The 67500-nt window shown below is 41.7% G+C and overlaps 5 protein-coding genes across 7 annotated transcripts in view; all 5 read right to left on the minus strand.

Moving 5' to 3' along the window:
- gng10 (guanine nucleotide binding protein (G protein), gamma 10) overlaps window positions 1-2063 on the minus strand; it is a 6786-nt gene extending 4723 nt beyond the window's left edge. The window contains exon 1 of the mRNA XM_052125528.1: window positions 1928-2063. Coding sequence (XP_051981488.1) covers window positions 1928-2008 — 81 coding nt within the window. The 5' untranslated portion in view covers window positions 2009-2063. The remainder of the gene's footprint in view (window positions 1-1927) is intronic.
- A 6070-nt stretch (window positions 2064-8133) lies between these two features.
- On the minus strand, window positions 8134-13300 carry LOC127642987 (endoplasmic reticulum chaperone BiP). Of its 2 annotated transcripts, XM_052125488.1 has the most exons (9): window positions 13217-13300; window positions 12020-12169; window positions 10843-11074; window positions 10611-10748; window positions 10396-10508; window positions 9928-10318; window positions 9590-9827; window positions 9334-9501; window positions 8140-9220 (listed from the first exon to the last, which is right to left on the minus strand). In XM_052125488.1, the coding sequence occupies exons 2-9, from the start codon at window positions 12133-12135 to the stop codon at window positions 8655-8657; spliced, it is 1962 nt and encodes a 653-aa protein (XP_051981448.1). In that variant the 5' UTR covers window positions 12136-12169; window positions 13217-13300; the 3' UTR covers window positions 8140-8654. The 2 variants fall into 2 exon arrangements, with proteins under 2 accessions (XP_051981449.1, XP_051981448.1); XM_052125489.1 differs by lacking the exon at window positions 13217-13300 and having other exon boundaries at window positions 8134-9220; window positions 12020-12141.
- A 20586-nt stretch (window positions 13301-33886) lies between these two features.
- On the minus strand, window positions 33887-43073 carry LOC127642983 (leucine zipper putative tumor suppressor 3-like). Its single transcript, XM_052125482.1, has 5 exons — window positions 42546-43073; window positions 40965-41546; window positions 37392-37712; window positions 35847-36077; window positions 33887-34606 (listed from the first exon to the last, which is right to left on the minus strand). The coding sequence occupies exons 1-5, from the start codon at window positions 43071-43073 to the stop codon at window positions 33887-33889; spliced, it is 2382 nt and encodes a 793-aa protein (XP_051981442.1).
- A 9056-nt stretch (window positions 43074-52129) lies between these two features.
- On the minus strand, window positions 52130-58616 carry LOC127643005 (transmembrane protein 127). The gene is made up of 5 exons (XM_052125522.1): window positions 58452-58616; window positions 57340-57405; window positions 57053-57233; window positions 56568-56729; window positions 52130-53736 (listed from the first exon to the last, which is right to left on the minus strand). Exons 3-5 carry the CDS (start codon window positions 57225-57227, stop codon window positions 53429-53431), a joined length of 645 nt encoding a protein of 214 aa, XP_051981482.1. The 5' UTR covers window positions 57228-57233; window positions 57340-57405; window positions 58452-58616; the 3' UTR covers window positions 52130-53428.
- A 1182-nt stretch (window positions 58617-59798) lies between these two features.
- On the minus strand, window positions 59799-66889 carry ddrgk1 (DDRGK domain containing 1). 2 transcript variants are annotated; one of them, XM_052125514.1, is made up of 9 exons: window positions 66714-66889; window positions 65985-66140; window positions 65742-65878; window positions 65554-65655; window positions 63740-63862; window positions 63612-63650; window positions 63322-63378; window positions 60182-60230; window positions 59799-60053 (listed from the first exon to the last, which is right to left on the minus strand). In XM_052125514.1, exons 1-9 carry the CDS (start codon window positions 66799-66801, stop codon window positions 59893-59895), a joined length of 912 nt encoding a protein of 303 aa, XP_051981474.1. In that variant the 5' UTR covers window positions 66802-66889; the 3' UTR covers window positions 59799-59892. The 2 variants fall into 2 exon arrangements, with proteins under 2 accessions (XP_051981474.1, XP_051981475.1); XM_052125515.1 differs by having other exon boundaries at window positions 65985-66137; window positions 66714-66888.
- Between the last annotated feature and the right edge of the window lie 611 nt (window positions 66890-67500).

Raw genomic sequence — 67500 nt, forward strand, 5'->3', positions numbered from 1 at the left:
CCCCGAATGCAAGCTTGTAGTACCACCTGTTTACTCCAGGGGGCAGTAAGAGAAACTTCAGCTGTATGAGCAACACACAGTTTATACAGTGAACAAACACTTCAGCAGAACAACACAAACATGAGTTACATTCTTGCGTTCAAAACACTTGATGTTATTGAGTATTAAACTATATTTAATGACGCAGTGAACTAAACATGTATGTTTATGATGCAACACACCCGAGACGCTACACAAGCATATCTGACACAGGTGTCCTTAAACAAGCCCTCATAATAAATCTCTGATTGATAAATTCACTTGTGTAATGGATTACTGTGAACTGTGTGTCAATGATTGACTTATGATCAATAATATGGTAATAATCAATACATTGTATTATAAAGACTTATCAATGACGAACTCTTCTGACACAGGAATGTAATGCATTTTAATTATCTGATTATATTTATATATATATATATATATATATATATATATATATATATATATATATATATATATATATATAATTGTTAAATATTTAAAGATAACTAGATATAATTATATCATCATTATATATTGAGTTATTATTATATGAGGGCTTTCTCTGCAAATATTTGTATATGCGATTAATCGCAATCGGGACATCATGTAATTAATTCTATTAAAATTGTAATCGATTGACAGCCCTAATATATATATATATATATATATATATATATATATATGTGTCAGACATGCTTGTGTAGCATCTCGGGTGTGTTGCGTCATACACACACATGTTTAGTTCACTGTGTCATTAAATATAGTTTAATACTCAATAACATCAAGTGTTTTGAACGCAAGAATGTAACTCATGTTTGTGTTGTTCTGCTGAAGTGTTTGTTCACTGTATAAACTGTGTGTTGCTCATACAGCTGAAGTTTCTCTTACTGCCCCCTGGAGTAAACAGGTGGTACTACAAGCTTGCATTCGGGGGCATTGTGATTAACTGCGTAAATGTTTTTAACGCGTTATTTTTAATCAAATGAATCGCACTGAATTAAATCATTAAATCGACAGCACTAATATATATATATATTCAATAAAAATTTATAAATATATGTGTCGCTCATACAGCTGAAGTTTCACTTACTGCCCCCTGGAGTAAACAGGTGGTACTGCAAGCATTTCTCAGGACTCTTCCTTATTACAGTCCGCAGGCATGTTTTTGCGCATTAAATCGACAGCCCTAATATATATATATATATATATATACATACTTTTTTGTGTCTATGTTAGTTAATAATGAATAATGATGTTGTCATGTAATTTTTAGATAGTATTTACATCAGAGTCGTACTCCCTTTATACTGCGTTTCATTTGTCTTGATTTTAGTAAAATCGTAGCACAACAGCATCATTTTTTTACTGTTATGAGAATCTTTGAAAATAGTAAAAGTAACATCTTGAGAATTGGGGGGTCCTGAATATAAATACCACAATGCAAAAAATCTTAATTCATTTAATAATTATTTGTCATGCTTTGGGTTTAAATATGACCTGGACAATTTCTTGCAAAATATATATTATTTCTGTGCATCTTTAAATATTATTATTATCATTATTCAACATTTTTATGTGATACAATAAACATGATGGACAAAAGTCATATTTAAGAAATATGATATATAATTATCACACGCTCACATTCCATTCCTGTCTGCTTTGAATTTTAAATTTAACTTTCAAATGAAAGTCCATGAACAAACAAAGACTTGCAGCAGTAACTGAGGCAGTCATTTGTTTATTACTCACATAGCTGCAGGGTAAACAAACACAAATGCAACATACAACATTAGAAGATAGAGCAGAACTCCTTGAATCAACATTCAAAGACTCTGAAGATCCTCACTAACATAGAGTTGTATCATACACACAGTACATGGTGTTAATATGGACTTACTTTGATTCTCTCCACACTGGCTTCAAGTTTGAGCTGCTCAACAGTCCGTCTCATGTTTGTGAGGTTTGAGTTTGAAGACATGGTGATTTCAATTCCTCAGAGTGAATAATAACAGCTCAGACGAGCGGTGAAATGTGTCTGATGAGTGTGAGTGAATGAGACTCCAGTCACACATCATGGGGTGGTGTTTGTGGGCGTGGCCGAAGGCGTGGCTTGAGAGTTAGGTTGCGACTCTGCCAAAAGTAAATCCATTTTTAACACTAAGGCTCTATATTGTGTTGTTCCTATGACAATTATTGAACTGTTTTACCCTTATAGGTTTCCTGTAAAAAGCATGTGACCCAACTTTAGTTCTTCAAATGTTTTTTTTTGTTTCTGATTTAATATGGAGTTACACTCGTGCCACAATTCTGCACAAACAAAATTATATTTTGAGTGCACAAAAATGTTATGCGTGCGCAAGATATTTTGAGCATGCACAAAGGTATTTTGCACACCGATTGTGTAGGAGGAGAAAGCAAAATTTAAGTGTTCTGAGAAAATTCACATTCAAATAAACTTTATTCAAGCGCTAAATTTATTTTTGTTTGCTCAATATGAATTTATCTTTGCAAGATACACTGATTTACAAAACTGAGTTCAAGTTCATGCAAAATAACTTTATATGCACTCAAAATATCATCTTGTGCTTTCAAAAATATTTTGGTGCGCTCAAAATATCATCTTGTGCATGCGGAAATAGTTTTTTTTTGCACATAAAATATCATCTTGTGCATGCAGAATTTTTCATTGCACTCAAAATATCATCTTGTGCATGTAGAAAATGTTTTTTGCACATAAAATATCATCTTGTGCATGTAGAAAATGTTTTTTGCACATAAAATATCATCTTGTGCATGTAGAAAATGTTTTTTGCACATAAAATATCATCTTGTGCATGTAGAAAATGTTTTGTGTGCTCAAAATATCATCTTGTGCATGCAGAATTTTTTATTGCAGTCAAAATATCATCTTGTGCATGCGGAAATAGTTTTTTTTTTGCACATAAAATATCATCTTGTGCATGCAGAATTTTTTATTGCACTCAAAATATCATCTTGTGCATGTAGAAAATGTTTTTTGCACATAAAATATCATCTTGTGCATGTAGAAAATGTTTTTTGCACATAAAATATCATCTTGTGCATGTAGAAAATGTTTTGTGTGCTCAAAATATCATCTTGTGCATGCAGAATTTTTTATTGCAGTCAAAATATCATCTTGTGCATGCAGAAAATGTTTTGTGCGCTCAAAATATCATCTTGCGCGTGCGGAACATTTTTGTTTTGCACTCAAAATATCATCTTGTGCATGCAGAAATAGTTTTTTTTTTGCACATAAAATATCATCTTGTGCATGCAGAAATAGTTTATTTATGCAAGAGTCATGTACTTATGTAAAAACCAACCCGTCTGATCAACACACTGACTATTTCTAGCCAACCTTTATAGAACATATTTAAAAATAAATAAAAAAAAAGTTATTTTGTACCATATTGAATCTTATATTTTATAAATAAAATAATATACTAAATATATTTAAATTAATATGATATATGTATATCTTAACTGCCCTCAAATGGTCAAAGTTGAACACACAAATGTAGCCTACAGTTATTCTATGCTACTAAATACGTTTTAATCAATAAATACAAACTGCATTTTAACAACTGTATGTCATTGCATGAGCTGATACTATGAAATGCACAAAATGTCATGTTGAATGTCATGCTGCTTATTTTAATAGATCACATTTTAATATAACAGGGTGATGGAGCTCCTGCCCATTCTAGACAGTCAGTGGTATCAAGTTATTGACTACTTAATGTTTTATAAGAATATTAACTTTTAACTTTTTTCATACTGTGACCAAAAACAAACCAGAAAAACAGAGAGGACGCATTTAAAAAATATATATATTTGTGTTACCAGTTATTTTGACAAGGTAATTTTGAACAGGTCATGTGGTGTAATCCTGAGAAAACTTTTTATAAATATATTTATAAAAATGACCTTGTTAAATGGGATTGAAAACTTTTTTTAAATTAATGATTAAGCTGTTTACATTCTCATGTGTACAAGAAAATAATTGAAATAGTTTTTACTGGATGGTAACACCGCATGACATTTTTAAAGTCATTTAATAATTGTTTTCACATTTTCTTAGGTTTACTCCATTTGACCTGGACTAAATGTGCATTTTCATAAAAATATAAATCTGTTATATTTTTGGTCTTGTCATTTTTGTCTGACTCCAAGAAATTTCCAAATACACCAAGGAAATCAGAATACGGTCCAGGTGATCTATATACTGTAACAAGTGCAAAAGATGACAGAGATTTTTATTTATATCTGACGGTGTCACATTAAGCATTATTAGTTCAAAAGACTTACATTTATATACTGTCCTCTGAATAACACATGCAAATTCACACACATCTTTAACATTATCTTTAGTGATCTCCGACTGACGAAGCCAGACATCATTAGTGCCGACATGAATAACAATTTAAGAAAGTCTACATTTAGAATTAGCCAGCGCTTGTAAATTTGATCTGATGTCAGATGCTCTGGCACCCGAAATACATTTAACAATAGTGGCTGGTATCTCTATTTCCACATTCCTTAAAATAGATTCAACATGATTCTCAGTGGGTGTATCACTGAGTGGGGAGAATGAATTGGAAACCCTAACAAGAACGGGAGAGTGGTGTCGCTTTGCTGAGTGAGTATGCCTCCGAGACGTCACACAAACGCCCTGTTGCAGGGGCTCGTGTGTGTGTGTTGCTCGCTGTTCTACCCGCATCCGAAACAGCATCTATTGGCTTCCCTATCTCACTGACCTCCACTAACGTTCGGATGCGAGTCTCTAACTCATTAATCTTCTATGTCAGCCTGGCTAATTCCTTACATTTATCACATGTGTATCCCTCACTGCTGATGGAAGAAGCTATAGTAAACATACGGCATGCAATGCAGGAAGTGATAACATGAGCGCATGCTATAACTTACTGCAATTGTTTATTGATGTTATGGTTGTTCTTTTTTAATTTTCTTTTTATTGAATTTATCCCATTTTTCTCCCCAATTTGGAGCGCCCAATTCCCACTAATTAGTAGGTCCTCGTGGTGGCGGTTACTCACCTCAATCCAGGTGGCGGAGGATAAGTCTCAGTTGCCTCTGCTTCTGAGACCGTCAATCGGCGCATCTGATCACGTGACTCATTGTGCATGACACCGCGGAGACTCACAGCATGTGGAGGCTCATGCTACTCTCCACGATCCACACACAACTCACCACACGCCCCATTGAGAGAACCACTAATCACCACCACGAGGAGGTTACCCCATGTGACTCTACCCTCCCTAGCAACCGGGCCAATTTGGTTGCTTAGGAGACCTGGCTGGAGTCACTCAGCACACCCTGGATTCGAACTTGTGACTCCAGGTGTGCTAGTCAGCGTCAATACTCGCTGAGCTACCAGGCCCCTGTTATGGTTGTTCTTGAGTGGCGAGGGATTGAGATTGATGTGGTTCCTGATCAGCAGATGTTTGAGATTGATGCAATTTATCCGTGTAAAACACAGAGTAGAAAATGAATCTAGAAAAAAGGGTGTGCGTGGTAAAATAAACGCAGTTGAAACAGTAGAATAGAGAAAAAAAACTAAGCACACGGTAAAATGGCAAAGAACAAAACAATGAACGTATTAGCATAAGCAACACTAAGCGGGCTAGCTAAATCTACAAACACTCATCTACAAGCACGCCGGCAGCAACCAGAACAGGATGACCCATATACAGTTATAATTGCATCATTAAAGTGTTGGTTCACCCAAAATTGTCATCATTTTCTCACCCTTGTGTTGTTCCAAACCAGTATGACTTTCTTTCATCTGTGCAACACAAAAGGAGAAATTTTAAAGAATGTTTAAGCTGTTTTTAAATAGTGACCAGAGGATGTCAAGCTAAAAAAAAATATTAAAGTCTTCTGAAGTCATAAGACAGCTTTGTAAGAGGAAAAGATCCAAATTTAAGTTGTTACTCACTAAAATGTTCCTTTTCCCCATATATCTCAAATCTTACGGCAAATTAATATTGTGCGCTAAACAAGGAGACGTTCCTCCAGGAATTGCAGCACATTCATCCGTCACCTTTGGGAAAAACATCTTCATTTTTGAAGGAATGACATCAGAAGGAGCAACAAATTATACGTACAAGTTTCAGTGCGGTAGGGACTCCAGTACCATTAACAAGGTAACTCTAAAATCAAAGCACATTAAGAAATAACATTTACTTCTGCTGTGACAGACAAACAGTGCTGGACGTTGATGAAGATTGAAGGAGATCTTCCTCCCAGCCGATTGGATCATTCCATGCGTGTCGTGCCATGGTGTGTGAAGACGATAGAACAAAACTCTGAAGATGTGGTGTGTCTGTGGTTAGCGTTTGGAGGAATGGAAACTCAGGGCCTGATATTCATGATTGCATGGTTACAATGGTAAATGGTCTGCACTTATATAGCACCTTTTTTAACCTTAGAGGTTACCAAAGCACTTTACACTGTGTCCCATTCACCCATACACACCAATGGCGGCAGAGCTGCCATGCAAGTCGCTAGCCTGCCATTGGGAGCAACTTGGAGTTCAGGGTCTTGCCCAAGGACACTTCGGCACGTGGGCCAGGAATCGAACCGCCAACCCTGTGATTAGCGGCCGACCCACTCTACCTGCCAATTCTCTACATTAGGCACAACATTCAAAATTAAAATCTCTATAGACCCTTTGGAAAGCGACGCCAATCACAATGTCATGCTCTTTACACCAACTGGCAACACCAACTCCTCACAGGTGTAAACACTAGTTGCTGAAATGATCACTTGGTAATCAGAGCTTTAGCACAATATAAAAGTCCACAGATGAGCTCTCCTGTTTTGGAATAACATGGAAGTCAATGGTGAAGCAAGAGCTAGAGTTGAAGGGGTGAGAGTAAAAGTAGGACGCGGAAGGACAGTTGTCTCAGATGAGATCATGGCTACATTGGTTGACCATGTGCTCAACCATGGACTGAGTATGAGGGAGGCTGGGCAGAGCGATCAGCCCAACATAAGCCGCTATATGGTTGCATTCATCATCCGTACAGTCAGAAATGAGATTCGGTAAGTTACCTAACATCTACACTATGCTATTTAGGTATGTATACTCTAGCATACTGCAGTCCGACATATCAGTAGGCCTATGTTACTCAGTGATTGTTTGCCAATGTTACAGTAATGTCAATTCATATTGAAGGCGTCCTCTGTCACCATGCCAACACCGCCCTTCTCATCACATTCCTGGACACACTTCATGGCATCCTCATTCCAGCCAAGCAGAGGGGTGGACCAGAGCAGCCCAGGTATGTTGTCATCTGGGACAACGCAAGTTTCCACCGGGCTGCTCTGGTCCACAACTGGTTCATTGACCACCCATAATTCGTTCTATACCTCCCACCATATTCCCCATTTCTAAACCCATTTGAAAGTTTTTTTCGGCATGGCGATGAAAGGTGCATCGTTTACATTTATGCGACTTACAGTGCACTTATTACAGGGACAATCCCCCCAGAGCAACCTGGAGTTAAGTGTCTTGCTCAAGGACACAATGGTGGTGACTGTGGGGATTGAACCAGCAACCTTCTGATTACCAGTTATGTGCTTAAGCCCACTACGCCACCACCACCACCACATCAACGCCATCCCCTCACACACTTGCTTCTTCTCCAGGCAATGGAGAATGCATGTGGAGAAGTTGATGTGGGGGCTTTGGCGGCTGATCCGTCATTCCAGAAGATTCTTTCCCCACCCATTAGCCATGGAGAACATCGCTAGTGACGTAGATGAGGTGCTGTAGCCAGACCAATACAGGAGGGCAGGATGCAGCCTAATTTCTTCTTACATTTTGCATGCGTTTTTGTCTTTGAAGATATGGGAAAAATGGGCCAAAGATTCAGCAAACAATTGGGAAAAATCTTCAATTTTTTTCCAAGGTAAAAGGTTTCCAAGTTTTATTGGGGTGACCATTAAAGTAAAAAGATACCAGAGATTCTTAGTTTAAAAAAATAAATTTTGAAATTCAAAACCCATTTGTCATTGGTGTATACAGGTTACAGTCTGTAAGAATTGCATTTTAATGTATTGAATAAAAATTTAAAATTGACCCAAGCAAATTCCTCAAATTCAAAGGGGAAAAATAATTCCATTTTAGTTCTCGGTTTAGACATTTACATGTAAGAGACAAACAATTGGTAACCATTTTGTATCAAATGTTTATTTTTGTAATAGTAGAAATGTCTTCTACATTTTCCAGAATTTAAATAAATAACATTGCATGTGACATGACATTTATCCAGGCAACTCCCTGACCCAGACAACCCCCCTCCCCTCACAGAACTCATTTTGAACTGCCTGAGAACAGCAGCAAAGCCTCAAACCAGGCTGACTAAATCTCCACCGATGTGAAGAAAAAAAACAAAAAAACAACCTAACACTCCACAAGTCTTTCCAGAAGAGAATCGTGGCTTTACGATTGCCTCTTCAATCTAACGCTCCTTACAAAATGTCCATCAAGTCCAATTTGTACACCTGTGCCACTTCTAGGGAGGCGAGGGCATAAAGACAACTGAAAAGAGAGTTCAAGATGGAATCCGAGAGACCTATAATTCGTCCTTCTCGCTCTGGTCATCAGCATCCTCCGGTGGCGGTCCACCCGCGCTGCCGTAGAGCTTGCTTACAATGGGCTGTACGACCTCTTCGAGTTCCTTCTTCTTGGACTGGAACTCTTCGAAGTCTGCCTCCTGGTGGGACTCCAACCATTCGATCTTCTCCTCAACCGCCTTCTCGATGGCCTCCTTATCTTCAGAAGACAGTTTGCCGCCCAGCTTTTCTTTGTCACCGATCTGGTTCTTCAGAGAGTAAGCGTAGCTCTCCAGTTCGTTACGGGCGTCGATGCGCTCTTTCAGCTTCTTGTCCTCGTCGGCAAAGCGTTCGGCCTCGTTGACCATGCGCTCGATGTCGTCGGGCGTCAGGCGGTTCTGGTCGTTGGTGATGGTGATCTTGTTCTTGTTTCCAGTCCCCTTGTCTTCAGCGGTGACACGGAGGATACCGTTTACGTCGATCTCAAAAGTCACCTCGATCTGAGGGACTCCTCGGGGTGCGGGAGGGATACCGGTCAGGTCGAAGGTACCCAGAAGGTGGTTGTCCTTTGTCAGGGGACGCTCGCCTAGAAGAACGCGGAAAACTCAATGAGGACTTCAAAAAACATGATTTGATTTGGCAACTGTAAATGTGCGCCAAATAGGTTTCTATAACTGGATTCAGAGACTAAACGCTTACCTTCATAAACTTTGATGGTCACAGTTGGCTGGTTGTCCGAAGCGGTGGAGAAGATCTGAGACTTCTTAGTGGGCACAACGGTGTTCCTTGGAATGAGTTTGGTCATCACGCCTCCAACAGTCTCAATACCCAGAGTCAACGGGCACACATCCAGAAGCACAAGATCACCTGTTCAATAGAATTCAGTTAGAAGCATTCTTCCAAGAGATGCGACTCATTCTAAAGGATCTTGCCCAACATTCCCAAGAAAACTAACCAGTATCCTCTTCTCCTGAGAGAACTCCAGCCTGAACGGCAGCTCCAAAAGCCACGGCCTCATCAGGGTTGATTCCTCTGGAAGGCTCTTTGCCATTGAAGAACTCCTTCACCAACTGCTGGATCTTGGGGATACGAGTGGACCCACCGACCAAGACGATCTCATCGATCTCAGACTTCTTCAGGTCAGCATCTTCCAGAACCTTCTGTACAGGTTTCATGGTGGAACGGAACAAGTCCTGCAAGAAGAAAGGCACAATTGTTAGTGGTCAAGAACTACAACGGCACCATTTTGAGTAAATCAACTAATGCTGCTGCAGCCGGCAGAGGCGCTCGTACCATGTTTAGCTCCTCAAACTTGGCACGGGTCAGCGTCTCGGAGAAGTCTTCACCATCGAAGAAGGACTCGATCTCGATGCGGGCCTGGTGCTGGGCGGACAGCGCTCTCTTGGCTTTCTCCACCTCACGACGCAGCTTCTGTACAGCACGGTTGTCCTTGCGCACATCCTTTCCGGTTTTCTTCTTGTACAGTTTGATGAAGTGCTCCATGACGCGCTGATCGAAGTCTTCACCACCGAGATGGGTGTCTCCGTTGGTGGCCACCACCTCAAACACACCATTGTCGATGGTCAGCAGGGATACATCGAAGGTGCCACCACCAAGATCAAACACCAGGATGTTCTTCTCGCCATCCTTCTTTTCCAGACCATAAGCAATGGCAGCAGCTGTTCTGTGAAAGCAACCAGATGTTTACCAACCTGAAGATGACAAAATGACCTGCCATAAGACAAAAGTGACAGTACTTACGGCTCATTGATAATTCTCATGACGTTCAGACCAGCGATGGTGCCGGCATCTTTGGTGGCCTGGCGCTGGGCATCATTGAAGTAAGCAGGCACAGTGACCACAGCATGTGTCACCTTTAAAAGAATGGAAATGGATTAGATGTAGAGTCTTGCTGCAATTCAACCAATGGCTAGTTTTGGAGTCAACATTTCTTTGATTTGAAGCCGAGACTTTACCTTCTTTCCCAGGTAGGCCTCTGCGGTTTCCTTCATCTTGGTCAGAACCATGGCTGAGATCTCCTCTGGGGAAAATGTCTTCATCTGACCGGATCCAACATCTAACTGGATGTGAGGTTTGCTCTTCTTCTCAATAACCTGGAAGAGGAACAGCAACGGTGTTTAGCTTTTTTCCATTCCAATACACATTCAACCACCATTCAAATATGGGTTAGTCTGGACATGCATGTACCTTAAACGGAAAGTACTTGATGTCCTGTTGCACAGAGGAGTCACCCCACGTCCGGCCGATCAACCTCTTGGCATCAAAGACGGTGTTTTCTGGGTTGGAGGTCAGCTGGTTCTTGGCGGCATCTCCGATGAGCCGCTCGCCCTCACCGGTGAAGGCCACATATGACGGAGTGATGCGGTTTCCTTGGTCATTGGCGATGATCTCAACGCGGCCATTCTTGAAGACTCCAACACTGTTTGCGAGAAAAGTGAAGTATAAATTATATACTAAAAGCCTTCTGGTTTACCTCAATCCCAATTAACTTGCCCATTGCAATGCATACACAACCTATAGGGACTAGTTATTTTAATTGGTGCCATTTTAGTGCATTTCTATCTGTATACTGCTTGGACACAGTTAATAAAGCATTATATATTGCAACATGTTTTTCTGATTAATTGCAAACTAGATATCGATTCTTAAATGCCAAGATCGATCTTTTGCTCAATGCACAACCCTCTACTAAAATGAAATCACTCGCATTTGCAACCAAATTTCGTGCAATGCAACTAAAGTGAATATACTTGGCAACTGGCTGGTAAATGTTTACATTTCAAATCACAAGTGTTTGTGTAGTTTAGTTGTGAAGTGTCCAGCAGCGAGATCCTTACAAAGCATGTTGAGAGTCAAAGTTGTTTCATGTAATGTGTGTCCAAGACGTGATCCAGGTAACCCATTACAGTCAATTTGTATAAAAAAAAAAAAAAGAGTCCTCTCTCATTAATATGCGCTCATTCACAGACGCTCTTTACAAAACTGCCGGTTCTCTTAAAGAGACAGTACCGGTTTTAGCACGTGTTCAACAAATCAACATAATACTTGTAAATAGTACAAATGACTTTAACAAAATAATATGAAATAATATATTTTATTCATTTTTAAAAAAGCCAAAATGTGACCCAAATGATGAAAAAGTAATAAAATATAATTAGCGAAATTTATATTTCCCTTATGTATCGAGTTAAATGGTCTCCTGTATAATTAACAGTATTAGAATCGAATTAAATCGGGAAATAGGCCTATGCATTATTACCCAGCCCCAGGAATATTAATTATTATTTTTATTAATTATTAAATGGCCCTAAAGTCAATACTCCCTGTTATTTCCATGTTGTGTGAATCCCAAAACCATTCTCACCAAGAGTATGTGGTCCCAAGATCTATTCCGATCACTGTCCCAACACTATCCTTCTTCTCATCCTCATCAGCAAACACGCTGCCGGACACCAGCAGGAACAGGCAAAGCAATCGCATTTTGACTTGGATTGGTCAAAACTCCCAATGATTTCTGTGACCAAAAAACAAACAAACATTAATTAACAAGTCAAGGCAAGTATATAAACATAATACACTTGGCCCACTGGCTAGACTCTTAAAAGCAAGCATGCAAAACAACAGGCACATGTTTTTTTTTTTTAATAATCCTCATTTTTATGGAGTTATATATGTGCCACAATTCTGCACGTGCAAGATGATATTTTGAGCGCACAAAAAGTTATTTGTCACGCGCTTGAAGACGGTTTTGTAAAGAAATGGATCTTCTTGCAAAGATACATTCATTTTGAGCAAATGCGAATCAATTTTGCGCTAGAATAAAGTTTATTTGAATGTGACTTTACTAAATTATTACATTTTGCCTTCTCCTACCCATACCTCAATATATAACCAGGCGCGTGCGTAACATTTTTAGTGCGCGCGCAGAATTGCGGCACGTGTATAACTCCATGGTTATTTTAAAATATTAAAGAAGAATGCTTCTCAAATTTAAAACGGTTCCACCATGGATAAATAAATAGACAATAAATGCACTCATAAATGCATAAAGTTGGACTGCAAATGAATCCTGTATGAAAAATGCTCAAATAAATGATTAAAACCGGTTGATTAAAGCTAATAAGTAATGCAAAAAAACTAAATAATGCTAAAATCTGAGGTGTCGTGCAGTCATTCTGATCATCCGCTAAAACATTTTTCTATACTAGTTAAAGTTACTAGTCTCCAGTTCGAACCTAGTGGGTGCTCATTCACTGATCATCAAATACTTATTCTTACAAAAGACTCAAAATATTAAAAGTTACGCTGCTTGTAAAACTAAAAAAAAAAAATCATTTAATTTTAAAAAGCAAATTTATTTCTAATAATATATATATTTCACATAGAATTATCCACATATATATATATATATATATATATATATATATATATATATATATATATATATATATATATATATATATATATTTTTTTTTAGCCCACCCATAATGTTATCTTTAATACTTAATATTGCGAAATAACTATTGCAGCTATAACAGTCAAAATGAGATGTAAATCTTACCTGATAACTGAAATATTAAAGTCTCTAGGGCGTAGGCTGTACGCAATCAATGTCCTGCACTTGACTCTCAGTGTGAACTGTCACGCATGGAGCGGCTCTCGCCTGTATATAAGCTGTCATCGCTTCCCCGTCGTGGAGCCTCGTCATTGGTCAGAGCGCAGCTCGTTGGAAGGCGCTCATTGGTGGAGCGTTGTACGCTGGCTGCTGCTGATTTGCACACGTACTGAGGGTGGAAACGTCACGAGATAAAGCGAACTGTAACGATTTCATTGGATTGCGTGTGTCAGTTTGTGACGTCTCTGGATGGGGGCGGGTCTTTGACAGATACTGCCATTGAACAAGGCCAAATATTTCTGAAATATTTTGATAGGCGTTGTCCGAAAATGTCATATAAAATGTTTATTAAATATTAAGTTATTTTTTTAAACTTATTAACATGTATATTTGATCTGTTGAAGTGTTGGTCACAACTACTGTTGGCAAAAAGAAGCAGATGCTATTAGGGGTTGAATTCAGACTGTAGGCTTATATAAAATTAACTTTTAAATAACAATGAAAAAAAACAAAAACCTATTACATGAAAAATATGGCATTTGGATTATTAAATATATATGGGACAACAACAAATGGTTAAATTGCCACACACACACACTAAATGTAGTATATATGTACTAAATTACCAAAAGTGTAAAAGACACAAGAAATGTAATTGTGTCACTTTTTTGTGCTTCGATAAATCAGATTGTAATGATTATTTCATACCTATATAATTTAAAATCAAATTATATCTATTCTTTGTTAATTACAAGACAAATGAGTGCAATATTCATACAAATGACTATATCATGTCAATTTTCTGCATGACAATGTTGAATTATGTTTCAGTGATTGATTTGATTTTATACATTTGACAAAGAAGCAACATGGAAGTAAACTATAGCAAGTTTAACACATGTATAATTTGGCTTTTGTCATTTGGGTGTGCTACTGTAATTCTGTAAGTCGTGTGTCTATTTAGACTCAAAAAAGTGTCTGAGAAAATACATATGTGTAGCTCACGTGTTTAACGGCCAGTTGCGTCTCACGGAATTTCAGTGTTCTATATTTGTTGCATCATCTCTTTGATCTGGGCATTTTGTAGATTCATTTGTGACAGATATACACGGCGGGACGCTAAAGACCCGAGCATTTAATAATGTTTGGAGAAACAACAATGCATTTAAAGGGTAACTAAACCCTAAACCAACTTTTTTTAGTTAATGATCTGTAAGAATACGGCTTTATTAGTACTGGTCATTGATTCAAGTAATTTTTTTGACATTTGTGTATAAAGTGTTTTAATTCTACAATATATGGTGTAAAAACGTCTGAGTGCTGCCCTCTTCAGGTTGAACGGTGGCTACTGCAGTTGAATTTTCCTATTGGCTGTTTGCGGTACTTCGTGACGTAAGCGGTGACAGCTGACGTAAGCAGGTTCCAGCTCACCACGCCCTTGGTACGAGCTACCACGCCCATGGCAGTATAAAAACCATCTCCTTTCGTCAAAACCACTGTAGCGAGTCAGGAGTTGGAATTGCGAGTATTGAAAACGATCAGGATAGAGTATTTTAGCATCTATTTAGCATAGCATTTATATAGTTATTTAGATTATTTAGTGTAGTCTAGGTAGTTAATTAGCATATTTGTTAGTGTAGTATTGTTAGAAGCATAGTTAGTTAGTAGCATAGTATTAGGCCAGTTAGGATAGCTTCAAGTTAGCGTAGATTATCTGTATTTAGTACAGTGGTCAGGATGGTACGTAGGTGTAATGTTGCTGGTTGCAACAGCACTGCTGGACTGTATAGCTTTCCAGCAGACTTGGAAATTAGGCGCCAGGGGTTGCACGTCCTTGTTCTGGAAGACCGCGAGTTCCCGCCTAGAGCTGGAGAGGTGTGCAAACTGCATTTTACGCGGGATTGCTTCTCCAACGCAATGGAGGTGGAAATGGGCTTCTCCAAACAGCTCGCGCTGAAAAGCGACTCAGTGCCAAACGCTGCTCCTCCTGCATGGACTCCACCACCGTAGCGGCGTCTTGAGGTGAGTGATCATATATATTTGAATCGCAATTTATGGTTAGGCTAAAGTTAATCCTCTGGGGTAGACAAACGTGCCGGCGCATTTGCTGGATTTTTTCACATAGCGGCAAAATATGAATATGCCTACAGAGCGCGCGCTATTGACATCAACTCGATAAAACTCATCAGATTCATGTACATGTCGTCTTGCGATCGTGTGAGGAATAATAATAACATAATAGTAATACTCCTGGAGAAAATTACCACTCCAGTCACTCTCCATTTTAGAGTCTGACAGCAGCTGTCAATTAATCCGTCACTACGGGTCTCAGGTACACGCCCCCCCGCTCAGCCCCGCCCTCGTTTCGTCCCCTCTATCCCCGCTGGTGTCTGCCCACTTTTCCAGCATTTTTCAAATATTGCTAGTGGGTGGAGTCAGACTCTGAGCAGGGGTTTAGTTACTCTTTAAGGGTTATCCGATCTTTCAAGCTACATCCACTAAATTTGGCACAGACCTTCAGACTGTTCTGACGCGCATTGCTGTATCTTTTCAAACTGATCGGACTAAAGGTGCGTACACACTGCCAGCGAAAGCGACTCAATACCATTCATTTTCAATGCGAGCACAGCGACTTCCAGCGACACGAGCTGTCGCGACCGTTGGCACTAGATGTGGGCGTGTCCAACGACGCGACAAAGTTGAGAAAAGTTCAACTTTGGAGCGACTAATGGAAGCGACAGCCAATAGGAGAGAAGACGGGAGAGCTCACGTGATCCTTTCTCTCTCTCTCATCTCCTGCAGTAATGGAAAGATGGATGAAAGGCTAATTCTTGCTGTTAGAAATTTTCCAGTGCTCTATGATATGTCTCTTCCCACGTACAAGGACATTTTTAAGAAAAATACTGCGTGGAAAGGTGTATCTGAGATCGCGGGGATTTTATGGACCCAGACAGACCGGCGTTTGTCGCTGCAGGTTGCCAGTGGCTGGCGGTGAAGTCGCTAGTGGGTGTTCCCACTACTGGTTGCCTAGTAACGTTTATAAATGACATTCACGGATGTCATTCCATTGCTGTTGTCAGTGAATCTCTTTTCTTGCCGCTAAAAACAAACATTTTGGAGGGAAAAGACTAAATATAAATGGAATCAGTACATAAAATGCTTTATATCAAAGATGAGCGAGAAACAAGGCGTGCTGTTTGCCATAGCGGCTGTTTATCTGCGGTGAAAATGCAAATGCCGGTCTGTCTGGGTCCATAAAATCCCCGCGATCTCAGATACACCTTTCCACGCAGTATTTTTCTTAAAAACGTCCTTGTACGTGGGAAGAGACATATCATAGAGCACTGGAAAATTGCTAACAGCAAGAATTATCCTTTCATCCAGGAGCTAAGAGAGAGAGAGAGAGAAGGATCACGTGAGCTCTCCCGTCTTCTCTCCTATTGGCTGTCGCTTCCGTAAGTCGCTCTTCATTTGAATAAAGTTGAACTCGTCTCAACTTTGTCGCGTCGCTGGACACGCCCACATCTAGTCGCCAACGGTCACGACAGCTCGTGTCGCCGGAAGTCGCTGTGCTCGCATTGAAAATGAATGGGATGAAGTCGCTGTCGCGCGCGATGTTGCTGCCAATGTGTATGCAGCTTAACGCTTTTAACACAGCGGATGTTAAAATATCTGAAAAATCCCATAGATTTGCATTGATGGAATGTTCAAACATATCCATCTCTCTGAAGGTTTTATCTATCTATCTATCTATCTATCTATCTATCTATCTATCTATCTATCTATCTATCTATCTATCTGTCTGTCTGCCTATCTATCTATCTATCTATCTATCTATCTATCTGCCTATCTATCTATCTATCTATCTATCTGCCTATCTATCTATCTATCTATCTATCTATCTATCTATCTATCTATCTATCTATCTATCTATCTGTCTGTCTTTTTATCTATCTGTCTATCTATCTATCTATCTATCTATCTATCTGCCTATCTATCTATCTGCCTATCTATCTATCTTTCTATCTATCTATCTGTCTGTCTGTCTGTCTATCTATCTATCTATCTATCTATCTATCTATCTATCTATCTATCTATCTATCTGTCTTTTCTATCTATCTATCTATCTGTCTGTCTTTTCTATCCATCTATCCGTCTATCTATCTATCTATCTATCTATCTATCTATCTATCTATCTGTCTGTCTGTCTGTCTGTCTGTCTGTCTGTCTGTCTATCTATCTATCTGTCTGTCTGTCTGTCTGTCTGTCTTTTCTATCTATCTATCTATCTATCTATCTATCTATCTATCTATCTATCTATCTATCTATCTATCTGTCTTTTCTATCTATCTGTCTTTTCTATCTATCTGTCTGTCTATCTTTTCTATCTGTCGTTTCTATCTATCTATCTATCTATCTGTCTGTCTGTCTGTCTTTTCTATCTATCTATCTATCTATCTATCTGTCTTTTCTATCTATCTATCTATCTATCTATCTATCTGTCTGTCTGTCTGTCTGTCTGTCTTTTCTATCTATCTATCTATCTATCTTTTCTATCTGTCTTTTCTATCTTTCTATCTATCTATCTATCTATCTATCTGTCTGTCTTTTCTATCTATCTATCTATCTATCTATCTATCTATCTATCTATCTATCTGTCTTTTCTATCTATCTGTCTGTCTATCTTTTCTATCTGTCTTTTCTATCTATCTATCTAACTATCTATCTATCTATCTATCTATCTATCTATCTATCTATCTATCTATCTATCCCTCCATCTCTTTCTTTTATATCTATCTATCTATCTGTCTGTCTTTTCTATCTATCTATCTATCTATCTATCTATCTATCTATCTATCTATCTATCTCTATCTATCTATCTATCTGTCTGTCTTTTCTATCCATCTATCCGTCTATCTATCTATCTATCTATCTGTCTGTCTGTCTTTTCTATCTATCTATCTATCTATCTTTCTATCTATCTATCTATCTGTCTGTCTTTTCTATCTATCTATCTATCTATCTATCTATCTATCTATCTATCTATCTATCCATCTATCTATCTGTCTATCTATCTGTCTGTCTGTCTTTTCTATCTATCTATCTATCTATCTATCTATCTATCTATCTATCTATCTATCTATCTATCATCTGTCTGTCTGTCTGTCTGTCTATCTATCTATCTATCTATCTATCTATCTATCTATCTATCTGTCTTTTCTATCTATCTATCTGTCTATCTATCTATCTATCTTGTTTTGATGGGATTTCTTTATATAAGTTTTCAAAATGATTTGTCCAGATTTCTCCATCTTGTATTGGTAGGTCTTGTGGTTTTGCTGTGCTCAGATTATTCCACATATCCCAGAACTGATTTTGATTTATTGAATGTTCTAATTCTTGTATACTTTTGGTCAGATGGTGTTGCTTCTTCACTCTAATCGTGTCTTTATATATTTTTAGTTTTGAAAAGTATTCAGTTCTTAAGTCAGTGTTGTTTGGTTCTTTATGTTTCAGATTTGATAATTTTCTAAGTTGTTTTCTTAATGTTTTGCAGTCTGAGTCAAACCATTTTTCATCTTTTGGAGTATTTTTAGTGTATTTTTTGCCTTTCTTTTTCAATTCACTTCTATGTGCTGCTTTTTTTAATATGTAATTGATTTCATTTGTGGCCGAATTAACACCATCTTTAGTTGTTTCAAATTTTTTATTAATAAATGTATTTATTAGATTTTTTAGTTCTTCAGAACTGAGGGCTTGGCCAAAAGTATCTGCGCTGTCCGGAGCCCATCTGTATCTCTGCTGGACCTGATACATTTGGCAGGTTTCCAGTCTGTTTTGTTCTGGTGTGTCGTGTGTTTTGATATAGATGTTAGTTTGGTTATGGTCAGAAAGCGGAGTTTGCTGTCTGACAGTGAATGCATTGAAGGAGGGGTCCATGTCAGTGATGGCATAGTCAACTACACTAGCTCCAAGACCTGAACAACACGTGACCCTCCCTAAAGAGTCCCCTCTGATCCTGCCGTTCAGTATGTACAGGCCTGAGGCTCGGCAGAGCTGCACCAACTCTCTACCGGTTTTATTTCCCGTCTGGTCAAGGTTGTTTCTCGGTGGAAGTTTTCTTGTGAGACTCGGGAGGTTCTGGCCAAAGACATATTCATTGCCCTTTGGATCTACATCATCAGGTTCAGATCCAGTTCTTGCATTAAAGTCTCCACACAGCAGCACGTTTCCCTGGGCCTGGAAACGGCTGATTTCTGTGTGGATGTTGTTGAGATATTCCTCGTCATGGTAAGGGGAATCCGCTGGGGGAATGTAGATGGCACAGAGATATGTGTCTGTAGCAGAAATGCCAATTTGGTTTAGTTTTAACCAGCAATGAAATTTTCCAACTGAAATAGTAGAAATGTGTTTGGCCAGATCCTCCCTGTACCACACCAGAATTCCTCCCGAGTCTCGTCCACGATGAACTGTACTTATTTTAACTGAAGGTACAATTACTTCATAATAGCCTGAGGGACAGTAGGTAAGCGCATCATTTCAACACCAGGTTTCAGTGAGGATTATTATATCAACATCTTCGATATGTTTTAAAAATTCTGGGTCTGTGCTTTTAGAACCAAATGTTAAAGAATTAAGACCCTGAATATTCCAGCAACTTATTTGAAATGAACGCATTCGTATTCTAAAAGATAAACCTATTTGGTGAGACAGAGAGAAAGTAACGTGAAGCTAGTGTACATGTGAAAACATACATGGCAAACAATTTACAATAGTGCCCTTTTTTTTTTTTTTTTTGTCAGTAGAGCACTGTGTGTGTTCTTATCTGTTCAGGAGCTATTTATATCTATCTATCTATCTATCTATCTGTCTATCTTTCTATTTATCTATCTATCTGTCTGTCTTTTCTATCTATCTGTCTGTCTAACTATCTATCTATCTATCTGCCTATCTATCTATCTATCTTTTCTATCTATCTATCTGCCTATCTATCTATCTATCTTTTCTATCTTTCTATTTATCTATCTATCTGTCTGTCTTTTCTATCTATCTGTCTGTCTGTCTGTCTATCTATCTATCTTTTGTCTGTCTGTCTTTTCTATCTATCTATCTATCTATCTATCTATCTATCTATCTATCTATCTATCTATCTATCTATCTATCTATCTATCAGTCTATCTTTTCTATCTATCTGTCTTTTCTATCTATCTATCTATCTATCTATCTATCTATCTATCTATCTGTCTTTTCTATCTATCTATCTATCTATCTATCTATCTATCTATCTATCTATCTATCTATCTATCTATCTATCAGTCTATCTTTTCTATCTATCTGTCTTTTCTATCTATCTATCTATCTATCTATCTATCTATCTATCTATCTATCTATCTATCTATCTGCCTATCTATCTGTCTGTCTTTTTATCTATCTGTCTATCTATCTATCTGTCTGTCTTTTCTATCTATCTGTCTGTCTGTCTTTTTATCTATCTATCTATCTATCTATCTATCTATCTATCTATCTGTCTTTTTATCTATCTATCTATCTATCTGTCTGTCTTTTTATCTATCTATCTATCTATCTATCTATCTGTCTGTCTTTTCTATCTATCTATCTATCTATCTATCTATCTATCTATCTATCTATCAGTCTATCTTTTCTATCTATCTATCTGCCTATCTATCTGTCTGTCTTTTCTATCTATCTGTCTGTCTTTTCTATCTATCTATCTATCTATCTATCTATCTATCTATCTATCTATCTATCTACAGTATCTGTCCGTCTGTCTATCTATCTATCTGTCTGTCTTTTCTATCTATGTATCTATCTATCTATCTATCTATCTATCTATCTATCTATCTATCTATCTATCTATCTATCTACAGTATCTGTCCGTCTGTCTATCTATCTATCTGTCTGTCTTTTCTATCTATGTATCTATCTATCTATCTATCTATCTGTCTTCTATCTATCTATCTATCTATCTATCTATCTATCTATCTATCTATCTGTCTGTCTTTTCTATCTATCTATCTATCTATCTATCTATCTATCTATCTGTCTTTTCTATCTATCTATCTATCTATCTATCTATCTATCTATCTATCTATCTATCTATCTATCTATCTGTCTGTCTTTTCTATCTATCTATCTATCTATCTATCTATCTATCTATCTATCTATCTATCTGCCTATCTATCTATCTATCTATCTATCTGTCTGTCTGTCTGTCTTTTCTATCTATCTATCTATCTATCTATCTATCTATCTATCTATCTATCTGTCTTTTCTATCTATCTATTGTAGCACTATACTAGTGAAGGAGGACAGGAAACAGGTCTTCCTCTCAAGGTACGTCTTTTTTAATTATGTTTTACATACACAAATACACGAACACACAAACGCTGGGTCTGCTCTTTTTTTTCTCTCCCCGTCTGGAGGCTCTGTTTTTATGCCACTCTCCTCGTGCTCACTGGAATTAGAGACAGGTGTTAGGCATAATTTAGCTCAGGTGTAAGCGCCCTTACCGCTTTCCTCTCCCGGACGGGCGCTTGACCACGCCCCCGCTGCCACATACCCCCACCGCCCGACTCAGGCCGGGGCACCATCCGGCCTGTCTACCACTCCCCCCCCATTCCTGGAGAGAAAGTCGGCGACAGCCATCTGCACCCCCGGTCTGTGGACCACCTTGAATTTAAAGGGCTGGAGAGCCAGATACCAACAGGTGATCCGGGCGTTAGTATCCTTCATGCGGTGGAGCCACTGGAGTGGGGCGTGATCCGAGCAGAGGGTGAAGGCCCGCCCCAGCAGGTAATACCGGAGGGTGAGGACCGCCCACTTGATGGCCAAACACTCCTTCTCCACAGTGCTGTACTTAGTCTCCCTTAAGGAGAGCTTACGGCTAATGTACAGCACCGGGCGCTCCTCCCCCTCCACCACCTGCGAGAGTACGGCCCCCAGCCCTCTGTCTGAAGCGTCCGTCTGCAAAATAAAAGGGAGAGAGAAGTCAGGTGCATGAAGAAGCGGCCCCCCACAAAGTGCGGCTTTAATCTGCATAAACGCCTGTTGACACTGCTTCGACCATTGAACCGGATCTGGAGCCCCCTTTGTAGTGAGGTCAGTCAGCAGGCTGGTGACGTCCGAATAATTAGGCACAAACCTTCTATAATAGCCAGCCAGCCCCAGGAACTGCCTCACCCCCTTTTTGGTCTTCGGTCTAGGGCAAGTCGCAATCGCCGCGGTCTTATCAATTTGGGGCCGCACCTGGCCATGACCCAAGTGGAACCCCAGATACCGTACCTCCACACGCCCAATCGCGCACTTCTTAGGGTTTGCCGTGAGCCCCGCCCGCCGCAGCGATCTCAGGACGGCCCTCAGATGTTGCATGTGCCGCTGCCAATCATTGCTATAAATGATAATATCATCTAAATAGGCAGCGGCGTACGCGGTGTGCGGTCTGAGGATCCGATCCATGAGTCGCTGAAACGTGGCCGGCGCCCCAAACAAACCGAAAGGAAGCGTCACAAATTGGTGTAACCCAAACGGCGTAGTGAAGGCTGTTTTCTCACGGGACATTGGTGTCAAGGGGATCTGCCAATAACCCTTTGTTAAATCCAAGGTCGAATAAAATCGAGCAGTGCCTAACCGATCGAGCAGTTCATCAACACGGGGCATTGGGTACGCGTCAAATTTAGACACCGCGTTGACTTTTCTGTAATCCACACAGAATCGAATAGACCCATCACTCTTGGGAACAAGAACAACCGGGCTGGACCAATCACTGTGGGATTCCTCTATTACGCCCATATCAAGCATCGCATCTAATTCTTCCCGTACTATTTTCTTTTTATGTTCGGGTAAGCGATAGGGGTGGCAACGCACCACCGCGCCCGGCTCGGTCTCGATGTGGTGCTGTATGATGTTTGTACGGCCCGGTAGAGGGGAAAACACATCCGCAAATTCCTTTTGTAATTCAGAAACCTCTGTGAGCTGTCGCGGTGAGAGTTGGTCTCCACAAGTAACCGGAGTGTTGAGATTGTAGTTTTTGTTTACCTCCGGCCCGAGCTCCGCCCTCTCCGGAACTACCGTGGCCAACGTCACAGAGGCCGCCTCCTCCCTCCATAATTTCAGGAGGTTGAGGTGATAAATTTGACGTGCGCCCCCTCTATCGGTACGTTTAACCTCATAATCGAGATCCCCTACTCGTCGTGTGACCTCAAAGGGTCCTTGCCACTTGGCGAGTAATTTAGAGCTCGATGTTGGGAGTAATACAAGTACCTTATCTCCCGGTGCAAATTCCCGTAGCCGAGCACCCCTGTCATACAGCCGGCGTTGGCGTTCTTGAGCTTGGAGCAAATTTTCCTGTGTTAATCGCCCCAGTGTGTGGAGTTTTGCTCTAAGATCGAGAACGAACTGAATTTCATTTTTACTATTAGAAGGTCCCTCCTCCCACGCTTCGCTGATGACGTCAAGGACACCGCGGGGGCGTCGCCCGTACAGCAGCTCAAATGGGGAGAACCCGGTGGAGGCTTGTGGGACCTCTCGTACTGCAAACAACAGGGGGTCTAGCCACTTATCCCAATTTCTAGCGTCCTCGTGTACGCAATTTACTGAATCATGTTCTTGAGCGTTTTATTAAATCGTTCCACTAGGCCATCTGTCTGCGGGTGGTAAACGCTAGTGCGAATCGATTTGATGCCCAAGAGCTCGTAAAGTTCGCGAAGTGTTCGTGACATAAAAGTCGTGCCTTGATCGGTGAGGATTTCCTTCGGAATCCCCACCGGGAGATTATCTTGAAGAGTGCCCCTGCAACACTACGTGCAGAGATGTTGCTCAGAGGCACTGCTTCCGGATATCGCGTCGCGTAATCCACTAGGACTAACACGAGCGATGTCCGCGTGCTGACCGTTCTAATGGCCCGACGAGGTCCATCCCAATTCTCTCGAAGGGGACCTCGATTAATGGTAGAGGGCGCAATGGCGCTTTTGGGGTGGCCGGTGGGTTTACCAGCTGACATTCACGGCACGCCGCACACCACCTGCGGACGTCACCGCCAATGCCCAGCCAATAGAAACGGGCTATTAGACGGAGAAGTGTTTTCCGTTCCCCTAGGTGACCGGCCATAGGATTGTAGTGAGCCGCCTGGAAAACCATTTCCCGGCGGCTTCGTGGAACCAATAATTGTGTCACTTCCTCCTTTGTTTGAGCGTCCTGCGTCACTCTATATAACCGGTCTTTAATCAACGCAAAGTATGGGTATGCAATGGCGACGCCCGGCCGGAGCTGTTGACCATCAATCACTCTCACTTGGTCAAAAGCATGTTTAAGAGTTTCGTCCCGCGACTGCTCTAGAGGAAAGTCCCCTTCAGGGAATTCCCTGAGAGGAGGGGCGGCCACCTCGCCCCTTTCCTCGTCATTCCGGGCAGCCGAGGACGGTCCCGGCTCCGCCTCCCCTGCCAAAGCATCGCACACCGCACACCTCTTTATGCAGGACCCATCCGCACAAATACCCTCTAATATATCTTTAAAATTCGACCAATCAGTACCCAAGATTAGTGGATGGGTGAGGCGGGAACTAACCGCTGCCTCCACACTATGTTTTTTTCCCCTAAATATAATTGCCAACGTCACCATGGGATATTTGTGCACATCCCCATGCACACACCTCACCCTCACCAGTTTAGATAAACCCAAAGCCCCGGGTTGAACCAAGCGTTGGTGGATGGTGGTCTGATTGCAGCCGGTATCCAGCAAAGCTTGGTAAATACCCCCCCTGATCCTTACCGGAATCCGGTATGCTCCAGCCCGACAGGTATGCTCCCCACCTCCATCAGCGGACACTGATCCCGGAAGTGGCCCGGGTCTCCGCACCTCCAACAGGCCGGCCCAGGCGTTGCGGCCGCACTTGTGCTGGCGGGTGCCCCCACCTGAGGAGGAGAGCGGCTGAAAGACGGGGAATGGGGGGACGCATTCTCCCACGGCCGGGGAGCAGGTCTCTGGAAGCCTTCACGCCTGCGCGGGGCAGTAACGGGCCCTGGGGAGAGAACAGAAGGAGAAAACACAGGGGAGGGGGCGAGGGCATGGGCAGATGCAAGGGAAGGGGAGAGAGAGAGAGAGAAGAAGAGGGCTCGTCCGCCCTCGGGATCGCCGCCAAGTGGTCCTCCGCTAGCCGAACAGCTTCCTCCAACGACGCCGGGCGATGGCACTGGACCCACCCCGTCGTCTTCCGAGGCAGCCGTTGAACGAACTGTTCCAGTACCACCTGGTCGATCACTCCCTCGACGTCGTGGTCCCCCGCGAGCAGCCAGCGCCGACAGGCGTCCCGGAGCCGTTGGGCAAACGCGAACGGGCGATCGGACTTCTCCAGCTTCATGCCCCGGAAGAGCTGGCGATTCTCTTCCGGGCTCCGACCGACCCGTTGCAGAATGGCCCTCTTCAGGTCAGTGTAAGCCAGGAGATTTTTCGCCGGCAGTTGTTGTGCCGCGAGTTGAGCTTCCCCGGACAGGAGAGGAATTAGACGGGCTGCCCACTGTTCGGGCGGCCAGCCCCAGATTTCGGCCGTCCGCTCGAACAAGTCGAGGAAGGCCTCAGGATCATCTGCTGCCCCCATCTTCTGTAACGTGGGCGGGGGTAGCGTAGCGCGGCTGTGGCCGGCTCCGTCTCCTGGCTGAGGAGGCTCCGGATGGCGAGCCGGTCCTCTGCCTGAGCCCGCATGATCTCAAAAAACCGGCGATCTTGGTCCTGCCGCAGGGATTGCTGGTGGCCTTGATGCAGCGTCGCGATGGATTGGAGAACTTCTGCCAGCTGGGAGGACTCTATGGGGCGACTTTGCTCCATAATTTCCCGGATTTCGGCACCAGTGTAGCACTATACTAGTGAAGGAGGACAGGAAACAGGTCTTCCTCTCAAGGTACGTCTTTTTTAATTATGTTTTACATACACAAATACACGAACACACAAACGCTGGGTCTGCTCTTTTTTTTCTCTCCCCGTCTGGAGGCTCTGTTTTTATGCCGCTGTCCTCGTGCTCACTGGAATTAGAGACAGGTGTTAGGCATAATTTAGCTCAGGTGTAAGCGCCCTTACCGCTTTCCTCTCCCGGACGGGCGCTTGACCACGCCCCCGCTGCCACATCCATCCATCCATCCATCCATCCATCCATCCATCCATCTATCTATCTATCTATCTGTCTTTTCTATCTATCTATCTATCTATCCCTCCATCTCTTTCTTTTATATCTATCTATCTATCTATCTGTCTGTCTTTTCTATCTATCTATCTATCTATCTGTCTGTCTTTTCTATCTATCTATCTATCTATCTATCTATCTATCTATCTATCTATCTATCTATCTATCTATCTATCTATATATCTATCTATCTGTCTATCCCTCCATCTCTTTCTTTTCTATATGTCTTTCTGTAGCTAACTATCTGATTCATTAAGCTTTTAAATATTTGTTTAACTTTCAGGCTCATTAAAGCCAACCTCAAAGTTTGTCTACAAGCTTAATTTGTCTAGTCTTAAATGTGTTATAGATCATAATCTTGACCAACCGTTTTAAGATTTGGGTGTTACCCCATATAGGATCTGTTCTTATAGTAGCCCTGGAGCATTCCAAAGATGTCCACGGAGTGGACTGTCTTGAATGGGACTTTGGCCAGCATAGTTAAAGGTGCACATTACGAGTTTTGTTCTAATAACTGTTATTCTACACAATAAAATTAAACGAATTAAACCGTTTTCAGAATTATTGAATACCGGATCAAATATTCGAGTGCATTTATGCCGCCTCTGTGACACATAAATAGGTGCTCTCAGTAACTTGAATTGCTAATTGCTAAACTTTTAAAGAGAAATGAAAATACTAGAATTATAACTTTGAAAAATATGATTTTTAAAACAATGCACACTCACACGAGATACGAGAAGTCACGTCAGTCTGAAAAGAAAAAGTCTGCTTTATTCTGCTGGGGGCACCTTCATGAGCGCCGCCATGCTGAGGTCACATGACCAGCCGAATATTACTCCCTTTACCTCAATAATAATGCACTGCCTCATCCTTGCATATCTCTTACAGATGCAACAGTGATGAGAAACAACGTGATCATTTTTCTTATTCACACCTTTATTATTTAAATTAACATTTGCTAAGATTATGCAAAAAAAAAAAAATTATGTTTTACAAAAACCTTGGTGGCATTTTGCTCACCCATACACTTCCAGAACTCATAAGAGAAACGACATATAGGACTCTCGAACGTTTGACTTTACAGTAATATAGCCAATCAAAGATTTGAAGATATATGCATCTTATATTCCTATATTAATACTTTGAAAAATAAAAGCTGACATGTCAGTAATGTCAGTGTCATTACTTCACAAAAGTATTCACACGCATTAGCTCGGTATATTTGGATAGGATAGTTCTGTACACATCAGGAATGGTGATATTTACATGCAGTCGACTTTGCCTCCGTCTCTACCAAGAATACAGCAGGACACAACAAAAGCACATAGCAGCAATGTGGCCAAAGACAGCAGAGGTGCGGCGTCCACCTAAAGCTTTATCCGGCGCGTCTCTCTTATAACACCTAGTGTCATAAAGCCGCATGGATCTGGAATGATTATCTCAAATATGGCATTACTCGAATAATGAGAGAACATAAGAGGCACGAGCATTGGGAAAAAACACAGTCTTTCCACATTAATCTTTCTATTGCATTACATCGTGGGATATAAACGCAGCTCCCGTACGGCTGGATTAGACTAATAGTTTGTGCTTTGTTTTATTTCACCACAAACAAACAAGATCAAATTAATTTCCAAAAGAGAGGAATCCGGCCTGTAGGTGCAGTGATATGACTACATCACCACAATGGTATCGCAAATAAATACATAAATACATAAAAATGGCTCGTTCGAGGGATTTGAGGAAGTATGCGTATTAAATAAAGACCTGTTATTTAACGATTTGGTTAAATGAAATCTCTTACTAGCTTACAGGAGAAGCTGGAGACTTTGCGACAAAAGGTGTTCTGAAAAATGCCACCACTACAATAGCAAATCGCTTTTGTCCCTCGTCAGAGCCCGTAGTCGATTTGACCAAATCTCAGGCTAGGTTCAGAACAGCATACTGCTCGTGCTATATTGCGCACAGTATGTGCATTTTCTGTTTGCATTGAACTCCTGGATAATTTGACAAAATTTGCATTATACAACAGAGCACAAATGTAAAAATATGTTCTGTTTCAGATAGTGTTTAAAAAAATAGTATGCAGTATATAGTGCATACTGTCCAGTATGCAGTAAGCAAGTCGTATACAGCACATTATAATAACAGTAGATCATCCCGGTATTCCGTGCATATAGACAATGTGCATACTGTATGCAGTGTTGGGTGTAATCTGATTACAAATGGAATAGTTACTGTCCAATTACTTTTTAACCCCTGGTGCCGTTTCGGGCTGCCGTCTTCTAACTTTGTAAGCATGTAATTCTGGTTCTGTTCGCTCTATCTCCTTGCAAAAAGTCTTATTTGATTCCACATGTTGGAAGCAAGAATCACCTTCACAAAATGCAGGTGGCGCTCTCACAGATGTGCACATCCATAGACATTCAGTCTAATTTTCAATTCACGCACCACCCCCATTGTTTCATCTCGGCCTCTGAGTGGACTAGCGGACTTTACGATGATATGTTTAGCATGCTAATCCTGCTGGACTGCATATTTTGTTATATGGACTGGAGTCGTGTGGATTACTTTTATGCTGCCTAAATGCGGCCTTTTGGACCGTCCAATAGCCAGCACCCATAGATGGCACCCGTTTACTTACATTTTAAGGACCTAAAGAGCTTCAACATTTTTAAAAAAATCTTAATTTGTATTCTGCTGAAGAAAGACAGTCACCCACATCTGGGATGGCATTAGGGTAAGTGAATAATGAGAGAATTTAAATTTTTGAGTGCACTATTCCTTTAAGTGCCAAGAGAAAGACTTTACCACATTACCACTAGGTGGCGCTTTTTTGCGACGCGGATGTTTTCAGGCCTTATTTTGTTATTTTATATGACAAGGAGTCATTAGAAAGTATTTGATTTTATAGTATTCAGTATTTTATTTAACAATATAACTGTTTAATTATTTTGTTATATGAATAAAATCTTATATCTAAAATTTTTTTTTTTAATTTATTAAAATGTATTTAATTTTATTACAATTATTTTTGTTTACATTTATTTTATAAATGCAGAACTGATGGTGTTCTCTGAAAAGGACAGATTCTAAGCTTTCAAACGATACCATATTTGCCTTAATTATGTATTAGCTACTATGCTAGCTATGTATTAGTTAGTCGGACTTTAACGTTTTAAGTGTTATATGTATTTCGTGACATGGCGGCCCCTTTTAGACCCGAATCAGATCATTAGATTATGGTCACTGATTTTCAATTACGGTAATTACTTTTAAGTACATTACTTAGGTAAAGGCATGTACATGGTTTCTGGACAAACGCCCATTAAAATACATTGCCATTGGACGCATACATGGTTCGAGGGATCATTTCGTGATGGGAGGTGAGACATTCCTAAAATGCTATTATGTACAATATACAAATTAATGCGTTCTTAGACATAATAATGTATCGACATTATTAGACGTAGACAAGTATTTTAAAAGTAACTTTAAAGTAATGTAATTAGTAACACGATTACTTTTTGCGGAATTATTTTAGAGACATAATTAGTCATTTGTAGTGGATTACTCACCCAACACTGCTAGTATGCTATTCTGAACAGCCTTTGCCTCAGTCTCGATCAATAATCATTCTCAACTACCACACAACCAACATTTCAGTCTTCACAACCCATTCACATACAGTGTTTCCACATCGTATCTGTGCACTGTGCACTTACTTCAAAACATTTAAATGATCACTTCAATCTACTGCATATTACATCTTTTTTAAAGTCAAATATTCTAAAATGTTACTTTCAGTCAGTATACATTGACACATATTATACGCTCTTTCTGGAAGAATGTAAAGTCATATTCAAATATAATCGCTAATCGTTCAGGACGGCATGTCCAAAGATTGACCCATCGCCATCTGCCCAGTTTTGGCTCAGCCGCTGTCTATTCCTCCCTCTTGTCTAGCAGCTTCATAAACCAAACCTCATTATATAGCTGTTGTTCACAACAACCGAGTCCTTTATGAAAAGCAACATGGTCTGTGACCGGAGCATCAGGTGCACTAATATTTACTTGTTTTTAAAATCTCAATCTCTCGCGCTATTGTACTCTACATTGCTCGAAACATAGAAAAGGGCAAAAACAACATTCAGGTGATACAGTACGTTCTGAGTTGACATGAATATATGTCCTCCGCCACTGCTTTGGGCAAGGGAGCAGAAGGGTTGAGCGCTCCTCGTCCCCTTGAGTTAGCGCCAGAGTATCGCAAAGGTATGCACATCGTGACTGCAATGAGTTAGCCAAACATTCGCGACTCTGTACTTCCGTACAGTATGTTTCTAGCCTTGCAGTCCAACAGTCATCGACATAAACAACCCAAACACTCTTGAAACTGGCACTAAGATTCAGTCCTCATGTTTCTGAAGCATGTTGTAAGCACCATGGGAGAGTTTTCATCTACTTATTGTTTCCATTACAGAAATAGATGTTGTTTTGGTTGTTTGCAGGCTGCAGTTGTCCACAGAGTACCCAGAAGGCACAAATACATCACACAGATGTCAATAAGACATTCAGCAGATGACTTTGAGACATCAAAAATGTCCAGATTAAATGCTCTTGAGCAGACGTCTTGGAGATGTACATGTGCTATCTGGGCTGATTTCGGTGACAAACATCTGCTAAACATCTTAAAAAGATCCGATTTACATACACTCTAAATCTCGTGCATGTCTCAGAGACATTTGCTGAATGTCCTTTTAAAATTCAAAAGGAAATGTCTTATAGATTGTAGTGGGGAGGAGGGCAGAGCTGGGCTGGAACAACACATGGCCGGTCCCCAATCAGCCTGATGGGGGCGCGCGAGGAATAAAGGCGGCCGGTGACGACAGATCAAGAGAGAGTAGGAGGGCTCATCTGCCCTCGGGATCGCCGCCATATGATCCTTCGCAAGCCGGACGGCTTCCTCCAGCGATGCCGGGCGGTGGCACTGGACCCACTCCGCCATACCTTTTGGCAGTCGATGCGTTAGCTGTTCCAGTACCACCTGGTTGATGATCCCCTTGACATCGCGGCTCCCCGCTAGCAGCCATCTCTGGCAGGTGTCTCAGAGTCGTTCGGCGAAGGCAAACGGGTGGTCGGACTTCTCCAGCTTTAGGCTCCGGAAGAGTTGACGACTCTCTTCTGGACTCCGACCAACCCGTTAGCAAGATGGCCTTCTTTAGGTCACTATAAGCCAGGAGACTCGTTGCCGGCAGTTGTTGAGCCGCGAGCTGGGCTTCCCCGGACAACAGCGGGATGAGTCGGGCCACTCATTGGCCGCACGGCCAACCCCAGATCTCGGAAGGAACGCTTCTGGATCATCCGTTGCCCCATCTTCTGTAATGCAGGCGGAGGCAAAGGGGTGCTGGTGTCCGGGGGTCACGGCTGGGGCGGCCTCCTGACTGAGGAGGCGCCAGATCGCATGGCAGTCCTTTGCTTGAGCCCGTAGGACCTCAAAAAACAGACGATCTTGGTCTTGCCGGCGCTCAAGCAGGGTTTGTTGGTGGTTCTGATGAAGGCTAGCGAGGGAATGGAGGCCCTCCGCCAACTGGGAGGACACTACGGGGCGACTTCCTTCCATCTAAAGGTTCCCGGGTTTCGGCACCAGTGTAAAGAAGGTTAGGGGAAAGGAGGAGGCAAGAACCGGCTTGGCTATATAAATTATAGTTTAATGATAAACTGAACCAAAAACACACAAACTGCTATTCTCTCTCTCTCTCTCGAACTGTCGTCACCGGCCGCCTTTATCCCTCGCACGCCCCCATCAGGCTGATTGGGGACTGGGGCGTGCCTTGTTCCAGCCTGGCCCCGTCCTCCTCCACTCTAAATAGATGTATTGCAGATGAGCAACCTAGATAGTACACGTGCATCTCTGAGATGTCTATTTAAGATTGTTTCATCTGGAAAGCATCTGATAAACATCTTAAAAAGATCAGATTTACAAACATACCCAATCATAAACATCTCAAAGACGTCGTATTGAGGAAACGGCGTATTGCAGATATGAAAACAACCTTAAAAATACGTCTTCCAGATGTAAACACACATCAAATAGACGTCTGGGTGATGTATGCGTGCTATCAGGAAAACTGATCATTTAAAGATGTTTAGCAGATGTTAATTAAAATGCGACGCTTTCCAGATGATCTAATACAGACATCTCGGAGACGCATCTGGGTAGAGTTCTCAAAAGAACAAGATGTCATTGTAACAGATATCAAACAATTTAATAACTAATATTAAGTTAATTTGCTGCTTTGAATGATTTATTAAAGTATGTATTTGTTTCGATGTTAAAATACTTATATCCTAGCTTAACTATAAGCAAACCATTCGTAGGTTGATTGTAAACACTGTGACTTTGTGGTGCTTTTCAAAACACTACTTTTGTTTGAGCATCCAGACCAGCCTGAAAAAGAAACATTTGCTCAACCAATGGTGTTTGTTGGGGGGCGGGGCTAAGTGTATGTCAACCAATGTCGGAGAGAGGGCGTTTTTGGAATGCCTGTTGGAAAACAGTCGTTATTTTTGAAAATACATCTATTCCTGCTAGCAGAGCAGAAATTACAAACTTTAATTTTAAGTGCCAAAGTGATAAAACCTTATTTTAAGCAAATGCTCTCCCAGGCTGAACGCTAACACAATTTTCTTAGTATTTTTGTCTTACTTTCTGGTCAATCGAAACACCCTTAAAACAAGAATAAATTAGCAGAAATGGCATATGATATTAAGTCTTGTTTTCGGAGAAATGGAACCAAATTTGGTGGGATTTATGCTTATAACAAGAAAAAAGGTTTTGCCAATAGGCGAAGAAAAATAAACTTGTTTTCCCTTTAAATCAAGATTTTTCTCTTACCCCATAGGCAAAAACATTATTCTTGTTCCAAGCATAAATCCCACCAAATTTGGTTCCATTTCTCTAAAAAAATGAGACAAAACATCTTAAAAATATCTAAATATTTTATAATATATCTACATATCTTAGAATATATTCAAATATATTTTTATTGGGAAGCAAGGCAAAAATACGTAATTTTTTGACGTGAAAAAACAGTCTCATCGAAAATCTGATTTGTTAATTTCCTGTTCCCTTAACCCCTGAGTGTCACATTTGTTCTCTTGGCTACTGACTTAGGGCCAGCTCCTGTACCATAACCCAACACACTAGCCCTCGACCCGTTGAAAAGGCCACACACATGCGCATAACCAATCAAAGAACCAGCCCTCAACCCAAACGACTGCCCCAAACAAGCAGAGCATCCTTGGACAGTCCTCGGAAGCTGTATAGTCACCGTTTATTTATTTTTTTGGATTGTACTGAATGCGAGTGTGATCGGGACTTTACTGCTTTTACTGCGTCATCGAGTTCACATTCGGCGCAGTCAGATCTCCGTCGACTCGATCCTCTCCAGTCGAGTCGGAACCGGCCACGGCGGAGCAAGTTGGTGCAGATCCAGCAGCTTCATCTCCTCCGCCGGAGGGGTGGGGGAGGTGAGCGATATAGACAATGAAACGGGTGTGGGGGCGTCCAGAGTGGCCACTGGGGGCGGCGAGGCGGGCGAGGCCAGGGACGGAGTGGCGATCTGGGCTCCCAGCTTGTCTACGCGCTCCTCAAGCACCTGGTTCTTCTGCAACATCTCCACGTAGCTCAGCTGCAGCTGCGCTTGGTACTTCAGCACCCGCTCCTTCTCGTCCTGCCAGGTTTGGCGTTCTTGCGCAAAGGTGACGGTCTGTCGCTCACGCTGCTGCCGCTCCAAACGCAGCTCGCCCTGCAGACGCTCCAGCTGCCGCCGCAGGTTGCCCGACTCCTGCCTCTGGACCTTGGAGTCGTCGCTCTGCAGCGTCAGCAGTGGGTCTGAAGAGGGCAGGGCGGGCAGTTGGGCGAGAGGAGGGAGGGCGGGGAGAGACGTGGGCTTCTCCGGAGGGCTCAGAGGGGACAGGAGGCGCTCTCGGCTGCGGGACACCACCAGCTGCCCCATTTCAGCCAAACTGGGCTCGCTGGAATGACTGGTGCTGCTGCTGCTGCTCAGCTCACTCAAGGCTTTCTTCAGCCGGCTCACTTCTGTCTCAAACGCGCTCAGTTTGTCTCTCAGCACTGTGACCTGTAGGAAAGACAGAGAGAGAGATGGACTTTTAGTGTGTGCAAAAGGAAACGGTCTCAAATCTCAAATACAGTCACCATCTCATTTATGTTTTTCACCATTTTTAATCCCAAATATTCCAAGGGCTCTCAGTTAACTTGGGCCTCACAAGCTGCATGCATAATAATTATAAAACAGTTTAAAATAGTTCAGATGGAGTACAAAGGACATGTCAACTTCCCAAAAAGTTATTTAACCCTTTAATGCATACCTCGTGTCTTTAGCGACCCGGGACCTCATGCATTTTTTTGAGTATCAAAAAATAAATAAAATAAATACAAAAAATGGCAAAAAAATATATATATATATTTTTTTATATCTGCTTAATTACCAAAAAGTGTGTACGGTCATTAAAGTCCCGAGATAGGTAATAGTGTCACTTATTTTTTTTATGATTATTTAATATTCTATAAAAGTCGCAGGATATATATTCATGTGTTTATTACTACACAAATGACTACTATATCACATTGATTTTCATACAAGTTGTGAATTTAATATTATCGCAAAAACAGAGCCGCGTTTCCATCCAAGGGTGTTCATAAAGATGAAATCGTCACTTCTGGAGAAATTGTTGCCACTACGATTTTTTATTAATACAATTAAAAATGCGCATAAAAAACATTGCTAATGTTGAGCTATCAATGTCTCATACGCGTGTACACAAGTTCTAACACAAGGTGGCGCTGATGTTTCAGCGATTGACTTGATTTACATTGACGAAGATGCAACGTGGAAGTAAACTATAGCAAGTTTAACACATGAACCGTATGATTTGGCTTTTGTCATTTGGGTGGGCTACTGAAATGATTAAGTCGTGCGTCTATTTAGACTCAAAAAGTGCCTGATAAAATACACGTGTGTAAATTACGTGTAGCTCAACATGTGTTGATATATGAAAAATAAAAAAATAAAAAATATTATATTAAATTATTTTCAAATTGACAAATTGAAAGTTTGGCCCTATCAAAGCATTTTGTAGATCCATTTGTGATAGATGCACATGCCGGGTAAGACCCGAAAATGTAAAAATGTTTAGTGAAATACTCATGCATTTAAGGGTTAATGTCACCAACCCATACGTTATGTAATTTTAATGAAAGGGGATTTATTAGAATCATAACAGTGAGATTCTATTTTTGTGAACCTCTCGTTGTGGATTACAGACACTCAAACACAGAGATGAGGGTCCAGTCTGTACCTCCGCCAGCATGGTCTGTAGTTCAGCCTCACAGCGCTCCAGCTCCAGGGTCTTTGTACAGAAGGACTCTTTCAGGCTGATTTCGGCCTCTTCTCTCTCTCTCAGCTGGGCATTGAGATCTTTCAGCTGGCCTCTCAGTGCCACCACCTCTCCGGCTCGCTGGGTCACCTCACCCTGACTGTCACGCAGCTGCTGCTTCAGGAGAGAGATCTCACCGGCCTTCTGGCACACCTACAGGGCGAACATTTGATGAGAGGATGTGCATTCAATGTGCAGTGCACGAACAATCCATGTTTCTGCCGGCTTATCTGTCTGATGTCCAGGATGCTGTAACTACTACATGCACTACAAACTGGCATAGAAGAGTGCAGAACAGTGCTGTTTGGGACAGACCATATGTCCGATTTTGGGGGTGGGAGGGTTCGTTGTTAATACCCAAAAGTTGTTGGGGGGGGTCATTGTTCATACCCAAAAGTTGTTGAGGGGGTGGGGGGTTCATTGTTCATGCCCAAAAGTTGTTGGGGGGTTTGTGTTGGAAGGGTTTGTTTTAAATAACCAAAAGTAGTTGGGGGGTTCGTTGTTCATGCCCAAAAGTTGTGGAGGGGGGTTCGTTGTTCATGCCCAAAAGTTGTTGAAAGGGGGGTTCAGTAGATCATGGCCAAAAATTGTTGTTGGGGGGTTTGTTGTTCATGCTCAAAAGTTGTTGAAAGGGGGGGGGGGTTCGATGTTCATGCCCAAAAGTTGTGGAGGGGGGGGTGGGGGGGGTTTGGGGGTGGGAGGGTTCGTTGTTAATACCCAAAAGTTGTTGGAGGGGGGTTTGGGGGTGGGAGGGTTCATTGTTCATGCCCAAAAGTTGTGGAGGGGGAGGGGGGGTCGTTGTTCATGCCCAAAAGGGTTTTCAAGCGGGGGTGGGGGTGGGGGATCACCAAACTAGGTCACGCAGCCTTAAAGCCCAGGGTACCCCCGGGCAGTCCTAGTAGTCAAGGGCCCCTGGGCACTGGCCCCATTGGCCCGGTCGGTAATCTGTCCCTGCTCGGAGCAGGTCGGTTTGGTTCCTGGCGCACCACTCTTCAGTAACAAAGATGGCTGAAAAAGTTGGCGGACCTGTTTCGCTATATCGCACACATAAAAAAGTCATTGCTAAAATATATTTGATTCACATTTCCTGCAGAATATGGAGCCCATTACTAAAATCAAAGACAGCTCAAATAATTTAAAACAGCAAGCGGCTATTTGTATATGTCATAGTTCAATCAATAACACTGCTACTTGCTAATGCTAGTCAGAGACAGGTGGTATAAGGGGGAGGGGCATTCTCATGCTAGAGCGCTTTTGTGAGTGTAAAATGAACCATCAATAGACGTTTGGTTCGTCTGGTGTACATTATGCGAAAATGTGCTTCATCAACATTTCAAAGCACACCTCAAAGCTCATCAGTGTTTAGCGTAATCAGATTACAAAATAATTAGTTACTGTAATCTAATTACTTTTAAAGTAATACAAAAATAAGTATATTGCATTACATTTGCATTTTTACCCACTCACCTCCCACTTGGTCTCCTCGAGTCTGGGCAGGATGTCGGCCTGCTCCTTCCTGTAGTCCAAACACTTCTTCTCCAGCTCTTCTCTCTGAGCGAGCAGCAGGGTCATCTCGTCCTGCAGTCTGCATTTGTCCTGCTGCAGACGGCTGATCTGCGCCTGCAGGGCCTGCTGTGTGCGCTGAGCCCGTCGGGACACCTGCTGCAGACGCCCAGCGTAGTTCTGCCTCAAGTCCTCCATCTCGCGCTCCCAAACACGCTGCTTCTCCTCGAACACCTGCACGATGGCCGCCTCGCTCTGGTCCAGGTTACGCCGCATGTGGATCACCTGTTCAAACACAGCAATGGCTGGGTGAAAACGCTTTTGCGCAAATCGGGTGTGTTTAATCTCAAACGCAGCATCTTTCAGTATCATTAGAGTGAATTCAATTGAAGTATCAAAGCAGTATGAAAATTAACGCACAGTAGAAAGCAGTTCCATACAAAGATATCCCTGACTAAAATGCCAGTTTTGGTGGTGTAGTGGGCTAAAGCACATAACTGGTAATCAGAAGGTTGCTGGTTCGATCCCCACAGTCACCACCATTGTGTCCTTGAGTAAGGCACTTAACTCCAGGTTGCTCCGGGGGGATTGTCCCTGTAATAAGTGCACTGTAAGTCACTTTGGATAAAAGCGTCTGCCTAAAGCATAAATGTAAGGTCCAAAGTTAAAAGTGCAACCATTCGATTTTAATTATTTTTGGGAACTAGTCATAATTAAAGGCGAAGTATGTCATTTCTGCGACACTACGCGGCACCAAATGGAACTGCAAATATATCCCTCAACCCACCCCCCCAAAAACGCTTCTAAATACGCTCCTCGCCTGCCATTGTTCAAACAAAGTGAGAGCCCCGCCCCCAACTCACGCCATTGGTTGAGTAACATTGTTGGGGTCTAAACGGGTCGCTCAAAACAATCGGAGCATTTTTCATAGTGCCACAGGGACACGGTGAATCGCGGTGCATTTTGTGGCCCGTTCTGCATAACGTGGCGGCTCATTTCAGCTTAACGCGACCCATTCGGCCCAATTCACGGCCGGCCCATCCGGTTCTCCTGATGGGCAGTCCGCCCCTGAACGGCCACTGACATTCATATAATAAACAGGAGTGGCTTTTTGCTACGTCTTATTTACCTTCCTGAAACATATGCATATAACACAGACACTGATGTATTACATTTCTTTCCTCCCCAATTTGGAACGCCCAATTCCCAATGTGCACCAAGTCCTCGTGGTGGCGTAGTGACTCAATCCGGGTGGCGGGGGACGAATCTCAGTTGCCTCCGCGTCTGAGACTGTCAATCCGCGCATCTTATCACGTGATTTGTTGAGCGCATTACCGTGGAGACATAGTGCGTGTGGAGGCTTCATGCAATTCTCCGGGGCATCCACACACAACTCACCACATGCCCCATCGAGAGCGAGAACCACTAATCACCACCACGAGGAGGTTACCCCATGTGACTCTACCCTCCCTAGCAACCGGGCCAATTTGGTTGCTATGGAGACCTGGCTGGAGTCACTCAGCATGCCCTGGATTCAAACTCGCGACTCCAGGGGTGGGACACCGATGTATCTTAATTTACAGCAGAATATCCTGATTCAAATTAGCCCAAACACAACATAATATGATACGTAGATCTTGAAATAATCCTCAAAGAGTGTACATGGAAAGATGATGCACAAAAAGCCGCTCAACATACATTTTGTGTGTGTGTGTGTGTGTGTGTGTGTGTGTGCACACGTATGTGCATGTCCAAGACTTTGTGTGTGGAAACCAAGTGTGCCGCACAAGCCCTCAAAAGTGAAGCCAAAACGTCTCGATCGCCCCCCGGAGACTGGTCCTAGTATAGGTCATAAACCCCACCTCCCCATGTTATTCAACGGGACGTGAGACCAACTAAACAATTAAATTACACTTCACATATCTTTTTTCCAAAGATAGTTTCTGTCATTTACTGTCGTTTCTATCACGTTGATGTCATTTCAAGTGTTTGTTTTCAAAATAAGTTTGTTTTTAGTTATTTGATGCTATAAAAACGGTGCTGTGACATCATGATTGACAGCTGTGATTGACAGGTTCTCTGATAAGAAGTAGTCACCGAAGCACCAACTGACTTTTTTTCGGGATCTTCGGAGGACTGAGGAGATTGAAGCTTTAAATGTCATATCTAAATTTCTATAATGAATTATTTCACACCGTCATAAGTCAAAAGTCAAAAGTGCAAGGGCGTGTGCTTGCGATTGATTCAGCGAGAGTGAGGGCGGGGCCTTGATTTCGCGGCTTTACTTCCTGCTCACTACTGCGCAGGTCTGGTCCCCAAATCGCAACTGCGCAGACTCAAGTCCCAAGATGTCAGCGCCATATCGGGACACTGGCGGCTTCAGTTCTCACCAATGGAAAAGAGCGAAGGGGCGTCGGCCATCTTTTTTTACAGTCTATGGTGCAAACACATATCCACATATGTGCTCATATAAAGGATTGTGATTCCCCTTGAACACTTAATATTTCTGTATTTTGTCGTCTAATCTATTCATTTCTAATAGTCGGTCATTTTTGACCGGGAACACAACAAGTGTAACAAAGTGAAATAAAACCAAGAAAAAAAGAAAATGTGTTTTCAGATACCATATATTAACAAAGTCAAGGAATTATTTTCCAACTGGATTAAGAAAAAGTCATCCATGTGCTGAGTGACTCCAGCCAGGTCTCCTAAGCAACCAAATTGGCCGGTTGCTAGGGAGGGTAGAGTCACATGGGGTAACCTCCTCGTGGTGGTGATTAGTGGTTCTCTCAATGGGGCGTGTGGTGAGTTGTGTGTGGATCGTGGAGAGTAGCATGAGCCTCCACATGCCGTGAGTCTCCGCGGTGTCATGCGCAACGAGTCACGTGACAAGATGCGCGGATTGACGTCTCCGAAGCGGAGGCAACTGAGACTCGTCCTTCACCACCCGGTGTTTCAAAAGTATAGACACAAGACGTAAACATTATATAGGTAAACATGATTTTAGTGTGATAAAATCTCTCTTTTACCTGATTGTAGTGTGAAAATTTTGTTTATAGGTTAACCGCCGTTGCGTTGCCATGGCAACAAAGTTGTCAAATTGGACATCATTTTACACTGAAAAGGTTAGCAAGCGATTTTATCACACTAATCATGCTTACATTCATATTATTTACGTCTTGAGGCTACAACAAGTGAGTATTTTAACGTTTACGGATTGGCCCCATTGACTTCCATTGTAAGTGCCTCACTATAACCCGCATTTTTAAATAAATGAGGGATGAGTCGAAAATATTTTCTGTGGCAATCAACATTATGCAACAAATGCAATTGAGCTTAACTGATATTGAACACGGAATAATCCTTTAATTTGTGAATCTTTTTCTTTTGAACCAGTTCAAATAAATCAATTAATTTAAATGAATCAGACTTCCTGATGCTACAGTATAAGAGAGAAAGAATACATTTAGAAACATCATGGCGCCACCCAGTGGTTGCTCAGGAAAACTGTGGCTATTGTTTACAAGGTTTTGTCACCTCACTTACCTCTTGCTCTCTCTCCCACAGACGGTCTTCCAGATCTTGTATGACATCATCCGAGGACGGAGACGGTCTCAGAGGTGCAGGAGCGTCGCTCAGGTGACTCAGGCGTTGATACGATGAAGAACTCTTGCCTGAGGAGGAGCGGCCGCTGTCGGACGCACTCAGCCCGTTCTGGTAACCTGGCTTGTCGAGTTTCTCCAGGGCGATGGAGCCTAGCCGGTTGATGTGGCTGGTGGAGGCACTGAGCGGGCCGAGCACAGGCGGAGGTCCGTAGCCTGACCCAGTGTAGGTGGGCAGACTGGTGAGGGAGTTCCTCCCGGAATCAGACAGACTGCCCTGCCCGGGTCTGCTCGCGCCGGTGTGCGTCCCTCGGCTGCTGGGACTGTCCTGCTCCCACTGGGCCCCAGAAGCGCTCTGGACCCCCTTCTCTCCTCCGCTGCCTCCACTGCCACTGCTGCCCGGATCCCCGCCCATCCCTGAGCTGGTCTGAAGGGGGCACACCAGGTTCTGCATGGAGTGAAAGCTCTTGGGCACCACAGGTTTGAAGGCTGACGGACGCACCAGAGAGTCGTTGGTCTGTAGAGTCAAAAACTTTAGAGTTACTTACAACATACCATAGTTATGGTTTTCCTCTATTATTACTATGGTTTTATTACAAATACCATTAAATATGGTTACTGTAGTTTACTAGATGAGAACTACAACTACCACAAGCATCTGACTGTATGTGGCTGACGACACATAAAACCATTGAAGTACTTATATAGCAACTTGTTAGTAACAACATACTTTTTTATCCCGTTATCTCCCAATTTGGAATGCCCAATTCCCACTACTTCATAGGTCCTTGTGATGGCGCTGTTACTCACCTCAATCTCGAAATCATTAAACTTCTCAGTCAGCCTGACTAATTCCTTACATTTCTCACATGTGAATCCCTCACTGCTGACGGAAGAAGCTATAGTAAACATGCGGCATGCAATGCAGGAAGTGACAACATGAGCGGATGCCATGACTTACCGTAATTGTTTGTTGATGTTATGGTTGTTCTTTTTTATATTTTTTTTAATTTAATTTATCCCCTTTTTCTCCCCAATTTGGAATGCCCGATTCCCACTACTTAGTAGGTCCTCGTGGCAGCATGGTTACTCACCTCAATCCGGGTGGCGGAGGACGAGTCTCAGTTGCCGCCGCTTCTGAGACAGTCAATCCACGCATCTGATCACGTGACTCGTTGTGCATCCGTGGAGACTCACAGCATGTGGAGACTCATGCTACTCTCTACACACAACTCACCACACGCCCCATTGAGAGCGAGAACCACTAATCACCACCACGAGGAGGTTACCCCATGTGACTCTAGCCTCCCTAGCAAACGGGCCAATTTGGTTGCCTAGGAGACCTGACTGGAGTCACTCAGCACACCCTGGATTCAAACTCGTGACTCCAGATGTGATAGTCAGCGTCAATACTCGCTGAGACACCCAAAACCCCTGGCAACAACATACTTTTAGAAAAAAAACACTGCAGCTTTAAATTTCACATTTGAGGTATAAAATCTAGTACTTTCTGTACCTGTACATGCTCCAGTTTTCCAGACACCGGCAGGATGTTGGGTGGGTTTTGATTATCGGGTTTGGATTTGCTCTTTTCTTTGTGCTGTGGTGGCATTTGATGACTGCCGTTTTTGTTGTTATTAAGTACGATGTTGTTACCGCACAAGTCCAGACTCTCTCCGCGCCGGTGACCTTCCCTCCGTAACCCGCCGTTGGTGAACACAGCGTTCGACACCAGCCTCTCGTCATTGACCGTTTGCTGGCGGTTAGCGTTGTGAGGCGCGGTGCGTTCGGAGTCTGCGTGATTGCGAGCGTTGCCACGGTAAGCTCTCTCAGCGTTATAGCTGTGTTCGTCGGCGGAGACCCCCTTCGCCTTAGTGCTGGGCTGGGGGATGCGGTCAGCACTAAAGCTGCGGTCGTCCAGTCGTCGACGGGCGGAGTTTGGAGGCAGTGCGGCTGCCAGTGGGCCATTAGGAGTCGTGCGGGTGCCCACGCTGCGCATGGTGATGGGCCGTTGACTTGACGCGCCGCTCCCTACACTGCCCATGCCAGGAGCCGCGAGCTCTTCACTGCGCCACCCTCAACGCCAACACACAGGGGTGTGAAGTGAGCCAGGTCGCACACACACACACTGCAACAGGACAGAAGACGGGTGGTTAGTTCAAATACAGTGGAACACAAACAGAAGAAAGAAAGTCATACGGGTTTGGAACAACATGAGGGTGAGTAAATGATGATAGAAGTTTCACTTTTGGGTGAATAAAATCGACTTGGATGAGCAGGACAACAAAACATGCTAACATACAAAATAGTTCCAAGTGGAATGAAAATGAAGTGCACTACACCAGTGAAAGGAAAGGTAATCTAATTATGATATACAGTGTCATTGTAAATAAACAACATACTTGTGTCCAAAGAGAAGTATAAACACAGAAGCGCTTCCTCATGTTAAAGATTCACCAGAACTTGATCCGATACTCAAACCATTCCCAACATAAAGGACGGAAAGAGAAGTCCATCTCAAGAACTTCTCAAAGTTATAGTCTTGTGAAGCCCATAGGCAGACCGGCTAAACCGCACCCTGATAAGGAGTATATCTCTTTGGAGTTAATCATTATCTACAGGCAAATTTAATGTGATTCTTCAATGTGTGTGATTGAAGTTCTTTATCCTGCAGAATGTGGCAGTGATCACACTGCAGTTGAATGGATCTGTTTTTGGATGTCAGTGTCAACAGCAAAATCACATTCAATCTGATATTTTCAATTCAAATATGGGGCACTTTGATATGTGGAAATAAATCTGATATGTGTCTGATTTTTTGCAATCTGATTTCAATCTGAGGTCAGAATTTATGTGAATCTCATTTTCAAGTTTGCGTGCACAAAAAAGGTTTTGTAAAGCTGTAAATCAAGTTGCAGGCGAAATTTGTTTTGCGTGCACAAAAAAGTTTTTTTAAAGCTGTAAATCAAGTTGCAAGTGAAATTTGTTTTGCGTGCACAAAAAAGTTTTTTTAAAGCTGTAAATCAAGTTGCAAGTGAAATTTGTTTTGCGTGCACAAAATTTTTTTTTTAAAGCTGTCAATCAAGTTGCAAGTGAAATTTGTTTTGCGTGCACAAAAAAGGTTTTATAAAGTAAATCGAGCTTTCTGAAAGCATGTTTACAGAGCTCAATGCATTGACACTGTGTGTATCAGTGGTGACGGTGCCGTACCATCATGTGTCCAGAAGGGCTGCATCAGAACAGCACTGGCACGTGCCTACACTACCCGCTTCAACACACTCACTCACTCACAGGCATTACATCATTGCTCACGTGCTTCATATATCCTCATACACACTTTACCTACACCACTATGTACTAAAGACACCATATACCTTAAACTAAAGATGAAACAGTGGTGCAACATTTTTACTAGACATATATAATGGCACAATTACACCGTGCAATGCTAGAACTAGCACAAGTACACTTCAGTGAATAAAGATGCACATATACATGTAAACATGCAGTCTAGCTGCCTGACACTCTAATATAATGCACCAGACTCATACTGATACCTTTCACAGAAAAGACAGATAAGAGTAGGACATTAAACAGAGGCCTGCACACAAACACTCTGTTTTAAATATGACATCAGCATCACAACTGCTCAATAAAAGCACTAACACAGCATCCTCAACTCTACCAGCACTGCATTCAATGCACATGATGTATTTACAATCATGTCACACCATCACTGAATGCAGTTTTCATAGGGATGCAGGCCTAACCTGTTCCCTGCCAGAAGCACAAGTGCATTTAATGGGCATGATTATTATAAACACGCATGCACATGCTTTATGCCTCCATTTAACAGCAAATGCACCAGTACAGCAGCAATGCAGGATGGCGCTCCAGCAGCACAATGGAGAGGCAGTGTTCACCTGATATTAGATTTCACTGAGGCCATTACATAACGCGCGTGAGAGCTCGTGCACAATGATGCGAACATCGCAGCATCCGCATCCTCCATGACAACAGCATCAGCCATCGCCGCATCCTCACACATCACAGAGGAGAGGACGCGCTCGATGGCGGCAGTGCGGTGAACTGATGCAGGTGCTGAAGAGACTCCATCACACACACACACACACACACACACACTGATACTCACTGTCTCACGGCGGATCCGCGCGGCGCGTCTCTCTGTCCGTCCGGATGATGCGCGGCTGATACGGCGTTAATGAACGTGTGAAGCTGCGCGATGCGCTCAGATGATAGAGAGAGAGAGAGAGAGAGAGTCTCGCATCAGCTGAGAGACACACCCACCTCGGCCCCGCCCATTTTGGACATTCAAATCCCCGCCCCCTTCCACTCTGGGCGACACCGTACTGTAGAACAACATTATAAACATCATATGAGCTATTTACTGAAGGATGTGTGAGAAAACAACTAAACCTGTACTGCATTATCTATCTATCTGTCTGTCAGCCTGCCTGTCTATCTATCTATCTGTCTGTCAGCCTGCCTGTCTATCTATATATCTATCTGTCTGTCAGCCTGCCTGCCTGTCTATCTATCTGTCAGCCTGCCTGCCTATCTATCTATCTGTCTATCTGTCTATCTATCTGTCAGCCTGCCTGTCTATCTATCTGTCAGCCTGCCTGTCTATCTATCTGTCTGTCTGCCTATCTATCTGTCTGTCAGCCTGCCTGTCTATCTATCTATATGTCTATCTATCTGTCTGTCTGCCTATCTATCTATATATCTATCTATCTGTCTGTCAGCCTGCCTGTCTATCTATCTGTCAGCCTGCCTGTCTATCTATCTATCTGTCTGTCAGCCTGTCTGTCTATCTGTCTGTCAGCCTGCCTATCTATCTATCTATCTGTCTGTCTGCCTATCTATCTGTCTGTCAGCCTGCCTGTCTATCTATCTATCTGTCTGTCTGCCTATCTATCTGTCTGTCAGCCTGCCTGTCTATCTATCTGTCTGTCAGCCTGTCTGTCTATCTGTCTGTCAGCCTGCCTATCTATCTATCTATCTGTCTGTCTGTCAGCCTGCCTGACTATCTATCTATATGTCTATCTGTATGTCTGCCTATCTATCTGTCTGTCAGCCTGCCTGTCTGTCTATCTATCTATCTGTCTGTCAGCCTGCCTGTCTATCTATCTATCTATCTATCTATCTGTCTGTCAGCCTGCCTATCTATCTATCTGTCTGTCAGCCTGCCTGTCTATCTATCTATATGTCTATCTATCTGTCTGTCTGCCTATCTATCTGTCAGCCAGCCTGCCTGCCTATCTATCTGTCTGTCAGCCTGCCTATCTATATATCTATCTATCTGTCAGCCTGCCTGTCTATCTATCTATATATCTATCTGTCTGTCAGCCTGCCTGTCTATCTATCTATCTGTCTGTCAGCCTGCCTGTCTATCTATCTATATGTCTATCTATCTGTCTGTCTGCCTATCTATCTGTCAGTCAGCCTGCCTGTCTATCTATCTGTCAGCCTGCCTATCTATATATCTATCTATCTGTCTGTCAGCCTGCCTGTCTATCTATCTATATATCTATCTGTCTGTCAGCCTGCCTATCTATCTATCTATCTATCTATCTATCTGTCTGTCAGCCTGCCTGTCTATCTATCTATATGTCTATCTATCTATCTGTCTGCCTATCTATCTATCAGCCAGCCTGCCTGTCTATCTTTCTATCTATCTGTCTGTCTATCTATCTGTCAGCCTGCCTGTCTATCTATCTATATGTCTATCTATCTGTCTGTCAGCCTGCCTGTCTATCTATCTGTCTGTCAGCCTGCCTGTCTATCTATCTATATGTCTATCTATCTGTCTGTCAGCCTGCCTGTCTATCTATCTATATGTCTATCTATCTATCAGTCAGCCTGCCTATCCATCCATTTATTTGTCTGTATATCCATCCATCATCCGTCTATCTATCCATTTATCTGTCTGTCTATCCATCCATCCGTCTATCCATCCATCTATCCGTCTTGTCTGTCTATCCATCCATCTATCCGTCTTGTCTGTCTATCCATCCATCCATCCGTCTGTCTGTCTATCCATCCATCCATCCGTCTGTCTGTCTGTCTATCCATCCATCCGTCCGTCTGTCTATCCATCCATCCATCCGTCTGTCTGTCTGTCTATCCATCCATCCATCCATCTGTCTCTATCCATCCATCCGTCCGTCTGTCTATCCATCCATCCGTCTGTCTGTCTGTCTATCCATCCATCCATCCATCTGTCTCTATCCATCCATCCGTCCGTCTGTCTATCCATCCATCCATCCGTCTGTCTATCCATCCATCCATCCGTCTCTCTATCCATCCATCCGTCTATCCATCCGTCCGTCTGTCTGTCTATCTATATATTTGTCTGTATGCAAGAGATACAAAAAAAAATACAATCTGCACATTTTAAACTCCAACTGGCTCTAAAATATGTTGTTATTTGAGGATATAAATAGTAGACTATTAGTTTTCATGAGCAAAATAACAAATAAAGCAAATAAATGAAGTGAGTTCAATATATTATTTAAAGCATTATCTCAATGTAAACATAAAAAAAGACATTACATTGCACCAGTGCACTTCAGGTCAAAGGGCATACACAACATAATCAAACATGATTGGCTGACACACTAATGTTCAGGACAATCTATATAATCCACATCACATGCATTACACATTCAAGATACAGACGTACTACATGTGAACTAATCATAGGGTTTGTGTTACTGTAATAATGATTATGACACTAAGCCACAAACCATACTCTCAAGCACAGTATTCTTATAGGCTATGTATTAAGTGTTAATCATGGTTTAAACATGCATAACTCACCTTCACTCACATACATACAGACTTTAGACAACAGTAAACTGCTTATGTAACTGATAAACATTACACAATAAAATAATCAAACCCACATCAATCATATCACTTCTGAAGACATGGAATAAACCACTGGAGTTGTGTGGATTACTTTTATGCTACCTTTATGTGCTTTTTGAAGCTTTACATTTCTGGTCACTATTCACTTGCATTGTATGAACCAACAGAGCTGAAATTTTGTTCTGGAAATCTTCATTTGTGTTCTGCAGAAGAAAGAAATTCATACACATCTGGGATGGCATGAGGGTTCATTGTTGATGGGTTTTCGACCAGGGAATTTGCAAAACTGGATCACGCAACCAGGGCCCGTGTAATGTGGGTCCATGAAAGAAGACATCCGGGACTTTTCTTTTTTTTTTATCCCCTTTTCTCGCAATTTGGAATGCAAAATTCCCACTACTTAGTAGGTCCTCGAGGTGGCGCGGTTACTCGCCTCAATCCCGGTGGCGGAGGAAAAGTCACAGTTGCCTCCGCGTCTGAGACCGTCAATCCGCGCATCTGATCACGTGACTCGTTGTGCATGACACCGCGGAGACTCACAGCATGTGGAGACTCATGCTACTCTCCACGATCCACACACAACTCACCACACGCCCCATTGAGAGAACCACTAATCACCACCACGAAGAGGTTACCCCATGTGACTCTACCCTCCCTAGCAACCGGGACAATTTGGTTCCTAAGGAGACCTGGCTGGAGTCCCTCAGCATTAATACTCACTGAGCTACCCAGACCCCCAAGAATGTGTCTTTTAACATCCTTCCTGTTCGTTACAGTCAGTCGATCAAAAAAGTAAAACAAAGCATTCATTTTAATCACACATAGCAAGGATGCGGTAAAGAAACCGTTATAAAGAACTGAAAGACTCTTGTTAAACTCTTAAAGAAAAATCTATTTTTTTTCCCCAAATGAATGTAAACACAATGTAAATGCTTACTAATTGTACACATTGATGCATATAATTAACAAGCATTGTAAAAAAAATTAAAAACAGCTAAAATGGTACTGTCACTTTAAGAGTTTAACAACAGTTTTTTTTCAAAGAGTGACAGCTCATGTCATTATTACCTACACCATTTCAAAATATAAAATTAATTGATAGAATGTAGAATTTTAATATTGTTAAAAAGTTACAATGTGACCATAACAATGATGACAAACAAATTATACACATATAAAATACAAATTCACACTTTTTCAAAACAGGCTCTGTTCAGTTTTAATGTTGTTCTGATCGACCTGAATGTAGCAAACTACTTTTGAAAGTTTATTTTTTGTTTCTTATACTGTAGAGAAAGGTATATGACAATGTGTACTTTGAGCCTTTAAATTGTGTATTAAAGAAGTTTATTCTGATGAGAAATTATAATGTGCATTTTTCTCAAACAATTAAAAAACAAAACAATCACAATCTTCTGTAAGACTTTGTCATTTAAGGGTTATTATATTAAATCGTAAACCTCATTCGAATCACAGGACAACATACTTAACAACAGTAGCCTTAACGACTAAATAACTATTTGACGATTGGTTAACGTAGGTTCCGGTTTAGATGACATCATCAGAATAGGAAGTTGTTTCAGAGGCGGAGCTACAGAAGAAATGACATGTTGAGAAAAGATTACAAAAGGCGGTTTGTTTTCTTTGGAAAGATGTGAACTAATGAATCAAGCATAATAAACGCATGCACATCGTGCTGATGATGAAATTTGCATCACGTGGTAAACATATATACATGTATACAATGGCCTTTAGAACAGTGTTTCCCAACCTTTTGTCTGCCACGGCACACTTTATACGATTAAATTAATTCCACTATCCCACATAGGTGAACCATCTTCAGTATTTTTCCTTTTCAAGAACTTGTCCATGTTTACTGTCCAACTTAGTAGCATGTATACTTGTAATGTTTGAAATATGGCTATGCAAAAATTTAAAATTAAAATAATAACTAGATAGGTACATTTCCTGAAGAAAATGTGAGTGGTGCTTGCCGTGGCAAAACTCGTCAAATAGCATTTTCTAACTTGTTGCTAAGCACTACAATAATGGTCATAGAATTTTTCATGTGTTAGCACTTCGCTAGGGGATTCTAGCATGTGTTAGCATGATGTTAGCATGGTTTTAGCATGTCTTAGTACTTTGCTAGGCGATGTTAGCATGTGTTAGCATGATGCTAACACGGTTTTAGCATGTTTTAGCACTTCGCTAGGCGATGCTAGCATGTGTTAGCATGATGCTAGCACATTTTTAGCATGTTTTTGCACTTCGCTAGGCGATGCTAGCACGTTTTTAACATGTTTTAACACTTTGCTAGGCGATGGTAGCATGTGTTAGCATGATGCTAACACGGTTTTAGCATGTTTTAGCACTTTGCTAGGCGATGCTAGCATGTGTTAGCTTGATGTTAGCACGTTTTTAACATGTTGTAGCACTTCGCTAGGCGATGCTAACATGTGTTAGCATGATGCTAACCCGTTTTTAGCATGTTGTAGCACTACGCTAGGCGATGCAAACATGTGTTAGCATGATGCTAACACGGTTTTAGCATGTTTTAGCACTTCGATAGGCGATGCTAGCATGTGTTAGCTTGATGTTAGCACGTTTTTAACATGTTGTAGCACTTCGCTAGGCGATGCTAACATGTGTTAGCATGATGCTAACCCGTTTTTAGCATGTTGTAGCACTACGCTAGGCGATGCAAACATGTGTTAGCATGATGCTAACACGGTTTTAGCATGTTTTAGCACTTCGATAGGCGATGCTAGCATGTGTTAGCTTACCTCACTCTGGGGTATGTGACAAAAGCTGCAGGAGGAGTAGCGCGCCAAACTTTGTGTGGAATAATAATAATTATAAGAATAATAAGTATACAAGAGAACAATAGTGATGCCTTACCTTTGGCAAGCACCACTAATAAATACTAGTGCCATAGGTAGGCAATGCTGTGTGAGGTAACAGGTGGCAAGGGTGCTAAATGGGTAATTAAAAAAACAAAAACAAACAAAAAAACCAATTAGCTCTTTTATATTTGTAGATTTGGTCTTGCAATGTCTCAACAAATTACAGGGATGCAAACTCATGAGGGGCAAAAATAGTTGAGACAAGCACTGGTCCACCAACATTTTTTCTGGGGATTTTTTAAGCTAAAATCAGCAATTCCAGCTATTTTAGTGATTCAAGATTATAATTGTGCAGAATTAGCTGCAAAATAAATAGTATTTTCAGGCACGTGGCCAGCCTTTTTTTTATTTTTTATAAAAGTGGATCTTTTTTGCAGTTTTTCCCCTCATTTTGTATTTAATTATGATGTTCAAATACTTCATTTTGGTGACTTTTTATGCATTAATTTGTGCTGGATTAGCTTGTCTGCTGGTATCTTAACAAGCACGCTTTTTGATGCACTGAAAATATTTACTACAATGTTGTCAAATTGCTTACCAAGTATAAGAACCGTACCGTGTTTGGCAGTCATTTTGAACGTATGTTCAATATTCTGCGACAATGGCGCTGCTGCCTGCTTTCTCTTCCGCCTCTCCTGCTCTTTTCGCGCCATTCTCACTATCGAACTGAATGTCGTTGGCCTCACTGATTTAGCGCGGTAAAATTTAACGTTTGACATTCGGTTTGGCAGATATAAGGGACCGTCTGAAAACTCCATCACTACACTAAAACATAGGAGATATCCACGCATTCATTCAATTCACGTGCAAGTTATACATAGATAAAACATTATTTTTTTTTTTAAACACTGTAAAATACATTTTCACATTCAGAATGTTCTTATAACTTCCCAGAGGACAGACAGACATACTACAGGTGAGATTATTACAATATAATCAATAAGTACAATAATCAATTTGAGAGGATAGAAGGACTTACTACTTAATCACTAAAGTTAACTACAGCCTTTAAAATTAGAAAATATAATTTTGCTGATTTTTTTTCTATAAAATAATAGATTACTATTCTTATATAATTGATGATACTGTAATAATTTTACCAGTAGTAAGTTCATATATCCTCAGGGAAGTTACTACAACCTTTAAAATGAGAAAACATAATTTTGGTGAATTTTAGTGAATATTTTTTTCTAAAATAATTGATTACTTTACTTATATAATTGATCATATTGTAATAATCTGACCTGTAGTATGACTGTCTGTCCTCTGGGAAGTTATAAGAACATTTTGAATGTGATTTTTTTTTTTACGGTTTTCTTTTCATGTATAACTTGCACGTGAATTGAATGAATGTGTTTTAGCATAGTGAGTGGAGTTTTCAGACGGTCCCTTACATCTGCCAAACCTAATGTCGACCGTCAAACTAACTTTACCGCCCTCACAGATTTTGCTATGAGAACATAACAACAGTTGCTGCGCATGTAACTCCTGTTAAGGATGATATTAACGAATACAAAAACAAAAACCGGACTTACGCTCTGGACCTTTGGCAGTGAGGAGGTGGGGTCGTTCCTGTTAGGTTTAGGTCGAAGTGTTTTCATGGTTTAATTAAACGAAATTTTGAGACAGTCAATGTCTTTTCACAAATTTGGACAGTTTTTAAATATTTCTGGTTACTTAGTACTCTCAAAGACATTATTGGGGAAGCAAAAACGTGTGTGAAAAGCACTTTGCTGTGACGTCACTTCATAGACTTCAATGTATTCTGCAGCACTGACGCTAGTCATGCGATGACCCTTAATGCTTATAAATATCACTCACTTCTGCACATTAATCATTGCTCTTCACAACCACAAATGTGAGTTCGGATCCCTGAAAATAGTATGTTTTTTTCATGCATTTATTTATTTATTATATAATTTTATTATTAAAATAATATAACCGGCACAGCGGTTCGGAAACACTGCTTTAGAAAACACATATAGTTCATTTTGATTTCATGTTGAGCTCTATAACCATTTTTAGATGCTTAATGTCTCAAAACAACATTGAGGCACACTGAGGATTTCTGTTGAATTCATTTGTTTAAATGTGGATTTATACCGTATGTTGTAGCCCTGATTAGTGATTTCTGCATTTGGTCCGAAAGTACAAAATCCCTGGAGAATTGCAAGAGTTAGTATTATACATTTCTATAAAGAATAATCCTAAAGCTAAAGTGTGTGATTTCTGCATCACCAAATGGAATCGCAAATATAATGATTGTTTTAAAACCGGTTTCCCAATCACTCCCACCGCCTCCCATTATTACGCCAAACTGATATTCCCGCCCAAAATTAAGCCACTGGTTGAGTCAGACTGTTGTGTGTTTTTGAGGGCGTCACAGTGTTTACACTCTTGCAGAAGCCAAACTACCAATGCACTACCGACAGATACAACCAATAACAAAATCACACACTTCTGCTTTAAGATCTCATTGTACAGTAGCGCTCTTCTCTTTGGTTCCCACATAGACATCAGTAAAGTGAATATTGTGAATACAGAGATCCATGTGCTTCTGAGATCTTTAGTACTAGTATACTGTCATAAGTGCGTAATCAAGTCACTCCCCCTGCTCTGCTCCACCAATCAAAGGCTCTGTGTCACTGTCCCCGCCCTCCACACTCAGGCAGGGCGGGATGGGTTCCGGGCGACCCTTGAGGGCAAACGCACATGCCAGGAGTGAGAAGACCAGGCCTAGCACCTCGATGTACAGACTTTCTCCTGGAGACATTTGCAGCTCGTTTTTCTGCCTGACAGACGGGCTTTCTCTTCGGTCCAATAGCGAGCCGAGTCTCCCATGCTGCAGGTTGTGTTGGATCACACACAAACAGGTTACGCACACGCCCAGCACCGCCAGACAGTTTAAAGCTGCAGGACAAGACGAGTAAACGTACATCAGCAAGTATTTGGGCGTTACTTATCCACTGCATAATCATAGTAATTACCGAGGCTGCGTTCAGAATAGCATATTAGCATAGTACTCATACTATTTCTGCATACTCTTTCAATTGGACTAAATTAAAAATGCAACATTATGGAGGTCATATGACAACAATGTAGCATTCTACAGTCTAAAATGTTTTTTTTAATGACCACATTAAAAAAACATGGTATTAAAACATTGCGGTATTACCTTGTTTTTTGAACATTTTAGCATGGTTTTATCATGCATTTTTTTTAACAATAGTTATACAATGGTACCATTTTTTTTATATAAATACATATTAGGGCTGTCCATTTAACTGGTTAATAACGTGCGATTCATTTTACAAAAAATAACACGCTAAAATTTTTTACGCATTTAATCGCAATACTTTCCTGAGAGATTCAAACTTGTAGTACCACCTGTTTACTCCAGAGGGCAGTAAGTGAAACTTCAGCTGTGTGAGCAACACACAGTTTATACAGTGAAGAAACACTTCAGCAGAACAACACAAACATGCGTTACATTCTTGCGTTCAAAACACTTGAAGGAGCACAGAAAAACTAAACATTTTACTTTTATGACACAACACACCCGAGACGCTACACAAGCATGTCTGATGCAGGTGTACATTGGGGGTCCTTAAACAAGCCCTCATAATAAATCTCCAACTTATTGACAAATTCACTTGTGAAATGGATTACTGTGAACTGTGTGTCAATGATTGACTTATGATCAATAATATGGTAGTAAATAATACATTGTATTCTAAAGCCACTTTCTGTCTTATCAATGATTAACTCTTCTGCTACAGGTTATACTAGACTTTAATTTGGGATGGGCATTTAGAGTAATTTTGTAGTCGAGTCATTTTAACCGTAGTGTTGTCAAAAGTACGGGTACTTCAGTAACAAGTTGGTACTAAAATAAAAAAGATGTAACGATACCAGAGTTTCTACAATACCGTCTACCGAGCCCCGACTCTATCCGGTACCAGCGAGCAGTATGACTGACACACGACAGAGTGCTCTGTCACTCTTTTTATACTGAAATGCACAATTAATCAAATAAAAATCATGATATGTCCTAGTGTGATTATTAAACTTCAAACGGATGCAATCTAAGTCTTCAAAGACTTTAAGGATCGTTTGTGTTGTATGAGATGACAAAGCACAGCACTAATCCACCGTGAAGCGTGCAGCACGTGTAGACTATATATTTATATAATTAAATCACAGCATTTGCACTTAACGATCACACTGGGAAATGAAGCGAACCGTTTATCCGACAGAAGAAGTGAAGCTTTCGTTTAAAACCCCACGTCAAAATAAAAGCACGTTTAAATATAAAATGTAGGTGCCTGAATTGTAAGAAATTGCAAAAGAAATGTGTATCTCAGCGAGTATTGATGCTGACTATCACACCTGGAGTCGTGAATTTGAATCCAGGGCATGCTGAGTGACTCCAGCCGGGACTCCTTAGCAACCAAATTGGCCCGGTTGCTAGGGAGGGTATAGTCACATGGGGTAACCTCCTCGTGGTCGCTATAATGTGGTTCTCGCTCTCGGTGTGGTGAGTTGTGCGCGGATGCCGCGGAGAATAGCGTGAAGCCTCCACACGCGCTACGTCTCCATGGTAACGCGCTCAACAAGCCACGTGATAAAATCACAAAAATGTGATTCGTCCTCCGCCACCCGGATTGAGTCACTACGCCACTGTGGGCGGGGCCGGGCCGGAATGACGCCCTGGCCCCAATCAGCCTGATGAAGCGAGCCAGGGATAAAGGTGACCGGAGACGGCAGTTCGATCGAGAGAGATCTACAGGCAGCTGACCTGTATGTGTTTATGTTTGTGTGTTTTTGTTTATCATTAATCTTTAATTATATTGTCTTATAACCTCCTTACATTGGCGCCTAAACACAGGATGCCCGTAATAGGGTCCTCGACACTGCCGTCCACCCAGGGGAGCGCCACTGCCATCCGCCGTGGGACGGAGTAGCCCGACCATGGGGAACGGCCACCATCTGCGACGCGAGGAGGGACTAGACTCTCTGAACACCTGGAGCGATGGAGCCGCTGCCAGGGGCGGAGGAGTGCCCTGCCGGCCGCCAGAAAATGCAGAGGGGTCGAGGGAAGACTGCCTATCACGAGGGGAGGAGGGAATCGACTCCCCGACCGCCTGGAGCCAGGGGCGGAGGAGTGTCCCCACGGACCGCCAGAATCGCGGAGGGGCATTCTGTCCGCTGGGGGTCGGAGGTTTGACTCCGGTCCGCCTGGGGAGGAGCGGCTGTCGTCCACCTGAGAGGGCGGAGGAGTGATCGAGGACCACGCGACGGGAGTCTTTGCCCTTGCCTGTTTTTTTTTATTGTCGTTTTTCCCCTCCTGTCTCTTCCCAGCTTGAAGAAGGCGGGGATGACACGCCAGCAGGAAGGGGGGATGTACGTCATACCAGGGGCTCCCCAGCCTGAGGTAACACAGGGAGGAGGGTGGGGCCGGGATATAGCCGACCGGAGACGTGAATGTATTTGTAGCATTCTCTGCATTGCCAGTAGGGGCGCTACTGACCTCTCCGGTCACTTGACTTTCAGGTCAGCTACTATCATGGCAACCGTCTTCATGTTTATAACTAGCTACCTGAATGATGTCACATCTGGTTTATCGGCACAGACATTAGAAGGAAACTATCGGCCCCTTTGAGGAATGAGGTTTGTTACCGCGCGCTTGTAGTACAGTATGTTTCTGGCCTTAAATTTGTATTGGACACAAGTGTTGTCACCTGTTGAGATGTGCAATGATGTCACCAGCTTTGAGTGATTGACAGCTGCCCCAAGGAAGTCCAGCAGGAAGCAGAAACTGGAAAACAGGACAGCGCTGTAGCAGAGAGCCGCGAGGATGTACAGCAGCCACATTCCCCATCCGCTCAGTCCACCCAGAGGACCTACAAAACAACACGAAGACACGTCAGTCATTATCGACGCTACAAACAGTTTATCGGGGTATGTTGAGGTTCATGAATGCAGAACTACTGTCGAGAAGGTCCAGACCTCTGAGGTGGAACAGGCCAAAATCAACGTTTTAAGGGGTTTAAACTAGCTACTTTTCGTCCTGTTCATTTTATGTTTGAAAGTAGTTTATTCCAAGACATTACGCCACAGGAAAGAGTAAAGTGAGGTCTCTTTTCTCAGTAAACAGCTTTATACTGGAGGCTAGTCAAGGTGTATGGTTGAGATTTTATTGGCAGTTAAAATCGTGAGATACGACCTGTGTCCGTGTGATTCTGGTATGCGTGTAGCGTGAAGGCTACTCCATAGATGAGCTGTTTGCTTGGATCAGACGTGTTCTGGACTTGGATCCAGTTTGGGTCGGCAATAGACGTGCAGAGCGAAACCAGAGTGAAGCACTGACACACGGCCGCAGGAGTCAATGCCAGCGTCATTCTGACCTGAGTAAGATACGCAATGATGAGATTTACAACAAAATCACTACATGATCCGTTTGCCACTGTGACAATAAATGAAACCGTTCAAAGGACAATTTGCATATCTCACCTTGTAAATAGAGTTCAAATGGCTTCATATACGGTGAGCTTTTATAGGACCTCATAAAAGGGGTACCTTTGGAGAAAGAACAATGAGACAACAGCAATATTATGGAACTGGCAAAGTACATACATGTAGGAAAGGCCGGGGTTAATAAAATGCACGAGGTGTCTCACCAAACATCAATGCACATATATGCATATATAATTAAAAATGTAAAATGCACAAAATTAAACTTTCTTTTTAGGAAGCAGAAATTGTCATTTATAAATGGCATATTACAATTATAAATAAAAAAAATATTAAAAAAAAGGGACATTTATGAAAACTACTCATTTTATTGGCTTCATAGTGTTCACTTGTTACTATGATATTTATCATTTCAAACATGAATTTGTTTAATTTAAGACAGCTTTGAACGAGGTATTTGTATGTTCAACATACAAAACCATCACTAAACCAAGCATTTATGGACTGTTCCAAAGGCTTTCTAGCGAGTCAGTCCACTGTCGGTCATTTTTGGAACGCTCTCGGGAGCCTATTTCCAGTCATGGCAGTGCAGCTCCTATCTACTTGAATGGAGAAAGACAGAAATCTCCAAAACGGTTGGTCAAAATTACGATCATAGAACATATTTCAAATCAGCAATTAAATCGGACAATACCGGAATCATATATTGTGATTCAGTAATTCAGATTACGCTAAACAACGCAGTTTTCCTAGCTTGTATAGCTATGCGCATGCGCGCTAGCGAGTTGATTGACAGGCGATGTCTGCATCTAAAAGGTGATTGGCTCTTTCACCTGTAAGGCGGGACTTCCTATCTACTTTCCGTTGGACGTTTAAATAGAAGTGGTCCGTCTCTGTTATATATTCTCTGAGTTTTCACGGCAAACATGACAACTGTCATATTGTGTTTATATTGTTTATATTGTGACAACTCCCCCACGTGACACCTAGCCTATAATTGACCTATTGTTAAATCTCATAAAAATGAAGCACTACAAATAATTTGATAATATAATAAACAACAGTCACAATCCCTCTTTAAATATTAATACTTCCCGCTTCACAGCGTGACCATCATGACGTCACACAGAAGACAAACGATTATTTCTCACCTTTCTGAACAAAGCCTCGATAATCTGCCCGGCGTCGCGCTGACATCTCATCCTGCACCAACCGAAGCAAATGCTGTTTCTGAAAAGCCTACATATAAAAACTGTTCATGCTATTTGATTCCAGAGTGCATTAAGATTCAGGACAGCGCTTATGTGTGTCCTACGATGAGCCGAATCAAAATGAAACTACATTCCCAACGGTGCGCTTCAGTAGATTAAACAGCGGCCTCTAGAGGCTGAATCCGGAAGTAAACATCCCATTCATTTATCCCATAGACGAATTGATTTTCAACGATAACTTATAAACATTTAAAGATACACTTACCATGAGCTCCGAGGATGTTCACCGATGGTATATGCTTCATTTGAAGCCATTTATATCAACTTCATTATTTAAAAAATCAAGTTTGATAGCGGAATTAATTGTAAACAACTACATTACCCATAATGCAGTAGCGAAAGATCCATCAATCACAGAACCGCGTTCAACGAAACGTACCTCGGAGCGACCGTTCATTAAAATATATTACTTATATACTTCTAATAAACAACCTAAAATCAAGTTTTTAGAATTCCCATCGTTTTTTTTAATTCAATGACATCATTCGCAATGCTTCATGGGAATGTAGTCCATGCCGTCGTCGTGAAATATGATAAGTACACTTATGTCCGAATTTCTAATACTTTATTGCTTCAAAACAAAGTTAGTGATGTTGTGATTCACCTCTGAGCTGGTTGGTTTGGTTTATGGCGCACAACTCTTTTATGAAGGAATTTATGAAAGGTCTATGGCAGAAATGAATGGGGGAAATACTTCCGGAAACAAGACGGTTGAAAAAGTGGGCGGGCACTGTTACGATCTATATGCGATATATTTTACGCATATATTTTGTTCTTAACAGCTTCATTGGCATCCCTGTGGCGCAACATTTTATATTCAGTAATTAATATATTATGGAAATATGTAATATAAAACTTTACACCTGATATATTTGTAAAGTAAATGTTTGATTTAATATATATATTATTTTTATATTAAAGGAGGAACGAGTCGATATTATTTTTTGTCGTAATTAATATTGCCACAAATGCTGTTGATTAATTTGAACTTGTATTAAACCCAGCATATTCCTTTAATTTCTCACTTAAATTTTTAATCTGGACACGAATCTAAAAACAATTTACAGTATGTAATCTCACTCTAAGACCATATTTGACCCTTTATTTGGTTGTCATGGGATTGTTTCACCCGTTTTATCTTCTGTCAAGTGAAAATTGGCTAATCAATTGGAAACCAAACCCTAACAGGGGAATGAATAGGATGGGGAAACAACACAAACAAGTCAATGAATAGCATCCCACTTTATTTACAGGACTTTACAAAGACAACTTTCATTTTAGGTTCAGATGTCCCTCGCACCGGGTCCAACAGTATTTAATCTCACGCGTTACTCTGTATCTCAGGCGTGAGGTTTATGAGAGTGTTACTGGCTTGTGCGAGTTCTGAGATGGAGATTCTTCCTCTCTGTTTGATAAACTGAGCCACAGCATTCAGCTCCTCTGGCGTGATGAAAATAAACTTCCCTCTGTCATCGATCACCCCTAAAGAAAGTCAAGAGACACAGTTTGGATTTTGTTGTTATTGGACAGTCATAAAGAACACATGTAGATGGTACATGCACCACAGAATCATTGTTTACATTGGTTTCCTGTATGCACACATACTGTACCTGTAAGGGAGCCGTCTGCGATTAAGTCTTGAAGTCTGGCAATAGCATCCTGGAAAAGAGCCACATACATTTAATATACATCAATCAGCCATAACATTAAAACCACCTTCCTAATATGGTGTAGGTCCCCCTCGTGCCAACAAAATGGCGCCAACCCGCATCTCAGAATGCTATTCTTCTCAGCACAATTATACAGAGTGGTTATCCGAGTTACCGCAGACTTTATCAGTTCAAACCATAGACTGTAAAAAAAGATGGCCGACGCCCCTTCGCTCTTTTCCATTGGTGAGAACTGAAGCCGCCAGTGTCCCGATATGGCGCTGACATCTTGGGACTTGAGTCTGCGCAGTTGCGATTTCGGGACCAGACCTGCGCAGTAGTGAGCAGGAAGTAAAGCCGCGAAATCAAGGCCCCGCCCTCACTCTCGCTGAATCAATCGCAAGCACACGCCCCTTTGGACTTATGACGGTGTGAAATAATTAATTATAGAAATTTAGATATTAAATTTAAAGCTCCAATCTCCTCAGTCCTCCGAAGATCCCGAAAAAATGTCAGTTGGTGCTTCAGTGACTACTTCGCTCAGAGAACCTGTCAATCACAGCTGTCAATCATGATGTCACAGCAGCGTTTTTATAGCATCAAATAACTAAAAACAAACTTATTTTGAAAACAAACACTTGAAATGACATCAACGTGATAGAAACGACAGTAAATGACAGAAACTATCTTTGGAAATAAGATATGTGAAGTGTAATTTAATTGTTTAGTTGGTCTCACGTCCCGTTGAATAACATGGGGAGGCGGGGTTTATGACCTATACTAGGACCAGTCTCCGGGGGGTGATCGAGAAGTTTTGGCTTCACATTTGAGGGCTTGTGCGGCACGCTTGGTTCAAACCAGTCTGACCGTTCTCTGTTGATCTCGCTCATCAACAAGAAATGTCGCTCACAGGATATTTTTTGTTTTTGGCGCCATTCGGAGTAAATTCTAGACACTGTTTGTGTGTGAAAATCCCAGAAATGCTCAAACCAGCCCGTCTGATAAAGTCACTCAGATAACCACTCTGTATAATTGTGCTGAGAAGAATAGCATTCTGAGATGCAGGTTGGTGCTGTTTTGGTGGCACGAGGGGGACCTACACCATATTAGGCAGGTGGTTTTAATGTTGTGGCTGATCGGTGTATCTTTGTTAAACACCTTTTATAAGAGCAATCATCCTCATTTAGATATATCATTTGGAAATGCAAATTTTTTTTCCAGCATAAATTAAAGGCATCAAATACTTCTATAAAGTCAGAAGTGCAAAAACTATATTTTTTACATTTATTTTAAACATTTATGCATTTGGCAGACGCTTTTATCCAAAGTGACTTACAGTGCACTTATTACAGGGACAATCCCCCCGGAACAACCTGGAGTTAAGTGCCTTACTCAAGGACACAATGGTGGTGGCTGTGGGGCTTGAACCAGCAACCTTCTGATTACCAGTTCTGTGCTTTAGCCCACAACACCACCACCACTCACTATATGGGGGATAGCACATCAAGGGGGAAAATCCCCAACCAAATATAGAAACGTTCAATATTTTACAATTTACATTTGTCATGAAAATAATGTCACAACAAAACAAAAAAGGACCTAAAATTTATTTACTTGATTTTTTTTTAAGCAAGAAATATGATCTGTTCTTGACAGGATTCATGATTTGTAAAGGCCGATTTATACTTCTCATTCGTCAGCAGAGGAGTTGGTTATTTTGTCTATATAGAGTGTAAAGTCCAGCTTCTTAAAGCGACACCCATATTGTTTCGGTCAAGCGAGTAGTTATTCATTAATCTGATTATTTATTTATTTTCAGCACGGAGTGCCAAAGTGTGCCGGAACATTCATATACATACAGCAACAGAATGCCTGATGTCTGAGACAACATGCGTAATAAATATGCACCTAAATCTGAACATATATATACACACATCTATTAGTATTTTCATTTTTTGAATCCCCTTTTCTCCCAATTTTGGAAGCCCAATTCCCACTACTTAGTAGGTCCTCGTGGTTTTGCGGTTACTCACCTCAATCCAGGTGGCGGAGGACGAATCTCAGTTGCCTCCGCATCTGAGACCGTCAATCCGCGCATCTGATCACGTGACTCGTTGCGCATGACACTGCGGAGACTCACAGCATGTGGAGGCTCATGCTACTCACCACGATCCACACGCAACTCACCACACGCCCCATTGAGAGAACCACTAATCACCACCACGAGGAGGTTACCCCATGTGACTCTACCCTCCCTAGTCACCGGCCAATTTGGTTACCCCATGTGACACTACCATCCATAGCAACCTCCCTAGCAACCGGGCCAATTTGGTTACCCCATGTGAATCTACCCTCCCTAGTCACCGGGCCAATTTGGTTACCCCATGTGACTCTACCCTCCCTAGCAACCGGGCCAATTTGGTTACCCCATGTGACTCTACCCTCCCTAGCAACCGGGCCAATTTGGTTACCCCATGTGACTCTACCCTCCCTAGCAACCGGGCCAATTTGGTTACCCCATGTGACACTACCCTCCATAGCAACCTCCCTAGCAACCGGGCCAATTTGGTTACCCCATGTGACTCTACCCTCCCTAGCAACCGGGCCAATTTGGTTACCCCATGTGACTCTACCCTCCCTAGCAACCGGGCCAATTTGGTTACCCCATGTGACTACTACCCTCCCTAGCAACCGGGCCAATTTGGTTACCCCATGTGACTCTACCCTCCCTAGCAACCGGGCCAATTTGGTTACCCCATGTGACTCTACCCTCCCTAGCAACCGGGCCAATTTGGTTACCCCATGTGACTCTACCCTCCCTAGCAACCGGGCCAATTTGGTTACCCCATGTGACTCTACCCTCCCTAGCAACCGGGCCAATTTGGTTACCCCATGTGACTCTACCCTCCCTAGCAACCAGGCCAATTTGGTTACCCCATGTGACTCTACCCTCCCTAGCAACCGGGCCAATTTGGTTACCCCATGTGACTCTACCCTCCCTAGCAACCGGGCCAATTTGGTTACCCCATGTGACTCTACCCTCCCTAGCAACCGGGCCAATTTGGTTACCCCATCTTTTTAACTTCCTGTTTAATACTGACCTGTGTGCGCATGCTGAAGTGTGATGCCAAGTCCTCCAGCAAAACCACTTTAGATGTCTAAACAAGTCAGAAAGAGACAATCAATACTCAAGATTTAACATGGGAATGTGAAAATATAAATCGAATAAAACAGGACAGATATCTGGTGCTGTCCAACTATCCATACAACTCAAATACTGAATACAGAGCGATGCTTTATTTCTCAAATGATCAGAATCGGGTAAGGTACATTTCCACTTACAAATAATGACCCCCCTATACCTAAAACAATGTTCTGTTTTATGTTTTACCTTGACATATTGGATGAACTCTTGCAGCAGGCTGCGAGACTGAAATATAAATAAAGAACAAATAGCTTCAAAATCTTGCTTGCTAAGAGAAATAAGATGTAGTGATGTCACAGGAAGTGAGTCATCACCTCATTTTCTGTGAGCTCCTCTGCCTCCCCCTGTTCCTCAATCACGAACGACTCCTTCAGCCTCTGGTACTCCTCCTCCTCTCTCCTCTCCTGCTCCTCTTTGGCTCGCTGTAACTCTTCCTCCTGTGGGCAGGAACGAGGAAAATGCGGGTTGAAAAATCGGTGCTTGCACGGTACAATAGTGTTAAAGTTTGAGGTAAGCTTAGGTTTAGTCTTTGGTTCAGTGTAAATGATGAACTTTGTCTCAAACACATTACGAGACTCTGACTTTTCAATATTAATGAATTTCTATGTGGTTGTACAGATGTGAGAAAGAAAAGACCAATCGCAATTCAGTATGGTAATAGCTGTGAGTTAGAAAACCAGCCAGAGTTAAAGGAACAGTTCGGCCATTTACTCACCCTCATGCCATCCCAAATGTGTATGCATTTCTTCTAAATCTACACTTTCACATTCGGTGGGCAGGAAGAATTATATGGTAATAAAAAAGGACTTAAATATTGATCTGTTTCTCACCCACACCTATCATATCACTTCTGAAAACATGGATTAAACCACTGGAGTCTTATGGATTACTTCTATGCTGCCTTTATGTGCTTTTTGGAGCTTCAAAGTTCTGGTCACCATTCACTTGCATTGTATGAACCTACAAAGCTGAGATATTCTTCTAAAAATCTCCATTTGTGTTCTGCAGAAGGAAAGAAAGTCACATCTGGGACGGCATGAGGGTGAGTAAATGATGAGAGAAATTTCATTTTTTGGTGTACTATCCCTTTAAATAAGTGAAGATTTGCAAAAGGTTTTCTTATATTTCTTTAAAAGTATAAAGTTTACAAAAACCAAACAGATATGTGTCACTCCTAAGACTTAAGTTTTCTTCATATCAAAGTTTGATTATAATATATATAAAAAATATAATATTTTCCTATAAATGCTCTCAGTATTTCACAATTACATGCAACAATGCACAAACACATTATGTACTGATTTATAAGCTCACAAAATCAAAAAATGCAAACAGATCATTTTATATCTGTTTACTGGTGAACGCACATAAATGACGAGCCGCTAGTATTTGCACTATTGAAATATGAGTGAAAACGCTTTTGCATTTTATAAGAACTTTTAAGGCATTGTTCTATAAATATACTGTGAGTGTTTTGATTTCTCAACACATTTATGGAGGGTGTTTGTGATGCAGCAACTACTGAACCACAGCAGACTGCATCGGTATCAAACGAGCTCCAGTCGGTCCAAATATTCATACAGTACCTCTATAACTCCCCCATTAAAACAGCATGTGGCACACAAACATTTAAAACATGTCAGTCACTGATGAAGAGCTTAATCAACTTTGGTAAACGGTCTGCACTGATATAGCGCCTTTTTTAACCTTAGTGGTTACCAAAGTGCTTTACACTGTGTCCCAATCACCCATTCAGATACCAATGAAGGCAGAGCTGCATGCTAGGTGCAAGCCCGCCATTGAGAGCAACTTGGGGTTCAGTGTCTTGCCCAAGGACACTTCAGCATGTGGACCGGGAATCGAACCGCTAACCCTGAGATTAGCGGCCGACCCGCTCTACCACCCGAGCCACAGTCGCCCCAAAAAACATGCAACTTTCATACTTTTGGACCATCCAATTGAATATTCGTGACCAACACCTGTGACTGGCTAAGTACCCATCTCATGAAGTTGTGTATATGCTCAAATCTAGTGTAGATCTAAAACATCCATGTGACATGACAATGCTGATTTCTTATCAGAAAGAAGAAAATATGAGGGGTGTTTCATGACCCTATAATTAGCGTACCTGTTTCTGCTCTTGCAGTCTCTCCTTCTCATCTTCTTTCTGTCTCTCTTGTTCTCGGAGTTCCTGCATCCTCTTCCTCTCCTCTCGTTCCTCCAGCTCAGCCTGAAACGCGCACACACACACACACACACATTAATAAACAGAGCTGTGATCTCGGAGCGATGTATAAACAGCAGCAGTATGTGCACCTCTCTCTGAGATCTCCGCGCCTGTTTCTCCTCCAGCTTCCTCTGTTTCTTTGCTCCAACTTTTCCAGCAGCCTGAGGACGTTCTTCAGATGCTTGTCTGTCCTCTTGATTCTCATCAGGTTCCACAGGACTGTCCTCTGAAGAGAGAGACACTCTCTTTTTAGAGATATACAGTGAACTCTGGGACACAACAAACGCAATTTCATAAGACACAGGTTATCTTTAAGGTGTCAATATAAATACCGTTGTCTGATGGATCCCGCTGAGCTCGTTGTTGGGCACTTATTCTGCTCTGAAGGTTTCTACGGCGACGGGGCATCCCAGCTGCCCGCTCTTCTGCCACCTGCGGACGTGCTGCCACTCGAGCCATGACATTCTGATGGTCTTCAAGGTCCGCTGCTGGACAAAGAGCATAAATTATACATGTACTGTATAAATGCTATACGCAAATATGCTTTATGTATCCATGCAGTTCTCCTGGAGTATTCTGAGCTTCTTAATTGTCATGTTAAAGTGATTTTTTAAGCTCCTATATTGTTACCATTAACAACACAGTTGTCAAATAAATACACTACTTAAATAATAATAATTATTTTTAAGTAACAAAAATGTAAACAAGCCATAGTGAATCTCTGCACATTGTTTTGAAAATGACGCAAACATGTCTAGGTCATATTTTCCCCCCAAAAACAGATACAATAAATAAATAAATTACATTAGGAAAGCACTGACATTCCTATATGTCATATATATATATATATACACACACACATAAAGAGTAATGGCATCACAACTTCAATGTCACAGTGCAAAAAAGATTGATACAGAAATCGTTATAATTCTAAAACTAGCTTATTTATTTTTTTATGCTAGATAATTTTTCAGCAGTCATTCGCAGTATGTTGCGTCAAACTGTGCTGCGCTTTGTTTACTAGTCGCGTGTCATCTGTTTAATGTCAATAATTCACTCACCTTCTTCCGTCCGTCCACGAACTTTCACAGCAAACACTATAAGTATGAGCAGAATACATGCAGCTCCAATATACAGAACCAGATCCATTTTAATAGCTAAAAATAGATCTAAAAGTGTACCATCTAATAACTGCTCTAAACCGCTCTACGCAGACTGAGGAAGTTGACGTTGCTCTCTGAGCGCGCGTCACTTCCACAACACAGCGCGCCCCCTGCAGGCGTGGAGGAAAACTGACGCTCGCCATTTACAACTCGTTCACAAATATGGAGCGAAATCATAAAATATTAGGTACAAAATAATAATAATTACAACAAATATATAAAAATGAAGATTATGATAATCTTCTGTTGAAACCAGACATATGTGGAGTCCCCACTAACACTTTTGCGACCTTTGGGACATTTTGGTCTTTTATATTTTTGTTTTTTAAATAATTTGCCAGCTGCATAAAATTTGCCAAAGATGTGTATTTGGGGGAATTTTGATATTTCAACCTCAGTTATTGCAATATTTGCTCCCAGTGCCATTAAATCATAAAATCATGAATTATATGACATTATGCTTTCATTCCAGATCCTTGGCTTCAAAATGTATTTTTGATATTTTCCACCAGATGGCGCCATATTCTCTGTTTGCTGTATTATAGAGCACTGCAGGACAATTAAACAACTGATGCAGATAAAATTGTGTGTGTGTGTTGATATGGATGTCAGAGTGTATCTGTATGCGTGTATTGAGAAATGTGTGTGTGTAAAAACAACAATGGCATGATGTAAACAAACTGGC

The sequence above is a fragment of the Xyrauchen texanus genome, chromosome 4, assembly GCF_025860055.1.
Source record: "Xyrauchen texanus isolate HMW12.3.18 chromosome 4, RBS_HiC_50CHRs, whole genome shotgun sequence".
In the NCBI taxonomy this organism is placed as follows: domain Eukaryota; kingdom Metazoa; phylum Chordata; class Actinopteri; order Cypriniformes; family Catostomidae; genus Xyrauchen; species Xyrauchen texanus.

What these genes read in the sequence shown, in the direction of transcription:
- LOC127642983 (XM_052125482.1), bottom strand. Translation starts at nt 43,073, where the DNA reads ATGGGCAGTGTAGGGAGCGGCGCGTCAAGTCAACGGCCCATCACCATG. An exon ending in TCGAGGAGACCAAGTGGGAG is followed by an intron (nt 36,078 to 37,391) that starts GTGAGTGGGTAA and finishes TTCGCCCTGTAG; the next exon opens with GTGTGCCAGAAGGCCGGTGA. An exon ending in TACAGACCATGCTGGCGGAG is followed by an intron (nt 34,607 to 35,846) that starts GTACAGACTGGA and finishes TCTTTCCTACAG; the next exon opens with GTCACAGTGCTGAGAGACAA.
- ddrgk1 (XM_052125514.1), bottom strand. Translation starts at nt 66,801, where the DNA reads ATGGATCTGGTTCTGTATATTGGAGCTGCATGTATTCTGCTCATACTT. An exon ending in GCGGGATCCATCAGACAACG is followed by an intron (nt 65,879 to 65,984) that starts GTATTTATATTG and finishes CTCTCTCTTCAG; the next exon opens with AGGACAGTCCTGTGGAACCT. An exon ending in CGCGGAGATCTCAGAGAGAG is followed by an intron (nt 65,656 to 65,741) that starts GTGCACATACTG and finishes TGCGCGTTTCAG; the next exon opens with GCTGAGCTGGAGGAACGAGA.
- LOC127642987 (XM_052125489.1), bottom strand. Translation starts at nt 12,135, where the DNA reads ATGCGATTGCTTTGCCTGTTCCTGCTGGTGTCCGGCAGCGTGTTTGCT. An exon ending in TCAAGTACTTTCCGTTTAAG is followed by an intron (nt 10,749 to 10,842) that starts GTACATGCATGT and finishes TTCCTCTTCCAG; the next exon opens with GTTATTGAGAAGAAGAGCAA. An exon ending in GACCATCAAAGTTTATGAAG is followed by an intron (nt 9,221 to 9,333) that starts GTAAGCGTTTAG and finishes GCGTTCTTCTAG; the next exon opens with GCGAGCGTCCCCTGACAAAG.
- LOC127643005 (XM_052125522.1), bottom strand. Translation starts at nt 57,227, where the DNA reads ATGACGCTGGCATTGACTCCTGCGGCCGTGTGTCAGTGCTTCACTCTG. An exon ending in CCAGAATCACACGGACACAG is followed by an intron (nt 56,730 to 57,052) that starts GTCGTATCTCAC and finishes GTTGTTTTGTAG; the next exon opens with GTCCTCTGGGTGGACTGAGC. An exon ending in ATCATTGCACATCTCAACAG is followed by an intron (nt 53,737 to 56,567) that starts GTGACAACACTT and finishes CTTGTCCTGCAG; the next exon opens with CTTTAAACTGTCTGGCGGTG.